This window comes from Pleurodeles waltl, chromosome 8 (genome assembly GCF_031143425.1).
Source record: "Pleurodeles waltl isolate 20211129_DDA chromosome 8, aPleWal1.hap1.20221129, whole genome shotgun sequence".
In the NCBI taxonomy this organism is placed as follows: Eukaryota; Metazoa; Chordata; class Amphibia; order Caudata; family Salamandridae; genus Pleurodeles; species Pleurodeles waltl.
In genome coordinates this window covers 771,941,054-772,013,142 of record NC_090447.1, presented here as the reverse complement: position 1 = coordinate 772,013,142, position 72,089 = coordinate 771,941,054, and the positions used below count along the sequence as shown (strand labels likewise).

The window sequence follows — 72,089 nt, the reverse complement described above, 5'->3', positions numbered from 1 at the left end:
TGGCTGACCGTTTGAAGGTAAAGGTTGACAGGCATTGAGAGCAGCTGGACAAGCTCAAACAACCGACATTGAAGACACACACTCTTCGGTGGGGGAAAAGACTTCTCCAAATGGAGAAGGTTCTGTTGTAGAGCCATTTTAGTGATGTCTCTGGGCATGTCATTTTAGCAATGAGGCCTGCTGCTTGTGACCTTTAGCCTAGTAACTTTTTATTCTATTTTATATTAATATTTTAGAATCAGCTACATTTGTGACAGTGTTTTATTTTCTTTAGTCTTGTTGTCCTTTCTCCTAGGAAAGCATCATGGCGGTCATTCTGACCCTGGCGGTCAAAGACCGCCAGGGCGGAGGACCGCGGGAGCACCGCCGACAGGCCGGCGGTGCTCCAATGGGGATTCCGACCGCGGCGGTAAAGCCGCGGTCGGACCGGCACCACTGGCGGGCTCCCGCCAGTGTACCGCCGCCCCATTGAATCCTCCACGGCGGCGCAGCTTGCTGCACCGCCGCGGGGATTCCGACCCCCCCTACCGCCATCCAGATCCCGGCGGTCCGACCGCCGGGATCCGGATGGCGGTAGGGGGGGTCGCGGGGCCCCTGGGGGCCCCTGCAGTGCCCATGCCACTGGCATGGGCATTGCAGGGGCCCCCGTAAGAGGGCCCCTACATGTATTTCACTGTCTGCTGCGCAGACAGTGAAATACGCGACGGGTGCAACTGCACCCGTCGCACAGCTTCCACTCCGCCGGCTCGATTCCGAGCCGGCTTCATCGTGGAAGCCTCTTTCCCGCTGGGCTGGCGGGCGGTCTGAAGGCGACCGCCCGCCAGCCCAGCTGGAAAGTCAGAATTACCGCCGCGGTCTTTCGACCGCGGAACGGTAACCTGACGGCGGGACTTTGGCGGGCGGCCTCCGCCGCCCGCCAAGGTCAGAATGAGGGCCCATATGTCTTAGCATGACATTCTTTCACTCTGTGCTTTCCTCAAGGCTGCAGCAAGATAGAATTGTCAGCACAAGTGGTACACTGCATCTCTAACATTCATAGAAACATGGGGACATTTTCTCTGAGCATTAGTTCTTTTATTATAAAAACATTTCCCTGTCCCGTGCAGGTTAGAGGGAGGTTCCAGCCAGATGACCATGACCACATGCTGTCTGAATTTGTTACAGCTGTTTGGTGAGACCACTGGTTTCCTGGCCCATCTGGAGATGGTGTCTCTATAGATGACAAGCTTCTTCACTACTGTCATACTCTGGTATGGGGGGTGGGGGAATGCCTACTCAGGGCAGAATCCTGAAGGGCAGATTAGGGTTTACCCTGTTGTGCTCTACCATTGTTTAGGCGGGAATTACATATGTTGTGCTTAGTGACAGTATGGTGGGACTTTTCCTGAGTTTCACTTTTCTTGTCACCATTTTGCTTCTAGAATGTTTCAGCATTTTAATAATTGCATTTCATGCCATTTTATCTAAGACACAGCTGATTCAATAAATCTTATTGAACCATTTCTGCCTCTGTTTGTCTTTGCATGTGTGAGACTAATGTAACTGAGAGAAAAGAATGAGATCTGATCCACCGCGATTTCCCTGAGAAGTCACAATGTCATGCACCCAGTTGCAGGAGCTGCTCGCAGGGCTGTGCTGGGCAGGGGAGCGGAGGGCGCGGGAAAACAATTATTAAAAAAACAATAAATAAAAAACTTACCTTCTTTGCCCCAGTGCCGCGCTCTTCTCCCATCGCTGCTGCAGGCACAGGCTCCCAGCCTGCCCTGCACTAATCCTGACAGTGCTTAGAGCAGCATCAGGATTGGCTGGGGAGCACCCAGCCAGGGCGCTCGCAGGAACAGGCTCTCTCCAGCCCAGGAACTATGTTGCTCGGCTGGAGAGAGAGCTGTGCGCATGTGCGTTTGGCCGGCCAGAGACAGCCAGCCCAACACACATGTGCTCTGAGGAGAGTGCACAGTGCACTCCCCTTAGTTCTTCACCCCCTATGCCCGCCCCTTTTACATGGAAAGGATAATAAACAGACTTTATTATCCTTTCCATTTGGAAAGATTTGCATCGGTTGCTGCTGGCGTGGGGGGGCGATGCTCCTCCGTCCATACGGAGGAGCCGCTCCTGCCCGGTTGCCACAAATCATCAATTCTCTTGGGCAGAGATGAGGCGCTGCTAGCTGACCGGAAACAGATTACGCAGACAGTTGTTACGTGGTGTGGGATTGGACTCAGTTCCACACAAATCAGGTGATGCTGCCACCCAAATCCAGCAGCCTTAATGGTACAATGAGAGCCAATGCAACAGTTCTTGAAGTCATTCACAATAAGAACAAAGATTTGGTCGTGCGGTTGAGATGAAACAATTTGAGAATCCTATGTGTCCTATAGTCGACGGCTATGGATTGCATGGAGGACTTCATAGAAAACATGCTGCTCACTGTATTCGGAGGTGCCCTGTCCCCTAATGCTGAACGTGGAGAGAGCACAGTTCACTGGGTTAGTGTCCATCCCCGGGGCTCCTGCTCACACAATAGTAGTCCCGCTCTTAAACTACAGTGACAGGTACAACAAGCTTCGCCTAGCTAGAGAGCACCATTCCCTCCAATTTCAGGGCAGTGAGGTCTAATTTTTCCTGGCTTTCACACCAGCTCTCCAGACCTTCAGGTGGGATTTTATCCTAGTAAAGCACATGTTAGAAGACAGCAGCCAAATACTCCCTAATCTATCTGCCCAAACTTCATGTACATCATTTGGGGAAACCCACTTTTCATGGATCCAAAGACAGCTGCCAAATTTGATAGAGAACTACCTACTGCAGAGCCTGCTCCACTGCCATCACCAGTGGGTTCAGAAGAGGCCATCTCATTGAAAACGACTGAAGGCCCTGGGCTTGCATGCTGTTGAGGTGGAAGACCCTGGACTCTAGACCTGGGCCTTTGTCACCCCACCATGCTCTGTGTTTGAACTCTGGAACTGTGGGGCTCTGGCCCTGGACACATTGGCATGGGGTTGACAACCAGAAGAAGCAGTAGAGTTTTGTTTGCCATGGGCCACCCTCCCCCTCTTCCATCCATCCCATACATGCTGGGCTAGGAGAGTGCTGAGCATCAACCTCACCCCCTTGGGATAAGTGCCCTACCCCACTTTGGCCCATATTTATACTTTTTTTGCGCTGCCTTTGCGTCATTTTTTGACACAAAAGCGGCGCTAACATACAAAATACAATTGTATTTTGTAAGTTTGCACCGTTTTTGCATCAAAAAGCGGTGCAAATGCGACGCTAAAAAAGTATAAATATGGGCCTTTGTGTCTCTGGGTTTTCTTGTGGGAGTTGGGGGGTTGGTCTTATTTGGTGCATTGGGGGGGTCCAAGTGGGTGGTGGGGTATGGGTCTTTCAATATTTTGTTGAGTGCCATTTGTTTACTTTTTTCTGTGTTCTGCTACTCAATCCAGCAAGTCCCACTCTCTACACCGCATATACTTGACCAACTAAAGACACCCCTTGTGTTATCCACGTTCTCCTTTGCTGACAGTTAAATGCTTAACTTGGAATATATGGGGCTTGAACGACAAATGGAAGGCAAGACAAAATTCACATCTGCCTATTGCAAGAATTACACTTAACACATGCCACACTGATGCTCCTAAGGCTGAATTGGATAGGCAAGAGGTATGTTGTTGATGATTTAGGCCCAGGTCTGTGACAGGGTTAAATGTTCGACATTGTTCAGCAATCTGTTCATCATCTGTTCTATTTGCATTTGTTGCCACAAGCAGGAAGAGTATGCCCAGATGTGGGTCCCCTGCTGGCCATGCCACTGAATTCAAGCTAGTATGGCTGATAAGGGCTGATACCCTGAAACTGGTCCCACAGAGGACCTGGCCTGGCAGTTCGAGCTGGACTGTTCCCAGGGGGAGCAGGGTTGATAGAGCGGTCCGTACTAATAATTTACCTGTATTCGGACGCTCTTTAGGCCGATGAATCTTTTGACTAAGTGGGACTCTCTGTACTCTATATCGATCAATTGCATCAAATCAATAATCAATAACGAACATAGGCAATACCTTGATCGACATAACACTTAACAATTAATCCAGAATACATTTCGGCGAACCCTGACCTTTCAGCTAGGAATAACCACACCAGTTTATTCAAGTTAGTGAATTTTATTTCCCTATATTAACAAAGCTAGCACAATATAGATGTGTCTCAACACCAAATGATAAACATATATGAACATTAATAGCTGTCCATAACGGCGAAACAAGTGCAATCTATGTAGCATTTGAAAAACAAGGCATTCGATAATAGCAATGCAAATCACTAAAACTATAATCTGTAACGAACTAATTGCATACATTTAGTCAGCATAACAAGATCTCAAATTGCATCGTGCGACATAAGGAATCCTCGTCTAACCTCAAATTAGCATCGGCATGTGGGACTTCATGCAAAAACAATTTAGCAACATTAATTTAGAAAAACTCCTAACTAGGGCTCTTATCAAAATCAGCAGTTGGTTACCTAAAGGAAACACAATGCAATTGTACAATTTCCTTTCATATTTACCAATTACGATCAGCATTCAAGGAAGTCTTCGTCTCACAGGTACCGTTTCTCAATCAGCATGGGTACTGTTTCGATCGGCATGGGACGGGGCAAAGGGGCAGGGGTGGACGGGGCAATTGCCTCACGGCGGCAAAGTAAAACTACTACTTCATGCAAGGGATCAAAGTTAAAGTCACTAGGGCAAGAATCATTAAAGTCTCTTTCTCTCGATTAGAGAAAGCATCAAAGTCTCTTTCAAAATGGCGTCGCAGCAAAGTGGGCCATAATAGCTGCAAAGTCTACAAAATGGCGGGATGTCCAGTAATGGCTGCAAAAGCAAAATGGCTACCTTCTTCTCGTGCACCGGGTTTTTATAGACAATAGTTCAAATCCAGTAGGGTCTTCCATTGGTGGCTTCATAGGTTAGCTTCAAATTGTCCAATCAAAAACAACAGTTCTCAAGCTTTTACTTAAGCATACATTATCCTTGGAGATGGGTACGTAAGTTGCAACATTTTATACCAATTAGCTCACTTTCAGAGCCTCCATTGTCCGCACCTGCAGATCGACCTTGGAGTAAAGAGAAAATATGCCAGGCTGGCACGAAACCTTAAGATAAGCATGTGAACGGTCTCAGTGGAAAAGTACAGCTTCAAGCAGAAATACACGTTTAATAGCACATTGGAAAAATACGAGCATCTAAACCGTGAGACCAGGCAGCTAGGCCGAAGCCTGCACTAAAGTAATGCTAAGCTAAAACATTTCAAACAAGGAAATCGTAGCACACGTTTACGATTATGTCGGATTAGTGCAATTCTAATACACCACGTTATATAAAGCACGCTTATAAATGTTGGCAAACTACTCTGAGGGCACATTTTGTCCCCGTACAATCTTTATTAGTTCGGTTAAAGTCACACATGATTATTTCACACTACGTTTATGCGCTAATAAATGTAAAACCTTCATTTTCTGCTTCATCAATCCCTCCTCTGATGACTACTTGTCATCACACCAAATCATGCCCACAAATTTTATTCCATTAAAATTCTGTCAGTTCTCTTTTCCTTTTAGTTCCCCTAGTTTTCGCTTTGTATTCTTCTGCCATTCTCTTCATTATTTTCTCTTCCTTCCTTCTTCTAATTCTTTCCATAATCATTATTATTCCCCTTTTTATTCCCCAAATTCCAAATATGCAAATTAGTATTATTAATATTCCTTCTATTATTTTCAGTAATATTCCATTCCAAATTCCCCCAATCCAATGTCCCACTGAAGCAAGTCCTTTTCCAACCTTCTCCCACACTCCTGGTTCTTTCAGTTCCTTCAAATCTGCACTCTCTTTTGTTAGATTAGCAAGCATAGTTTTAATTTTCACACTATTGTCAGGAATATATGTACAACAGTGTCGTGCACCAAGCATTTTGCAAACGCCTCCATCCTTTGCTAAAAGAATGTCTAAAGCAAGCCTATTTTGAAGAGTCATAGCTCTTTCCGCTGCGAGTTCAGCATCTATCAGGATTATAGCACCTGAAAACTTTGTCAACATGTTATCCACTATAGTAGACAACTTTCTTATTTTGATGGAATTCAACACAACTCCCAATGAAGGAATTATAGCTCCAAATATATCACCCACCACAGCAGCTGCGGTCTCTCTTTTCTGGATACGATGGGATCCAGGTGTCTTTTGAATCATCAATGGGTCATCCAGTTGATAAACCTTTGGGAACACTATACCCAAATAACATCTCCCCCACCATCCCTTTGGAAGACGATAATAGGCATTATACCCACAAATGTAATATACACCTGGAATGACAGGGTCAAGTCCGTTCATCATGAATGTCCATTTGGCCTTAAAAATAAACGTATGTTTACACTCACTCGCTCCTACAAAAATATTGTCATAATAAGATTCACCTCGATATATACAAAATTTCCCTACATGCCAAGCATCTAAAGCTATTTTCCCTTGTGTCTTTATTGCGGCAAAATCATAATTATCTACTGAAGTCCTCTTATGTAGCTCCTTTTCTAATTTCGCATTCATTTGTGCTCTTCTATCATCTGTGCGATCTAAAAAGCTTATTTCTATTGCATAGAGCGAGCAGGTAAGGTTTTCCCTATGAGCGTGAGCCGTTTCAAAAGGTTGCATTGGCTCGAAAAATTCCCTCATTATTTTAGCATCCCAATCTTTAGCAATCTGGCTTAGCTGCGCTATTATAGGAACATAAGCAAAGGTAACATCATAATTCGAGTAAAAATACTGTATGTTAGTTTGACCATAAAACCTAGACATTACTATACTACATGTAATCCCATATGTAAGAGGCATGTGGTGATAAGTCACCCCTTCCTTTACGGATGTCGGTATCTGTGTACACACGTAACAATCCTTCGCATCCATAGTCTCAACATATTCTGTTAGCAAGCGATAGAAAACATTATACGAAAGCTCTTTCTTATCATGCAAGTGTCTCTCATCTAATTCTAGTCTTTTCAGTGCGGTTAGTTCAGTGACAGTAACAGGAGCAAAAGTAGAAGCATACATTTTCTCATTCTCACCCTTTCCATGCATTGCAAGCACAACTGCCATTATTATTAGTACACATGCAATTACCAATCCTACACACACATATTTACAATATTTCTTTCTACTGTTTTGTGTAGCGTACCCAGTCATGATCTGTATAGAATCAGAGAGCTGGAAGCACCTATAAAAGAAACTATTTAGCAATTCAGTTACAAAGCTGAGCGAGCGCAATGTTCACACCGTCTTCTTCAAGAGGCCAGTCACTTATCTGTTAGCAGCATTTGTCTCAATTCGGCAATAACTCAGTCTCAATTTCGGTCACTTTTTTTTTTTTTTTTTTTTCTTTCAAAGTTATCAACGTTGTCTCAAATCGTGTTTAAGAGTCAATCAGGTTTTCAAAAGTCTTATCAGGATAGCAAATGTCTCATCCGGTTTAGCAATGTCTCAGCTGGTTGTATCACGTTAGATTGTAACAAGCAATATCATTTATTACCCTTTCAATCGACAGAGTCCATAAAACTTTTCTTTTCTATTGGTATCTCTTCTTCTTCGTTCTCGAGGCTAAGAGATACAAACTCGTCAGTCCAATCGTCATTGGCTACATATGCCCATTCTGGACCGGAATATCTCCTGTTTGGTATCCTTTTCCTTTTCAATTTTGCTTCTCTTTTCGATTCTGCCTCGCTGGTACTTTCCTCTTTGGCCAAATCGTTTCCCTCACTTGAGGATTGTACCACGACAGTCACTTCCTTTCTTTTCTCTTTCACTTTTGGCCTTTCTCCGTCGTTCAAACTTTCTTTTGTCCTTTCTTTTATTGGTGATATACTTAGTCTCCTCTTTGCACCGTGTCCATTTGATGGACCCGCGATCTTTTCTGTGGAAGCTTGAACTGTTTCGTTCTGTTCTGCCTTGTCCCCTCCTTCTGGGGAATCAATCACGTTCTCCTTTTCTTTTTCTCTATCGTCTGCTTCTGGGAAAGCCCTCCTCTGATCAGGCTCTCCTGCTTTTTCAAAATACACACGAAAGTACGGGGTTCTCTAAAAGAGGACGTCGCGGATATTAGCGTAGCCCTGGGTTGTATGTATTCCTATTTGGAAGGGTAAAGTCAGTGGAATGTCAGTTGGAAATTGCCGAGTGCATATACGGAGAGGAACAACGGGGTGGGAAAAAAGGGATTTCCTTTTACGGACTAGGTGGTCTCACACACTATATAGTGTCATGCTTCATCATTTGACCACCTAGACCCACCCAGGTAGGACAGTGCCACCTGGGCGGACTCAACCTCACTGTTAAAGGAACAGGAGGGAGTGCGTAAATAAACTTGTTTCTGGAAAGATCGGGATCCAGCTAATCTACTGAAAAAACTAAAAACACCTAAGCAGACACCTATGAAGAGCAACAAATTTAATGGTGGTGTCTGACTGGTGTAGTTAAAAAGGGGGGTTGGGACACCTCTGTGAGGACAAGGACTCACAGGGTCACCTAACTAATTAATAGCCAACATGTTTCTGCCCTCAGAAGTGAGCCAATGAAGGTCTCGGGGCATTCGTCAGGGCCTAGGATCCCTACGTCTCACGTTGGAGGAAAATACTCTATGGGGAAATCAAAGAGTGAAAAAATGGAAAATGAATGATCTACCTTACCCAAGGAGTTACCTTGAGGCGGCCTATGGGGGAAAAACCAATAATTAGCACACTGGTGGCACACAGCACTGCAAAACCAACCAATTACACACGTGTCAAGGGGATGCATTCATGCACGAAACACATATGTTCAAAAAGGTAAAATACATGCGTGGAGTGACTGAGTGGGTATATCTACACAAGTGGACAGTCCTATCACTGCAGGGAATTATAGTTCTTACCCTTTTCTTAGAGGCTGTTAGCCTCTGGTATCCAGGAGGGGGAGTGTCCCCTTATAGTCACACACTAAGGGAAAGAGATGAACATACAGACGAAGTGAGGAGAGGAACAGAAGTAGGCAGAATAGATACAGAGGGAGCATTAGGGGGGGAGCAAGTTCCCATTAAGAACTCACTATTGCTGGTAGAAAAATACTGGTTAAGAGAAACCGAAGTGGCTATAGACAATAAACATGAAAAGTAAGATTAAAAGCAATAAGGGCTTATCTGTGCTGCCTGTGATCCGGTATGCCACTCACTACATCAAAGGGGACGCTCGCCGTGCGCCTATTTCGTCCTCTCCTTGGACCGCTTGAGACAAGTGGCTGAGGGAGAACGGTCTATTTATGGCTGTAAGATATTCCAGGTGCGCCCTGTTAGCGCGTTAATTGGAGTTCAATTGAAGTTAATCACCGCCGCGGGCCTCGTTGCGTTGCTAGCCTCGATATGATTGCCGTAATGGCGGGCGCACCGGCGAAGCCGGGGCGCCGGCATGAATGTGATCGAGTGCAAGGGCGGGCCTCTTTACGTTGATGGCCTCAAAGTGCTTTACCGCACCCGCGGGCGCCCCAGCTGAGCCGGGGCGCCGGCATGAATGCGGGCAAGTGCAAGGGTGGAGCCCGAGCCGGAAGATTCCGGCCCGAGCGCCACCAGCGGAAGCCTCGCGTTTCCAGTGGCCGCTGGGAATTGTAGTTCCCAGCGGTCCCGTGGCCATAAGGGCCAAGAAAGAAAAAGGAAAAAAGAAGAAGGAAAGGATGAAGAAAAGGAAGGAGGGGGGGGGGAAAAAAGGGGGGGACGAAAGAAATGGAGGAGGGAGAAGAGGGAACAAAACGGACAAGGGGGGGGGAAGGTAGTGAGGGGGATAGAAACAAAGTAGGGGGTAAGAGAACAGAGTGGTCCCAGGGCAAAGTCCCGTAAAGGATCAGGGTAGGGGGTGGGGAAAGTACAAAGGGGAGGGGGGGGGAAGAAAAAGATAGAGCAGAAGCGGACGGAAGGGAGGACTCATAAATTAGTAAGAGAAATCATTTATTGAGTGTGAACCAGGGGATCTCATCATTAAGACCATTGGTGTCCGTGTGTAATCTCCAGACCCAACGTTGTTCGGTCTGGAGCAATCTCTGTGTCATATTGGAGGACGATGGAGGTAGTTGCTCAATGACCGTCCAGTTTAAGTCATCTGCCGAATGTTTTTCCAGAAGGAAGTGGTTAGTCAATTTAGTAGCCTCTCGTTTACAACGGATCGTACTCCTATGTTCGCAGATTCTTGTGGCGACCTTTCTAGATGTCATTCCCACGTATTTAAGGTTACAGGGGCATCTAATCAAATATATCACGTTTTTGCTGTTACAGTTGGTTAGGGATCTTTGGGCCCATGGAGTCTTAAGGTCTAGGTCTATTGTGGTTGATTTTTTAGTGAAACAGCAGACACTGCAGTTACCACATGGGTAGTGTCCTCTTGGTGGTGGGAGGCCCCATAGTGTGGTTTGTGTCGTTAGGGAATTGTTTTTTTCTTTGGGTCTTGTGTGGACAACCATGTCCCGTATGTTTGTGGCTCTTTTAAACGCATGTAGTGGCTGCTGAAAAGGTAAACCCCCAGATATAAGGATTTTCCACTCATCTTTGATGATTTTCTGAATCTTATTGGATAGTGGGTTAAAGGTAGTCACACACACAATTTGTTCAGTGTCAGACGTCCTAGTGCGTGGTTGTAGTAGTTGATCCCTATTATTATTCCCCGCTCTTTTGTATGCTCTCTTCACCAGATGTGTGGGATAATCCTTGGTTTGCAGCTTACTAACCAATTTCTCAGCGTGTTTGCGGTAGTCTGTGAGGGTGGAACAATTCCGTCGCAGACGTAAAAATTGACCAACAGGGAGATTCTCCCTCAGGGACCTTGGGTGGAAGCTTTGGAATTGGAGCAGGTTATTTCGATCTGTGGGTTTATAATAGACCTCTGTGGCTAGAGCCCCATTGCTTTCATAGATTGATAGGTCAAGAAATGCTAGTTGATTTTCACCTATGGTCATGGTGAAGTTCAGGAAAGGGTTAGCTGTATTTAACCAATTTACAAAATTCATCGCCTCATCTCTAGTTCCTGTCCAGACCAATAGAATGTCATCTATATATCGTTTCCAGAGTTTTATCTGCTGGAAAAACGGGTTGTCATCGTGGTTGACTACCTGTCTCTCAAAGTGATCAACATAGAGACATGCCAAGCTAGGTGCGAAAGTGCTACCCATAGATGTACCCTGTATTTGCAAGAAAAAGTTATCCTCAAACTTGAAATAGTTCCTTGTGAGAGCCAAATGTGCCAAGTCAAGTATGAAGTCAGGGGGTGTACGTGACTCTCCTCTATTGGCTTCCAAAAGGTCGCTAATGACCTGCAGAGTGGCCTCCTGGGGAATGTTGGTGTACAGGGATTCTACATCCAGGGTGATCAACAGTTCTCCAGTTGTGTCAAAAGCCACAGAGTCTAATAAGACTAACACATCCGTCGTGTCTTTTAGGTAAGTAGGAATTCTTCTGACCAATGGCTGAAGGAAGAAATCCACAAATTGAGACAGGGGTTCTAGAACCGATCCGATCCCGGATACAATAGGTCTCCCTGGTGGGGGAATTTTCCCTTTATGCATTTTTGGGAGAATATAAAAATAGGGAATCCTAGGGTTAGCCTGTATCAGGAAGTCTGCCTCATGTTGAGTAATCCAGTCGTTCTCCATGCCTTTCATCACGAAAAAGGAAATTTCGTCTTGAATATCAGGTGTGGGGTCTCGAGATAAGCGTTTATAATGGTGGGTATTACCCAACAGACGTTCGCACTCATCTCTATACATTTTAAGTGGAGAAATTACCGTTGCTCCCCCTTTGTCTGCTGGTTTAATGATTATCATGGGGTCAGATGTTAGGCCTTTCAGAGCTGAAAGCTCGGCCGTACTCATATTATGGTATGTTTTTTTGGTGGTCCCAGTAAGTGCGTTGACCTTTAGGGATACTGATTTCTCAAAAGCCAGGACCTCGGGGGGCATCTGTCCCGTGGTTGGGCAGAAAGTGGACTTGGGGCGTAGGCCAGTGTTTTTTTCTGAAGCCTCGTAATGTTTACCCAAAAAGAACGTTTTCAAGCGTATTTTTCGGAACAAACCCGCTAGTTCTGTTCGGGTTTTAAATAAGTCAATTTTGGGCGTGGGCACAAAGTTTAAGCCCTTGTTTAGTGCCTTAGTTTCAATTTCACTCAGAACCCGGTTACTCAGATTGATAATGTTATCTGTTTGATTATCCGTCAGGCTCGTTACAGTGTTTTGCTTGTCCCTGGGAGGGGTTCCCTTTGTGTAATATTCTCTGGGGTGTCCTCTCTTGGCCTCCAATGTACCTCTTTCCTTTTTCCTTTTCCCCTCCCGTTGCCTCTGTCTAAAAAAGGCTGCGGTGGCTCAGGAAAAGACCATTGTGCAGGGTGTTGGAAAAAGGGCGCCTGGTATTGAGGTGGGAGTCCATATTGGGAAGGCCAACCCCATTGTTGATTATGGTATGATGGGCAGGGGGGTAACATAGGTGGGTGATTCCACCTTCCCCGGCGTTGCCCACGTCGTCCACGACGTTGCCGCATATTATCTGATGATGAACTATCATTATCTGAACTGGTGTTACCACCAGATGAAGTGTCGGATATGTTGTTAGTTTTCGCTACATAATCCGATTTGGTGTAAGGGTATATCTTCTCGTGGGAGAACCGATCGAGATCTTTTTGGAATTTAGAAATCTTTCGCTGAGTGAGATATTCCTTATGCTCGTTCATATTTTTGTTTACCTCCTCTAGTTTCTTTTTAAAGGAGAGAATGCTCATCCCTGATTTTAGGTTATTCTCACTCGTTTTTATCTGAATTAGAAGTGCCTCGGATAACCTTGTCGCTGTTTTTATGATCAGGATGAGCCAATCTCTGGTACACTTCCATGCTATCAAAGCCCAATCCTTTCTAAATTCTAGATCTTCAAGGAATATACGTGGGGCATTGGTGACCAACAATCCGTTTGGTGCTGTATTGCTCCGGAGGTATTCAGTCAGAACGGCCCCGTGGAGAATAGTTTTGACATGAGATCGTTTTAGTTCTACTAGTGTGTCCCAGTCGCCCAACTGGGACAAACTCTTGGAGAGGGTAGTATCACCAAGAAGTGAGGGGGCCGACAGAATGGCTGTCAGATCCTCATCACTGAAGGAGAGTCCTTCTGCCATACTGGGGAAGAAAGAACACCAGTATGAGGCAGTAGGGAGAGAGGGGAAAAAAAGGGAAGAAGACAAACAACCTTAGTGTTGGTGTGTGGTCCTGGTCAAAGGAGCAATAATTACTCACTAGAGGGGGGGGACTCTCGCAGCTAGCCGCTGCTCAACTATCATTACACATGGAGAGAGGAAGAGGGAGGAGGGGGGATAAATATGGAGGAACACTCCGTACTTAGCTCCCTATAATTCAAAATACACACGAAAGTACGGGGCTCTCTAAAAGAGGACGTCGCGGATATTAGCGTAGCCCTGGGTTGTAAGTATTCCTATTTGGAAGGGTAAAGTCAGTGGAATGTCAGTTGGAAATTGCCGAGTGCATATACGGAGAGGAACAACGGGGGGTGGGAAAAAAGGGATTTCCTTTTACGGACTAGGTGGTCTCACACACTATATAGTGTCATGCTTCATCATTTGACCACCTAGACCCACCCAGGTAGGACAGTGCCACCTGGGCGGACTCAACCTCACTGTTAAAGGAACAGGAGGGAGTGCGTAAATAAACTTGTTTCTGGAAAGATCGGGATCCAGCTAATCTACTGAAAAAACTAAAAATACCTAAGCAGACACCTATGAAGAGCAACAAATTTAATGGTGGTGTCTGACTGGTATAGTTAAAAAGGGGGGTTGGGACACCTCTGTGAGGACAAGGACTCACAGGGTCACCTAACTAATTAATAGCCAACATGTTTCTGCCCTCAGAAGTGAGCCAATGAAGGTCTCGGGGCATTCGTCAGGGCCTAGGATCCCTACGTCTCACGTTGGAGGAAAATACTCTATGGGGAAATCAAAGAGTGAAAAAATGGAAAATGAATGATCTACCTTACCCAAGGAGTTACCTTGAGGCGGCCTATGGGGGAAAAACCAATAATTAGCACACTGGTGGCACACAGCACTGCAAAACCAACCAATTACACACGTGTCAAGGGGATGCATTCATGCACGAAACACATATGTTCAAAAAGGTAAAATACATGCGTGGAGTGACTGAGTGGGTATATCTACACAAGTGGACAGTCCTATCACTGCAGGGAATTATAGTTCTTACCCTTTTCTTAGAGGCTGTTAGCCTCTGGTATCCAGGAGGGGGAGTGTCCCCTTATAGTCACACACTAAGGGAAAGAGATGAACATACAGACGAAGTGAGGAGAGGAACAGAAGTAGGCAGAATAGATACAGAGGGAGCATTAGGGGGGGAGCAATTTCACCTTTCTCGAGCCCTTCGTCACCGTTACTTTCGTCAAGCTCTTTATCACTTTCAGCTGCTTCAGGTTCTTTGTCACCTTCAGCTGCTTCAGGCTCTTTGCTACCCTCAGCTGCTTCAAGTTCTTTGTCACCTTCAGCTGCTTCGTCGCTGTCTGAACTTTCTCCTTGGTCTCCCCCAAGCGAGTTGGTCTCTTCGTCCTCAGAGAATATCTCTCTCTCTCCCGTTTCTGCCTGTTCGCTTTCAGTTCGGTTTTGCTCTGTCTCAGCACTCAGCACTGTTTTATCAGGCACTGGCAGTTTTAACTTCCTCATCTGTGGGACACAACACCTTCTTTGTGTGACTGGCGTGAATCCAGTTGGGAACCCCCGCACACTTCACAGCGGTAGTTGTCGTCAGGATCACTTGGAAAGGGCCTTTCCAACGGGGTTCCAGACACGACTTTCTCACGTGCTTCTTTACCACGACCCAGTCACCTGCTTTCAGTGCGTGTCCTGGACCTTGGATCGGTGGCAAGGTGGTCGCTTCCACCTGGTGAGAGAAAGAGCGAACCACGTCAGCTAGACCCTTGCAGTAGTCTAACACCATATCATCTGTAATATTCAAAAGCGCGTTTGCGGGAACTGCAGGAAGTCTCTTAGCCCTGCCCATGAGAATTTCGTGCGGAGACAATCCAGTCTTTCTATCAGGGGTGTTTCTCATTGACATTAGCACCAAGGGCAATGCGTCAGGCCATTTCAAATTTGTCGATGCACATATTTTCGCCATTCGTGATTTCAATGTACCATTCATCTGCTCCACCAGCCCTGAGGCTTCAGGGCGATAGCTACAATGCAGTTTTTGCTCAATGTTCAGCGCTTCGCAAAGTAACTTTATCACCTCGTTATTGAAGTGACTTCCCCTATCTGATTCCAAAGAGATCGGGAATCCGAAACGTGGTATTAACTCCCTCAACAATAGCTTTGCAACTGTAAGGCTGTCATTTCTACGTGTGGGGTATGCCTCAATCCAGTGACTAAAAATGCACACAATCACCAACACATACTTCAGACCTCCATGCACAGGCATCTCGATGAAGTCCATCTGCATTCGACTAAATGGTCCACTGGCTCTGCCAATGTGGCTCGCATTCACAACTGTTCCCTTTCCTGGGTTCATCTGCTGGCAAGTGACACATCGATGGCAAACTGCTTCTGCAGCTTGACGAAATCTGGGGTTAAACCAATCAGTTTTGAACAATCTTATCATGGCATCTCTCCCTAGGTGAGCTTGCCCATGATAGAACCGCGCAAGCTGTGATAAGAGACTATTTGGCAAAACAAATTTTCCCTCATTTGAAACCCATAACTCATCTGGTCTTTTTATACATTGTGATTTAATCCAGGAATCTCTTTCATCCTCCCTGACATTATTCTGTAATGCTTTTAGTTCATCTATTGTATCTACAACCTTCAAGGCAAATGCTTCAGCTGGTTCGAGTTCTGGTTCACTTATCGAATTCCATTCATCTCTGAGTAATATACAATTCAAGGCACAAAATCTTGCGACTTGATCCGCATATGCATTTCCCAAAGAAACATAGTCTTGTCCTTTCGTATGAGCACTACACTTTACCACAGCAACTTCGGCTGGCATTTGAATGGCATGTAACAATTCCCTTATTCTTTCCCCGTTTTTCACTGGGGATCCTGAAGAAGTCAGGAAACCTCTCTGTGACCATAGTTGTCCAAAATCATGCACAATCCCAAACCCGTACTGACTATCAGTGTAAATGGTGACTTTCATCAATGCAGACAGTTGACATGCTCTTGTGAGGGCTACAAGTTCTGCTACTTGTGCAGAATAGACTCCTTGAAGCCATCCCGCTTCCAAGACACCTGTTACAGTGCATACAGCATATCCTGCTTTCAAAATTCCCATCCCATCTCTTAGGCATGAACCATCAACAAAAACAATTTGGTCATTTTCATCAAGCTTAGTATCCTTAATGTCAGGTCGAGGTTTTGTGCAAAATTCAGTCACCTGAAGGCAGTCATGCTCGACGTCTTCAGCGTTCTCAATTTCAGCATTTTCTCCAGGAAGCAAGGTTGCTGGATTCAACGTAGTGCATCTTTTCAGCTGCACATTCGGTGAGCCCAGAATTATCGTTTCATACCTTGTGAGTCTTGCTCCAGTCATGTGTTGCGTTCGGGAGCGGGTCAAAAGTATCTCAACTGAGTGAGGGACCATGACTGTTACTGGGTGTCCCATCACTATTCCTTCACTCTGAGTGAGGCTGATACCAACTGCTGCTACGGCACGCAAACACCCTGGAAGTGCTGCTGCGACCGGATCCAAAGTAGCTGAAAAATACGCTACTGGTCTGTTTATGCCACCATGGGCTTGGGTCAAGACAGACAAAGAACATGCATCACGTTCATGACAAAACAATGTGAAAGGCTTTGTGTAATCAGGCATACCTAACGCTGGAGCCCTGCACATGCATTCCTTCAATTCAATAAAAGCATCCATCTCATCTCCTTTCAGCTCAATTTGATCCAAGGCATCCTTCTGGGTCAACTTCAGTAAAGGCTTTGCTAGAGTCGAGAAGTTGGGAATCCACTGGCGACAATAACCCACCATTCCCAAAAACTTCCTCACCTCCCTCCTTGTCTTTGGTGGACTCATCTGAAGTACACTCGTTATTCTTTCCTTCATTATTCTCCGTGACCCTTTCTCTATCTGGTGACCCAAGTATTTCACTTTCTTCTGACAGAACTGTAATTTGGAAGGAGACACCTTATGTCCATTCCTTCCCAAATGGTTCAATAGAGCAATGGTATCGGCTGTACAGCCACTTTCTGTCTTTGATGCAACCAATAAGTCATCAATGTACTGTACTAGAGTTGACTCGAATGGCAATTCTAATGCTTCCAGGTCTTTCTTTAGAATCTGATTGAAGATTGACGGTGACTCAGAAAACCCTTGAGGAATTCGACACCAACTGTATACTCTGTCTAGGAATTTGAAACAAAAGAGAAATTGGCTGTCCTCATGAAAAGGCACAGAAAAGAATGCTTGTGACAAGTCGATGACTGAGAACCATTCGGCATCGCAAGGGATTTGAAACATTATCACAGCTGGATTCGGTACTACTGGGCAGCATTTGACTATGATGTCATTTATTTTCCTCAAGTCCTGCACGAGTCGGACCTTTCCACTTGGCTTTATTAGTCCCATTATTGGTGAATTACATGGACTGCTTAACACTTCTTTCAGTACTCCCTGTTTTACAAATTCGTCAATGAGTTGGGCAACTTTCATGAGGGTGTCTTGTGCCATGTGGTATTGTGGGGTCTGGGGAAAGATCGCATTGGGCTTTACAGTCACCTTCACTGGTTCCACTGCTTTCATCAATCCCACCTCTTTCCCTGTCATATCCCACACTTCCCTTCCGACTGTTTCCCGTAATTCAGCTGGGATATCTTCTTCAGTTATCATCGGGAAGAGACAAATCAGAGGATACTCTTCATCGACAGTTTCCATCTCATCCCCCTCCACACCGTCCTCCTCTTCCCCATCACTGCTCGTCTGAATTTTGATTCCCTCGTTCGAACACATAATCGAACATCCCAACTTGCACAATAGGTCTCTCCCTAATAATGCTATCGGGCTTGAGTCACATACCACAAATTTGTGTAACCCTTGATAGTTACCAATGCTGACTGGTATCGGATCTGTTATCGGGTTTGTCAGGTGCCTGTTTGCTACTCCCACCACTTGAACTGTACTCCCTGAGAGTGGCAAATTTGGTACTTCACTGCTCTTAACAGTTGAACGTGTGGCTCCCGTGTCAACCAAGAATGAGACACGATGACCCATTACTCTTCCCTCTACGTACGGACCCTTTTGATCAACTTCCAAGGATGCTGCAAGCACACAATCTCCTTCTTCTTCTGAACTTTCACTCTCCCATACATTGTTTATTCCACTCTCACTGTGTAATGGGAATTGTTGTACTGTGCCATTTGTACTCATTACCTGACCCGAGACCTGTGGAGGAACCATCACTTGCTGCTGACTCATTGGTGCCAAAGGTATTTGCATTTGCTGATTAGGTACCATGGGTAACTGCTGTTGCATTGGCTGCATTTGCGTCATCTGCATACGAGGCATCTGCATCTGCTGCCGCTGCATAGGTTGTAATCCCTGCAATTGATTTACGGCCTGAAAATTTGGGTTTGGACCTCTCATTTTCGGTCCCCTCATTGTCTGAAATGCATTGACATCATTGTTTTGCTGACCAACACCTGCACCTGCACCTTCCTGCACCACCATCGGGCACTCGCGTTTCCAATGACCTACGATTCCGCACACGTGACACGGCATCACCTTCTTCATTGCCTGCACACCCGTCACAACAGTGTTTAAATCCGGACCATTATTCACAAAACCTCCTCTGCCTCTATGCTGTGACGGAAACGCCATGTTTCCCTGCAACTGCGGCTGCGGTTGCAGTACCTGTTGTTGGAACCCTTGCAACCCTTGCAGACCTTGCAAACCTGTCTGAGCTGCCCTAAGCTGCATCATCATCACCTTCTCTTTCAACTTTTTCTGTTTCACCTCAATTTCGTCGCTACAGTATTTCGCATAATTCAATACTTCGTCAATCGGTTTCGACTGCCAGCAAATCAAATGCGACTTTATCATCTGACTTATCTCTGGTCTCAACCCTTCCACAAATCTGAACACAAAATGAAGCATGTCCTTCGCCTCTGTTGTTTCCGTGCCACTGTAGTTCTTGAACGCCTTTAACAACCTCTCATAGTAACTATGAATCGACTCTTTAGCCTCTTGGGCCGTTCGATCGATCTTCTGCCAATCCACATTTTTCGCGGCAACTTTCGTCTTCAAATGCTCAATCACCTTGTAGTACAAGCTCATCACCATAGGTGATGGTGCACCCGTCTCCCTGTCTCTCTCTGGTTCACTTGTCGGCCAACCTACAGCTCTTTTGCAATCCTCCCACAAATCTGCCGGAACCACAATCTCAAAGAGGGTGTTCAGGTCTTCCCAGTCTGTTGATACCATTCAATCGGCTTCTCTCTCAGTTTGGGAAAATCATCCGTAAAAGACTGAATATCGCTTCTGTGCCATTGTACATGTATTAATTTTCCCCCTGCTGTTTCCCTCATTGGTAACATGGTTACTGCCTCGCTGCTCTGTGGTCTTTTCTCATTATTCTCTGTAGCACTGTCCCTCCTCTTTTCCTTTCTCTTTACCCACCTGCTTTCCCACTTGTCTAAGCACCTCCACACTTGTGCACTCTGTAGCAGTTCTCTAAGGTGCGCCTTCATGCCTGCTGACCTCATATGTTCAAAATCTGTGGTCCCAAAGTCCAACCTGTAGCTTCTGCTCAAGAGTTTTGTCTTGTCTATGTCAACCCCATTTTTGTCAGCTATTTCCTGCAAACTTTTATGTACTTTGTTCACTTCCTTCATAATCCTGGGACATAGATACCTCAGTTCTTCTTCCGAGTAGGACTCTAACCTATTCACACCCATAGTCCCTTCCACCAATTCTTGTGCTTCCATGTTCAGCCTCATCCTATTCATATAATCTTCTCCCTTCCCACTGGCTGAGCTTTGTGTAGAATTCAGACTGTTGAACCACTGTGTCAGCTGTTGCGCATTCAACCCCATCAGCGTAGCATTCACATCGACTGCCATTGATGGTTGCAGCAACTTTTCAGTGTTCGATGTTAGAGGTATTATCAGTGGGGGGCTTCACCTCACCAGCGTTGACTGAGCACATATGGGACTAAACTCCATCAAGGACCCAGATCCAGTTGGCTGAGCCGCTATCGGAGTTATCCCTGGAGTGTTTTCTATGCACCTCCTCTCGGTCCCATTCTGCAGCATTGATCCCTGACTGCTCATACCTAGGTTAGGCTGACTATACAAAGGTACTGGTGGACCTACAGTAATGGGTAGTGATATCGCATCTGGGTTTTGTCCATTTCCCATGTTCTGAGGCATGTTCATTCCCACACCATGGGTCATCATTGCCGGCATGCCCATCTGGCTCCCTGTCATTTGAGCATGTGCTGTTCCCCCCTGCATCTGCTTTTGAGGCATCAAAAGCTGGGTTGATTCAGCTTGTGCTATTGTCTGGTTGTGACCATTCTGTACTCCCCTTACGGTTTGTTCTAGAATCATTCCTGCACCGTTGTCACTGCTGTAGTACCCTGGCATCGGCGGCTGATAATTTTCTGCTGGTTTCAACATGGGCACATCTGGATATATTCTCCTAACCTGCGGTATCTGCGGGGTGAACGGTAAACTCGGGTCCTTAGATCCCGATGATGCTCCTGAACTCTGAGTTTCACTGTTCTGTACCGGTGCCGGAGGGGCAGAACTGGTACTTGGACCTTGTCCATTCTCCGCATAAGGTGGTGGACGGTCGTTCAGCAATTGCATGATTAACTCCTCATCCTCTAACTCCTCTTCTCTTCTCAACTTTTCCTCTTCCTCTCTATCCTTGGAACACTTCCTGTCTGTCTTGCAGGTAGCTTTCTTACCTGCCTCCCCTTCTTCCTTAGTAATTGCGGGAAACAATTTTATCCCCTGCAATACATCTGACCTCCACACCTTCTGTGCATTATCCCACCTAGCGTCCGCTAGTGTCTTTTCTACCTTTCTCATTCTGGTCTCAAACTTCTTTTGCTGCTGCTGTCTAGCCATTAGTTCCCAAATCGCTAGAGCCTCAAACTGGGCTGGCCTTGGAGGCACCTTCATGTCGTACATCGTGAATCTCAAATTCTCTAGAATCCTTATATTGAATGTCCCATGTATCGGGAACGCTACGCTCCCATGTTTCTCTGTCAGTTTGTGCCATTGCTTTAGCCAAAGACACGGAGCTACCCCCTTCTCTTCCATTACAATGTAAGCTGGTGTACCTTCGGGCGGCGTCTCCTCTCCTACGCTCGCTTTAATGTAAGACTCCCCCTTCATCGCACTCCTAAATGCTTTAAAGAATTTCATTTTCTCGTCCTTTTATTTCACAAAGTTTGTAATCAATAGGTGACTTTAATTCCCGGAATACTCTTCGCTTGCCTTTCCCCTTCCAATCGAGCCCCACGGACTGCGTCCAATCCGTGCGCGACCCTTCTCTGCAACCAACCTATCCCAGCGCGGCTCCTAGTGAGGTCACACTCACACACACTGCGGCTGACAAAGCCTCGCGGCTAGTCCTCCTTCACTCAGCTCCTCTCGTAACAACTTCTGGCATGTATCGCGAGCTATCAAAAAAATAAAACAGATCTGTCGGTTTACTACAGGAAGGGTAACACAATCGCTTCAGGACCTTAGGGATTTTTCACTAGCCTCGGCAGTTATTCCATCTTTCTCGGTCCCCACGTTCACAAGCAAATCTGACCCGCAGACCTACTCTCAACTTGTCAATGATCTATTCTAGTGCACTTAGAATCTTGTCAGAGCCCGAAGTCGAAGTTTCTTTCACTCCCTAACACACGTACCAACTCGTTGACCACGCCCGATCAACCTACTAAACCGCCCAGACCACAACATAGAACAACATACTCCGGAGTCTCTTGACCTCGCAGGGCCCGTCTCAACAACAACAACCACGTGGACCTTTTTATGCACAAAGCGCCACACCCACATGAAGTTCGACGACTTCCCTACTCTCACCCTCGGAGTCGCACCTCCGCTATTTCTATGAAGTTCGACGACTTCTCTACTTCTACACTCGGAGTCGCACCTCCGCTATCCTCTAAAAAAAGAAAAGAAAATTCCTCGCAACCTTCTCACACAATCTGCGGCAATAAGCTGTGCAAGTGCAAAACCCTAACTTCACTCATACCATCACTAGTACCGCCAACGCCGATTCCACACCTCCGTTCTCTCCATTCGCAAGCTCCGAGATCCCGGGAAAGTCGCGGTGGACCTAGCCCATCATCATTCTGTCAATCTGTTTTACCCAAGAAAAATCTAATTCAATTTCTCGAGTGGGGTCTCAAAATGCGTGCTCGTTAATTCAACACCATGTACTCTAAGAGTACAGGGTCCCAAAAGACGAAACCGTCCTCTGCTACCATCTACTGATAGAGCGGTCCGTACTAATAATTTACCTGTATTCGGACGCTCTTTAGGCCGATGAATCTTTTGACTAAGTGGGACTCTCTGTACTCTATATCGATCAATTGCATCAAATCAATAATCAATAACGAACATAGGCAATACCTTGATCGACATAACACTTAACAATTAATCCAGAATACATTTCGGCGAACCCTGACCTTTCAGCCAGGAATAACCACACCAGTTTATTCAAGTTAGTGAATTTTATTTCCCTATATTAACAAAGCTAGCACAATATAGATGTGTCTCAACACCAAATGATAAACATATATGAACATTAATAGCTGTCCATAACGGCGAAACAAGTGCAATCTATGTAGCATTTGAAAAACAAGGCATTCGATAATAGCAATGCAAATCACTAAAACTATAATCTGTAACAAACTAATTGCATACATTTAGTCAGCATAACAAGATCTCAAATTGCATCGTGCGACATAAGGAATCCTCGTCTAACCTCAAATTAGCATCGGCATGTGGGACTTCATGCAAAAACAATTTAGCAACATTAATTTAGAAAAACTCCTAACTAGGGCTCTTATCAAAATCAGCAGTTGGTTACCTAAAGGAAACACAATGCAATTGTACAATTTCCTTTCATATTTACCAATTACGATCAGCATTCAAGGAAGTCTTCGTCTCACAGGTACCGTTTCTCAATCAGCATGCGTACCGTTTCGATCGGCATGGGACGGGGCAAAGGGGCAGGGGTGGACGGGGCAATTGCCTCACGGCGGCAAAGTAAAACTACTACTTCATGCAAGGAATCAAAGTTAAAGTCACTAGGGCAAGAATCATTAAAGTCTCTTTCTCTCGATTAGAGAAAGCATCAAAGTCTCTTTCAAAATGGCGTCGCAGCAAAGTGGGCCATAATAGCTGCAAAGTCTACAAAATGGCGGGATGTCCAGTAATGGCTGCAAAAGCAAAATGGCTACCTTCTTCTCGTGCACCGGGTTTTTATAGACAATAGTTCACATCCAGTAGGGTCTTCCATTGGAGGGTTCATAGGTTAGCTTCAAATTGTCCAATCAAAAACGACAGTTCTCAAGCTTTTACTTAAGCATACATTATCCTTGGAGATGGGTACGTAAGTTGCAACATTTTATACCAATTAGCTCACTTTCAGAGCCTCCATTGTCCGCACCTGCAGATCGACCTTGGAGTAAAGAGAAAATATGCCAGGCTGGCACGAAACCTTAAGATAAGCATGTGAACGGTCTCAGTGGAAAAGTACAGCTTCAAGCAGAAATACACGTTTAATAGCACATTGGAAAAATACGAGCATCTAAACCGTGAGACCAGGCAGCTAGGCCGAAGCCTGCACTAAAGTAATGCTAAGCTAAAACATTTCAAACAAGCAAATCGTAGCACACGTTTACGATTATGTCGGATTAGTGCAATTCTAATACACCACGTTATATAAAGCACGCTTATAAATGTTGGCAAACTACTCTGAGGGCATATTTTGTCCCCGTACAATCTTTATTAGTTCGGTTAAAGTCACACATGATTATTTCACACTACGTTTATGCGCTAATAAATGTAAAACCTTCATTTTCTGCTTCATCAGGGTCAAGACTGATTTGCCTACATCAGTCTCAAGAGCTGAGGCCTCCAAGAATCTTAGTTCTCAGTTTTACCATTTCACATAATTCTTCCCACCTTTTCTAAAATTCTAGGACAGACCTTTAAGTCCCTTTCACTGGAGGTGTTTTATCGTTCTTCATTGCCACTATTCTATGCACTAGTGTAGAAGTTGTGACTCCCAAAGGAGTAAGGGCAGCCCAAAACTAGTAATGTTCAAAGCCTCTCTGAGGCAATCTGATCCAAGACACATTTCAACAAACACTGGGGGCACGGAAGGGGAGGTGAACACTAGTGTGCCATAGTAGAAGTAGTAGTAGAAAATACTTTATTCGGTCATACATGACCATCAAAGTGCACATAAATATAAATTACATTTACAACGTTCCTAAAATAAGTACATAAGGCACATAAACAGAGAAGATAAAATATTAATAAAAATCCTACTGTTGAGGCTCATTAAATAACTCAATCCTAAAAATAAAAATCATGAACTCCATATCCTGGGCAGAATGTTAGTTCCCCAAATTGCCAAAAATCCCACCGTTAATAATTTCGGAAACTGTTTCAGGCCAGTCCAGTCACTTAGAATGACATTTCCTAGTTCAATAATTATCGACCTAGGCAAAAATCTTTTGGCCCCTGCACCAGAATGACAGTAGGAATCAGCTTACTGAAAATACTATTTCCTCTGTTGTGTCATATTTTAAAATTCTTAAGGCCTGACAATGATCTGTTATCCCGAGCTGGAAACAGATTGGGCGAATCCATCTTCTTCTTTGATCACTGTACTCTGGGCGTGCAAATAAAACGTGGGCTTCCGTCTCATTCGCCAGGCCTCAGACTGGACATAAACTTGAGGCGAAGCCCCTGTTCCACCTACTGGTGAACAAGCTTAGGGGGAGGGAGCCTATCCTGAATCTTATAAACAGACTTTTAGTCGGGGCCAGAGTGATCCTGTCAAGATATGGTTCAAAGCAAGGGAAGAGTTTTATCTCCAAAAAGCTGTTTGTCAATGTGCCGTGAGTGCCAGACAGAGCTGTCTGTTGATATGTAAACTTCCAATATTGTTTATTTAGTATTTGGGTGTCAACTTTACATAAACAATTGGGCTCATCCCAGAATCTATTCAGGTTCAGTTTACTGAACCAGTCTCTCACTGACTTCATCCAGGGAATGCGGCTTGCGTTGGTTGGATTAATTAAATCCCTTACTGATTCCCTATAACGACTCAGTTCATTTGTGGTCTACTAATGAACTGAGTCGTTATAGGGAAGAGGCCTTAGAGCTGCTAAATTTGCCACTCTACATAAGTTTAAATCCATTTAAAGCAGGGTTAATGGGCTCGCCATCGGTAATTTTAAACTTTTACTTGTGAATTTATTTTCTGCAATAGTCAAGCAATCCAGGTTACTATGCCCCCACAGTTCTCCACCAAGTAAGGCAGCTCCATGCGCCTTTGCTCGATAGACTGCTAAAGCTGGAGAAACAGATCATGAGACGGTTGCATTATAGACCCTGATAATAGCGTTAGAGTTGTGCTGAAGCACTAGAGAGGACTTGGATAGTTGGGGGAGCCATTTTAAACTGCTAGGTAATTTAACCCCCAAGTATTCAAATGATTCAATCCTCTCCAGTACTTTACCACCTGCTCTAATTGGTCACAACTTAGTTCCTCTCTGCCCAAAGACCATATATGTTGTCTTCTCCACATTTGATTCCAATCCTCTTTAATTACAAAAGTTCATGAATCTATCAATTAAAACTTGGAGCCCCATTGGTGATCTGGAGATCAGTAGGGAATCTTCAGCAAAGAGTAATATGGAAACTTTTAAGTTGTTCAATGAGGGGGCATCGTTCTTACAGTTACAAAGTTCCTTCGCCACTTTGTTCATATAGAGGGTAAATAGAGTGGGGTCAATACGCAACCTTGGCGTACACCACGTCTGATGGCAATCTAGTTTGTTAGTTCAGCCCTTTTGCCCCATCGCACTTGAGTATGTTTGATGGAATCCCCATATTTGACAACACTTGCCATAGCCTGTTGCGCGGAATACAGTCAAAAGCGGCCTGGAGGTCTACAAAGAATATGTAGAGATTCTGTCCAGCTATTGTCACATATTTCCAATATAAGCAGGCAAGCCTAAAGACTTGATCAGTGGTGTTGGTTTTGGGGCGAAATCCGGCCTGTAATGGGGTCAGGATTTTCTCATATTCTACCCACGTGAGCAACTTCTCGAGGATCTGTCGTGAGAAAATGTTCTGAAAATTGTCAATATTGGTCTGTAATTGGAAGGGCAGCTGGCATCCCCTTTATTGTATATCAGTATAATCTCCTCCCCCTCCACAACTCCGGCATATTCCCTCCCCTTGAGACTGCGTTAGTCAGCAGATTTATGTAGGAGCTCCAAATTAACGTCTCAGATTTATATACTTCTCCTGGGATTTTATCAGGGCTAGGTGCTTTGGCATATTTTAGGGCATTTATCGCTCTGAGCGTATCAGCTATACTGAACTCTTGTGGGTCCATCTCCTCCATCCCTCCCTGCCCACAGGTAATTCCCTCTTTGTGCACTTCAGCCTCATTATGCTCCTGTTCCAGTAGGTCAGCTTGCTCGTATAGGGTAGAGAAATAAGAGACCCAACTGTCCGGATTTATATGATGATGGAGGGGACATATCATCCAAGCCTTCTTTAAAACCTGTGAATCTGTCCTTTCCACTGCTTTTAACATTTCACAACATATTGAATTGAATCATATTCCCATCTGGCCTCCATGATGTTGTCTTTATCACCCTGTCTTAATACCATTTTTAGTGCGATTTAGCAGTTTTGCAGTCATCAATAAACCAAGTAATCGTTCTTTCCCTTGTCGCCTTCCCATGGATGTCCCTAAAGAACAATTCTTTACATTTTGTAAAAAGTGTATTGTGCACTTCTAAAATCATAATACCCAAGGGAGGATGTCCCTCATACTCAAAGAGATAGAATACAAAGAGGTCATATGTCTCCGAGTGCGAGTTCCTATTGGCCACTATAGCGGGCCAAGACAGATAGCGACCATTACTGGCCACCTCAGGTTCAAAGGTCGTTATCTCGTAAGTAATGTTAGCTTTCCTTACTGGATCTCCTGTTAGCAATAGAAGAAGAGAGTTGTGGTCACTGTCCAGGCGATTTTCGACTATCATGTCCGTCAAGAGGCCCCACAGTCTCACATCTAAGAGGATATAATCGATGACACTGGATTGTTTACCCCTCTTGAATGTTTTAGGCAACCCAGGATCAGATGTTTACCGGCCATTACAAGTTCTAAGGCCCCAGTTGGCCATTATTGAAACTATCTTAAGGGCAGAGGCTGAGTGATTCTTACAGGGGTTCCCTGCAATAGGTGGAATATTCCAAAATGTATCTTCTGAGGTGGTAACCTCTTTCAGGAGGGTGGACGGCTCAAATGTTATGTTGAAGTCACCCGCCACTATAATCTTTCTCCCACTAACCAAGTGTTCTAGTGTATCCTCTAGCAACAGTAGGGTAGGGGACTCGTCGCTGCCTTGTCCATGCCTAAAGTAGATGTTAATAAGAGGAACATGTAGTCCGGAGGGGAAGGTTATAATAATGCCCAGAATATCTGCTGAGTCTTTTTTCATATGTTTGCGGCTGCTAGATAAATCGGTCTTTACTAGAGTTAGCAGCCCCCACTAGCTCTTCCAGAATTCTTGGGTGGCTTTGCCACTTTGCTATAGGAGGTATAGCCATTGACAAATGTTTTATCTGTAGCCCAGGTCTCTTGGAACATAAGTATATCACATTTCTCTATATGTGAAACCCAATCATTATCTCCAAATATGTGCCTGATGCCTGCTAGGTGCCACGACATCAGTGAAAACTGATTACTAGGGGTAGTGTCTTTTCCCTCTACCAAACTGCTCTGAGACTTTGCTCTCTCTCCCACCCCATGGGGGGTCTGTGGTGTTTCCCCTTGTGGATCTTGCAGGTGGATCCTGATGGTCCATCCTCTGAGGTGATCCTATGCCTTTCCTAAATCTTTTTTATGTGCTGTCTCATTACAGATTACCGCAGGACTGACGATAGGAGATTCGTCAGTGGTCAACCTCACCTCAGCCGCTCCCTTCTTGTGTAAGCATGCCTGCTCAGAGATGAATGAGCAAGTGTGAATTCATCCCTGCCTCTTCCCCCATATACAGTCAGTCCACTTTGTCAAGGAAATTGACTTCAGGGAGATATCGATTTAATCCATGACTGGGCAATTCTTGTTGCATTTGTAACAAAGAACCCCTTCCAGAACCCTCCCAATATCCCACTTTCGGGGGGGCAGATTCATACTGATTGTTAAGAACGTGCATTCCCTTAATCGGGCCAGTGCGTTGCTCAAATACAATAAGGTTATTGACCAGGGTTTTAGAGATTAATTCAACTATGATATAGTCATCTGGAGCATGCTTGAATGAGTATCTCTTCACATGGATAATGCTGATCTTACTATAGCTAGGCAATTACGTTGGTATCTAAGCCAAAAAGTGACTTTATTAATCAAGGATTCAGTATCCTCATAGGAACCCTTGCTTAATTTAGGCACCTGCATTAAGCAGATCTGATCCACATGGTCTGCAAAATTCCTGCCTTGAGTATGGTGATATCTTCCAGCTGGAGTATGATATTCCCTACTATGATGATCGTCTAGAACAGGATGACATTTCAAGCTAGAACAAGACGGAGGAGTTGTTTTCACCAAAGGATCAGAAATGCTCCTAGGGATACGGGGCTTAGTACCCCATTTAATCCTCCCCTCTGGTAGAGTATTTGGCCTCAGGCCAAGTGAATTGCTTGCCTCTTTGGGGACCATCCCCAGACTTTTACTATTGCCTGGGTAGGCAACTTCCTGTTTTCTCCTAGTATCTGATACCCTACTTAGGGGGTCTTTAAAGCTGCTCTGACAAGAGCAGCAGCGCTCTCCCAATTTTGTTGTCAAGTTATCCATCTTACTAACTAGTTCAGCCACCATTGTTTTTAGTATGTTTATTTCGTGCCAAAGTGGATCACGCTTGTTGGTAAGCTCTGCTATTTCTTCCTGCGGTTTATCTGTAATGCTAGTAGGCAGGGTGGTGCTCTCGGTTTCTGCCAAGGGGGCAAACCTGTTTGTGCAGGGTATAACCCTATTCACTATTACGGTGTGTGAAAGAGGAATGTTTCCCAGGGGAGTAGAGTCAGCTGTGGCAGGTAATGGCCGCCTCCTGGGGCCAAGAGCAGGCTGGGACTTGCAGTCCCCCTCTGTGCACGCGTCGCGCGCTGCGGTGTCTGTCCCTGCACTTTATAGTGCTGCTTGAGTAGAGTCAGCTGTGGAAGGTAATGACCGCCTCCTGGGGCCAAAGGCAGGCTGGGACTTGCAGTCCCCCTCTGTGCGCACGTGTGCTGTATATGTACTGAGGAAAACAGAAAAATTGATATGTGGTTTGGCTAAATTAATCTTTGCCATTGGTAACTGTTACAAACAAGCCCTTTTGGTCCACCAAATATGGGTCATGTGCTGACTATGCCAAGGAACTCAATATATACACCTTAGTAACCAGGCCAAAATAAGTGAAAACCAGTCCTGGTTGCAGTTCGTAGGGATCCAACCTACGAGCCCTGGCTTGACTAGTTCAAGTGTAGCAACACCCAGACCAACTTACACAGGCCAGTCTAAAAACTAAGATAGTGTGTTTAACAGCGGACTGGACTGCAGCCGCAATCATAAGTGGTTGACAATGACTGACTACCAACAAAGGTAGTCTGGCTGGGTGACTCAAAATTCAAATCATTTGGATGGTTTATTAAAGGAAATCGGGTGGAGGTTGCCCCTTCTTACAAATATTTGGGCTTCATAGTGGATCATCAGCTGACTTTCAAACTTGTCATCGCCCAAGCAAAAGCGCACACATTTACTTATGGGTTCGTTATTAAAACAAAACTGAGTTGTCCTTCACTTAACCATTTTCTTTCTGTAATGTCAGCTCGTCTAATGCCAACAGTTACTTACGGGGCAATGAAATGGTTTCCTTCAACCGAATTTAAACAAAGGACTTTTGGTTGCCGGGGGACCAGGACGCTTCCCCCTGATTGGCCGCACGCTGCTTCCTGCCTTTACTTTAAGGCGCGGGACGCGGAGAGACTTTTGGTTGCCGGGGGACCGGGACGCTTCCCCTGATTGGCCGTACGCTGCTTCCTGCCCTTACTTTAAGGTGGGACGCGGAGAGACATTTAGTTGCCGGGGGACCGGGACGCTTCCCCCTGATTGGCCGCACGCTGCTTCCTGCCCTTACTTCAAGGCGCGCCCCTCGCGGGATGCGGAGAGACTTTTGGTTGCCGGGGGACCGGGACGCTTCCCCCTGATTGGCCGCACGCTGCTTCCTGCCCTTACTTCAAGGCGCGCCCATCGCGGGACGCAGAGAGATTTTTGGTTGCCGGGGGACCGGGACGCTTACCCCTGATTGGCCGCATGCTGCTTCCTGCCCTTACTTCAAGGCGCACCCCTCGCGGGCGTGCGCCCGGGCCAAGACGGGCCCGTCTACCCCCGTCAACGGCCGGCTGGGCTGGGCCTACTTTCTTTCGTCTGCTGCCTCATACACAAGTAAGACCGAAAGCATTCCAATTTGTTGGCACTTGTAGCCGTTACTTCCCTGGTTCCATGGGGAAGAGAAAAGCTGCCGATCCCCTGGATCCTTTGATTGACCGCAAAAAGCAGAGAAAGCGTTCTGCTAAACCAGTTATTAAGCCCAAAAAACCTTTTGAAGAGATTGATCTGTTATTTGAAGAGGTCGAGGCGATACTAAATTGTACAACCAGTCAAAATGGTGCCCCTCCTTTAAAAAATGTCTTAGTCCACCCTGGGAGGATTCAAGATTTTTTTTTTTTAAAAGACACAGGATCCAGGCCTGGATTCAACATTGATCAATAGTGGACTGACTTCATTAACAACACACCATTCACTTACTTCCCCCTCTAATGATTTAATAAATACGGCAAATGACTCTTCCCACAGGTGCGGGTCTCATCAAGTAGAAACAGAGGGAAGCACTCCTATTTCAATCATACCACTGAGTCCTGTGATCAAACTGATCCCAAATATACCCTGTAGGAACCGGTTTGAGGTCTTAGCTGAGGAGGACGAACTATCCAGAGCTTCCGACCCCATTGTAGTCGATCGTAATAAAGAGGTTATCCCTCGCATCCCAGTCCCTCCTCCTCTCTTAATGCATCCTCCCATTGAGCCTAATGTCTCCCTTATACTCCAGAGAGTGGAAGAAGTCAGGTCCTTGGTGTTACAACTGGCAAAATGCTGCAGGAGAGACCAGAGTCTGGATGCAAATACCATCTAAGAAACGACGGGCGAATAGAGGTCACATAGTGACTGATCCAACTCCACCTACCTGGCGTGCACAGGGGGGTCAGGCCATTGATTACCAAAAGGAAAAAAGACACTGGGCTGGTTCAGATGTGAATGCACCATGCTCCAAAGACAACCTCATACAGGAGTACCAAGTTAGTAAAAAGCCGTCAGATGAGGGGGATACTATGAAAAACCACACTGCCCCCAACAGCCGCCCCCTAGATTTCCCAAATTATTTGCCAACTAGGAGCTGCAAAGAGACTAATAATCCCCTATCTAAGAGGACCTATGTCTCATCTAATGTCAGTGACTTACTTGCTCCCAAATCTTCCCTCAGTTCCTTCAGTGTCACTCCCTATCAGAGAATTCCTTGTGACCCAGCTATATTGTCAAACACCCAATGCCCCAGACCCGGGACAAATACCCTTTTTCTAAAACAAGTCCCGAAACTGTTGCCAGGGCTTAGCGAGGACCATGAGTCTAGGGTCAACAAGGTAACTCACTGGCTACGACACCAACAAAACTGTTTATCGGTCATACGTTCAGATATCCGCAATGCCAAGTGGTGGTGCCCTTCAGGGTCGATCCACAATGTAATCTCAATCGAGTTTCATGAAAGAACCTTGGTCGAGAGCCTCATTGTGTTCAATGACCGTACCCGTCATCTTATGGAACGAAGGAGGGGATGCATCACCTTAGAGACAGTATTGGAGGCTGAAGGCCAGACACAAGTTTCCAGTCATTCATGTCGTAACGCTACAAATAACCAGCTTAGGTGTGGCGATCCCATCCAGCCCAACCCTGTATGACTGGCAGCAGCCCAGGAGGTAACCCTAGGGGCTGACCCAGAGGAACCCAGTCCGATGGTTTTTGGTGGACCTACTGATAAAGAGTTGATTCCTGAGAAATTGAACTCTCAGACATTAAGTTCTGTTTCTGAGGGAAAAGGTCTATCAATCTTGACATGGAATCTAGCCGGCCTTGGGAGGAAATTAGATGATATTGACTGGTCTTCATACATAAATACCCAAGATATATGCCTCTTTCAAGAAACATGGGCTGAGGAGAAGATTACCATAGATAGGTTCCTTTAGTTTAACATGGCTGCCCAACCATCTACAAAACTGACGGGTCGAGCAAAAGGAGGTCTTCTGATGCTATTAAACAAAAATGTGCAATGCGTATCCAAGATTTTAAAATTTGACAGCCCAGATTTGATGGGGTTACAAATCACGTTCCAACAGAGTTTTAATATAATTTTTATCAATGTTTACGCCCGATCAGTACCTCAAGGGGTTTAGTCTCAGATTCTAAAACAGTTACTTGACTTCTTAGATACCCTACAACCAACTTCTTATCTGATAATCGCTGGGGATGTAAATTGTACCTTTGAACCCTCTGTGATACTAACTGGTCTCACAGAGGAAGAAGATCAAACATGGGGGATTCCACAGCTGACTAGCAACTGTTTTTGTTTTAATTCTTGTGCAGCTACCCAACTGCCATCTCTCTGTCTGAAGCATGGCCTTAGGGAATGTAATGGCTGCACGCCCTCTGACCTGGATACTGCACCCACTTTCAAACGAGGTTTAACCACAAGCGTAATTGATTACTTTTTAGTGGATGTGAGGTTGTGGCCCTTCCTGAAAGATATGAAGGTGGATGCTAGATGTGAAAGCGATCATTTTCCCCTGATACTTTCTATGTCAGGGGATGTTTTTGATAGAACATCGAATAACCAAACTACCATGGTTCCCACTCCCACCTTGAATAATTCATCTACGAAGGTCAGGTGGCCAAAGGTCCAGTCGAATCCCTATTTGCTACGCAAGATTTACCTGGCTTTTATAGATAATTTGGCCCCATATTACGACTGTGACCTCAATGACATCCCTCTCTTATCCATACATGAAAATATGATCATAAGACTACAACGTATTTTCTACAAGAAGGCTGGGGTAAGACACCAAGGAGGCACCTCCAGTTCATGGTTTGACGGATCCTGCCATTGGGCCAAGACAGGACTAAAAAGCGCCCTCATGGAAGGGACCCATGGGGAAATACAACTAGCCAGACGCACTTATAAAGAATCCATCACCCGAGCCAAAAAAACCTGGGAAGAAACAATCTGGCAGGAGTTGCTGGATGCTACCCAATCCAACAACAACAACAAACTGTTCTGGGAACGGATAGGCAAGCGAGAGAAAGAGGGTAGGACCGGTGTTAGCAACCATATACAGCCAGAAAGATGGGTTGAACATTTTTTAAGCTTATATGATAAAATTGAGACCACTATGATCTCTGCCACAGAGGATGCGGCCCAAGACCCCCTCCCCTCCTCGGATGTGCTTCCTGGTCTAGTCCCCCACGAAGGGGGCCTACAGGACCGTAAGGGCCACATCCGCTTCACTATTAAAGAAACTGCAGAGGCTATTCGTTCATTAAAACTTGGGAAAGCTCCAGGCCCAGACAAAATCCCGGGGGACCTCTACTCTTCTGAGCCAGCAGTTTGGACCTGGTACATCAATACACTTTCTAATAAAATTACTGAAGGGGGGCAGATCCCTACGACATGGAAGGGTGCCGAAATCATTCCTATTCATAAAAAGGGTAACGCAACCCTCCCAACAAATTATAGACCAATCAGTCTGATTGACAATCTTCAAAAAATATTTGCCAAGCAACTTCTAGGCAGACTAACTCATTGGGCCACAGACCAGCAGACTCTTTCTCTCCTCCAAGCTGGATTTCGATCGAGGATCAGCACAGTAGACCAGGTTTTTAGACTGGCCGTGCTGTACTGGAAATACACAGCCCTTGCAAAACAACCGTTATATATCGCTTTTGTTGATTTGAGATCAGCCTTCGACTTAGTTCCGAGGGAAAAGCTGTGGGAGGTGTTACATAAAATAGGGACTCCAGTCAACTTAATTCAACTTCTGAAGCAGCTGCATGAGGATACATATGCGCAAGTGAGATGGGGCAACCTAGGCGAACTAACGGACAAAATCCCCATAAATAGGGGTGTTCGCCAGGGTTGTGTGTTGGCACCATTCTTATTCTCTATTTTCATCAATGAGGTGGGACAGGTTTTAATGACATGCCAGAATGACGCCCCAACCCTATGCGCCCAAAAAATCCTGATTCTTCTTTTTGCTGACGACTCCCTTCTTATTTCTAAATCTCCTATGGGCCTCCAAACTCTCATCAACAGATTCAACTTTTTTTGTCGAGATTACGGCTTAGAGTTGAATCATAGGAAAACTAAGTTAGTGGCATTCCGTTCAGGAGTGAGGAAGAAATGCACCATTCACTTAGAACGGAACCTTCTGGATAAGGTTTGTTCCATAGATTATCTGGGTGTAAGGCTTACTGATAATTTGAATTGGGTAGAACAGGTCAATAAAAGCGTGGGCCGTTTGCAGCATGGTGCAGCATCTATCCTGCGTTTCTATAGGGGTACAACAGCAAAAACTGTCTCCCCGTCAATCAAGATTTATATTGCCAGAGCACAGGGTGCTGCTGCCTACGGTGCGGAGGTTTGGGGCTTTTCGGACTGCAATAGGCTAACCATTGGTGAGAATAGCTTTGCAAGGTCTCTATGTGCTTGCCCTCCAAGCACTCCACTGACACCGTTGTTTTGAGATCTGGGTCTGAGCCGTATAGCTGACTTAATCATTTTAAGACCACTCTTATATTGGATAAGGCTATGGACTGTACCAGAATTGGATGTTTATAAGACCTCACTCCAAGATCTGTTAAAGTGTTCCAACTCAACCACTATTCCCTGGGTCAAACATGTATCTAGATGGTTTAATAAACTAGGACTCAGAGACTTTTGGGGAAAAAACCCATAAACTGGAAAAAGCCCACTCCAATGTATTGAAGCGTGTATACTGGTCCTATGTATATAACGATTACATTACCCACAGAGCCTATGGTTGCTTAACAAATCTCTTCACAGATTTTAAGTGCTATCCACAATTTGAACCATACCTAGATACTATTCCCGATATTTTAGGTAAAAGCTTATATGCCAGATTCCACTTTGGGTCGCTGCCGCTGAAGTCATTGATGTGCAGATGGGATACAAAAACAGCTACAGATATATGCCCTGCCTGTGGCGTAACACCTGAAACAGTTGAACATTTTGGGGGTCATTCTGACCCCGGCCGGCGGCGGTAGCCGCCGGCCTGGCGGGGCCCGCCAGAATACCGCTGCGCGGTCAAAAGACCGCCGCGGGTATTCTGGGTTTCCCGCTGGGCTGGCGGGCGACCGCCAGAAGGCCGCCCGCCAGCCCAGCGGGAAACACCCTTCCATGAGGATGCCGGCTCCGAATGGAGCCGGCGGAGTGGAAGGGGTGCGACGGGTGCAGTTGCACCCGTCGCGATTTTCAGTGTCTGCATGGCAGACACTGAAAATCTTTGTGGGGCCTTGTTACGGGGGCCCCTGCAGTGCCCATGCCAATGGCATGGGCACTGCAGGGGCCCCACGACACCCCATACCGCCATTCTCTTCCTGGCAGCCAAAACCGCCAGGAACAGGATGGCGGTATGGGGCTCGGAATCCCCATGGCAGCGCAGCTTGCGATTCCCCAGGGCAGCGGGAAACCGGCGGTACACCGCCGGTTTTCCGTTTCTGACTACGGCTGTACCGCCGCGGTCAGAATGCCCATGGGAACACCGTCAGCCTGTTGGCGGTGCTCCCGCGGTCGTTGGCCCTGGCGGTAAACAGAATGACCCCCTTTATGTTCTTTTGCCCCGCTTACTCTCTTCCCAGGTCTAAGTGGATTTGTAACATCTGCCGTGAAATAGGGATAAGAGACTGCGCTTCTGCCTTGAGGATTTTGAAAAAATGTCACCACTCTAAGATTTTAATACACGCTGTCAGCAAGTATTTACTGGCAGCATGGCGTACACGCAATTCCGTTATCAGGACTGTGTCTTAATCATGAGTGGTCTATATTTTTACTTCTTAAAGAATTGTAGGGGGGGTTTGTAGCTGCATTGTGTACTGCTGAAGAATTTTTTAACTGAATTGTATTTTATGTATTTATGTTTATATGCTACTTTGGATTTTATCATTATTATTATTGTATATTTGCTTTGATGATCGACTGATCGAATAAAGCATGTGTCAAATCAAACGAAGGTCTATAAGACAGTGTTCTGGATTCCAAAGTCAGTTTCACCAGCCCAGGTACATTTAGAATTTGGGTTGAAAAAAAACATGCCTTTCGGAGCAAGTGAGCTTACATTAAACTTTGTTGGAGACTTCGAGCAGCAGAGGCCAGCTCTATTAGTAACTTACAAAACAAAAACATAGTGGAGCACATCATGCCTCAAATGTAAAACATCTAATTATAAGGGATGATAGATAAGGTCAATTGAATCCTTATATGAAGTGCTTCGATGTAAAAGGGAATATAAGAGATCAATAATAGAGGCGTCTGGGTGTATATTTTAGAAATGATTATTGTCTGTACTAGTTAATATTTACAGTTCTGACATATTACAAATCTAGTTTTGAATTTACATATTCACAGAGACATATTCTAATACAAATACAAAGATATGCGTAAAAAAGTTCATATCCAATTTGATTTCAAAGTGATATCAGATCTCTAATGATCACACTCTTAGAGTTCCTAGCCAATAGATGTAAGCTTCAGCCGACAAGTGTTTTGTCTTCTCTCAGGACTTTCTCAAGGCTGATAGAATGACGACACAAAAAAATAATGTTAAAAAAAGAAAAACTTATGCCATTAAATCTAAAATAATTATTAGAAAATTCCTTTTAATCCTCAAGACACCAGATGACAAAAAAGTCACACTACATAAATTATCTAAAAATCAAACACCTAGTGTTCCCCAAAACATAATTTTTCCAAAAGCTGTTGAACATGAGTTTATGAAATATGTGCTCCAACACCCATAAAGCCATGCACAATATAAAAATAGACCTCAAAGTGCCTAATAAAATGCAATATAAAAGTTTATTCTTAAATATTATAGATTTTTAGGTTAGTAGTAATGACACAAAGTGGGTTGGTGGACCAGAAATAGATTCAATTGTTAGAAACAACTAAGGACAAGTTTTAGTAACCTACCTTAAGTGACTCTTATTCTTCTGATGTTTGATTTATTTAGATGTGTGCCAGCGAGATACTTTTAGTATATACAGTATTGCTTCCAACCTTGGAGACCCTGCTATGGAAACATAGAATTGGATTTGTGCCATTCTGGAATTTTACTATAACAAATTTGGAGGAAATCTGTGAGGTTGGTGCACCTGCAGTTTGCGATCACATATTGACATATGTAATTAATAATATGCAATATTTAGATAATCCTCTTACTCTCTGCCCCAGTTTTGCATTCTTTGGAACCATGATGGATTAAAGATAACAAGTTACATTCGGCATATAGGACCTTCACTGCGTGGATTTTAGGGTCTCTTAACTATTGCATGTTTCACTCCTATCTAACAAATTGGGGTCCACGGATTCTGACCATCACAGGGTTGTTTTCTCATTGAGGTCTATTTTCATATTGTGCATGGCTTTATGGGTGTTGGAGCACATTTTTCATAAACTCGTGTTCGACAACTTCTGGAAAAATGATGTTTTGGGTGACACTAGGTGTTTGCTTTTTTGATAACTTATGTAGTGTGACTGTCATTTAGTGTCTTGAGGATTAAAAGGAAGTTTTAATAATTATCTGATTTAATGGAATAAGTTTTAACATTTTTCCTGTCATCATTCTATCAGCCTTGAGAAAGTCCTGCTAGAGGACGAAACACGTGTCGGCTGAAGCTTACATCTATTGGCTGGGAATTCTAAGAGTGTGATCATTACTTTGTAATCAAATTGGATATGAACTATTATTTTTTTTTTTACATACATCTTTGTATTATATTCAAAAATAGAATTGTAAAATATGTCATAACTGTAAATATTAACTCGTAAAGACAATAATCATTTATAAAATATACACCCAGATGCCTTTATTATTGATCTCTTATTATACTCCCTTTTACATCATAGCATTTCATAGAAGGATTTAATTGACCTTATCATCCCTTATAATTAGATGTTTTACATTTGAGGCATGATGTGCTCCACTATGTTTGTTTTGTGATTAACTGGTGTTGCTCTTGGATACCAGCATATACATGTTGGCAACGGATGTATTATAGTGTATGAGCACCATTAACATTTTCAATTCGATCTGAGAATATGTAGGAATGTGCAGCTTAGAGAGAGTTATTGTAGCCTTGTGTATTTTCTATTAGTAACTTATGCTGGTTGGAAATCGAGGAACAGCATAGCAATGTTAAAGGCTCTGGGGTGATTATTTAAATGAGGCTATCAAGGAATTAGGTAAGGAAGAATCATGGGCCATGAACTTCGGGAAAGTGGAGTTTAACTGCTTAGGAAACATTACAACTCTGTCTTTGTCCTTTAACAGACAAAAAAAAAAAAAAAAAGAAAGTTTGCTAGAAGACGAGATGCCTAGTCTACTATCATCATATAAAACTAAGGGTTCAGGAATATCTATCAATCTCCTTTTCTCAAGTCCTGAAACATCAACTGACGCTATTTCGTTTTGGTATGATAGAGACTAAAGATATTTCCTACTTTAAAACATCAGCTGCAGTCTCAATCTTGCCGACTTTGTGGGTACACACAAGAGTCACTTGTAAACATCTTCTGTGTGTGCCCAGTCCCTAAAGATCAAAGGAAAATGTATTTGAAACATTTTTTAGGATTTGAAATATTCATTCATGTAGACAAGCGGTCACTAGTTGCTTAAGTCACACCTCAATCCCCCTGGCCTGTAGGAGTACAACATTTATAAATTCTAAAATAATTGAGTAGACCAAGTTAAGTTAAGAGTTGTCCTGCAAGTCTTATGTTAATAGGTATTTAACTGCTAAAAAAAAAAAAAATTATATATAGGTGGAAGGAGGTAAGTTTAAGCCAATTTCGAGTTTGAAGGGTCTACTGCTTGTTGTAGTGAAATTTGTAAACAACATGGGTTTAAATTCTTAAATTGAAATGTTTCCTGCTGTCTCAACATGGAGGGTTTTAGTTACGCTTATAGTATGTTATTGCACAGGCACTTTAATGAGGTTGTGATCGCAGGTTTGTGAGACTTATTCTTTATATTTCACATAATGGTCTCGGTCTTAAATATTAGGTTGGGATAGTTTTTAATATACATATTTTTATGCTAAAATTATGAAGAATGTTTTGGGTTTTATATTGCCAAGATTATGTGATTTTAAAATTTTAATTGGTTTTAATTAACTATGCTAATAAATTAAACTTTAACTTGACATTGGCTGAAACATTCCTTCTGTCACCTAGTTCTTTGTTGCATTACTATACTCGTATAAATACCTCTAATGAAACCCTGCACTCTAAAATATTTTTCTTTTCCTAGTTCCTACTTTAATTTGTGCAGCTGAAGAGCAGGCAAGGCTAACAGCAGGGGAGGCATATAGCATGGGAGAGCTGGGCCCAGGGCACCAATGTTCAAAGGGGTGCTTGGAGCAGGCTGCATTATGGGTATTGAACTATTGCCCCTAAATTTGCTCCAATAGTTGAGTAACCTGAACATATTTTTATTTAAAACAGGTGCCATTTTTAACAGCCATGGAACCCTTTCTTTCCTATCTTCTAACCCACTGCCACCACGTGCAAACAATCCCTATCCCCTCCCGCCCCCAACAACTTGGCAGCTATGTGATGAAGCTAAGCTTCGAGTGAGTCAGAAGGGTTGGCGATGCCAAAAAGTCTGTATTCAGAGGTCAGTCACTGCTTTGATGTAATCAGCCACAAACTGATGGAACACAGAACAAGGTCTAATTGTACTCCCAACCAGCACCGCCACATTTCTACCAAGAACACTATCCAATCAAGGACTGCTTCAAAGGAGAGAGGAAGAGCATATCCTATTAACTAAAAATGTTAGGACACTTCTATAAGACCAGTTATGATTACTAGCAGCAGCTGTACAGGTGACTGCAACCTTAATTTAGAGTTCAGATGGCATTTTGGGGGGCGGGGAAGAGAGAAAGGACATCTGCCTCCCTTTCCTCAAGGGGGATTTCAACACCAGGCAGATCTAAGGACAGTTCCACCTCTGCCGCCCCTCCCCCTCAAAAAGCAAACAAATCATGGATGGGGGGGGGGGGGGGGGGGGGAGGGGTGTGTTCCATATTCTTCACCATCACATCCAATGTTTAACCACATCTCTTAGAGAAGAGACTCCCCAACATTAGTACAACTGCAAGAGTTAAAATGCAACCGTGGACTTCCATTCAGGAAAAAGGGGAAATAAATGTAATTACTTACTTTAGAATTATAATCTACTAAAATACTTTAAGATAAAGTTTTGACTCTTCAGATCCCCCTCCAGGAGGCTTAAATTCCAATGACTCACATTGGCAGTGCAGCCAGCCTAATGCATTGGTCCTCTGCATATCAATTTAAGCAAGCTACATCAAGTTCGTTTAGACCTTTGCACACAACTCCGACACAGTCATGAATATGATTGAACTCACCCTGAAGGCTGACAAATATACAGCTCTATTAAGCTTAGATCTGTGAAAATACATCCTGATGAACAAAGTTGCCGCAAGAGTGAAGGCTACATACTAAGCATGGATCTTTAGAGGGCGACTTCTGGAGCGTAAAATTAAGTGACTGCTTAACAGGGGGTGTAAAAAAAACCAACAAAAAAACCACACACTTCCATGTGATAACTCAATTCAGTCAAACACAGCTGCATGTTCATTTCATGTTCTTCCAATGAGTGGTCATAAAAAGTGCACAGTTCTTTAGCTTACAGACAAGAATCTAAAGGAAAATTATGCAGAGAACACCCCAAATAAGAATTTTACACTTTTAGTGCAAAGAGTCCTCATATCCATTGTGTGCGTGCAAGGGAGCATTTGTCAGGGGAAGAACATTTTTTTTTTTTTTAAAACACAAGGCTATCAGCAGCCACTCATTTTCTGTGACATGCTGCGACTGCAATAGGATTGGTCTGCATAAGTGTACACCTAAAACAAACATGGAAAAGAATACAGCAGCCCGGAGTTTAGTGAGTATGATGGACGCTGCAGTGTAATAATGTACAGACTGCAATCTAACACCCTTTGCTTCTGGGGTATTGCAGAGCTGTTCCAGTGCTTAGCTTGCACACCAGACCAGATAAACAATGACTCTTGGTGATTGGTCTTTCTCCTAACTGGATGGCCATCTCCAGAACAGATGGAGTCCATGAGCTAGAACAAGGAACACTCCTACAGTGATCAACAGCCCCCAAGGAGCCATCAGTTCTGAATACATGATTGTTATATATCAGAACATCTAAAGGGACAAAGACCTATGCTGTTCTCATCCATCTAAGGATGTCTAAATCCCATACAACCAATATTAAACTCATAACACTGGCTCTAGAGTACATTGAACCCCGACCAAGTCACTGCTTTCACAGTGACTCAGTTTAAAGGCTCATTTTGACCAAATTAAACTCCATGGCACAGATGGTGGCTTCGGACGTTAAGCTCTGTCATCGGGAAAGGAGTCTTCAAATTGGCATATACTGCCCACCCTCCACACCTATCAGGGAATTTCATGCTGGTGGGAGCTGCACACAAGAAGAACAGGCATGAGGACCTAATTGTGCCAGGGCATTCAATACAATGACTTGTTGTTTGGGAGGACGGTTTGGCACCAGCTACGAAGCTGATCAAAACAGCAGGCATGTGTTCATTGTTGAAGTAAACACAAAGCAGTTAGAGAAGCTTCAGGTCTTGTGGGGTTTTTTTTTGGGGGGGGGGGGGGGGTGGGGGTGCGCAAAGGGAAAGGTAGAACTAGATGGATTTGCAACTAGCCCTGAAACTGCAAAGCAAACTGCTCACCCAATATGTAGAGGTCAATTAAGACAGTCATTAAGGACTACTTTTAAGACAACACCAAAAAGATAAAATATTTTATTCAATTGAAAAACTTTAAAATGTGATACTATACTAAAATGTGCGTTATGCAAGTGGTCAGCAACAACAAAGGCACTAAAACTCCTGAGACTGGACATCTTTTGCTTCTGCTGAAGATCCCTTGACCGTTTTCTTAGGTAGAAGCTGGGCCTGAATGTTCGGCAGCACACCGCCTTCAGCAATGGTCACACCAGAAAACAGTTTGTTCAATTCCTCATCATTCCTGACTGCCAGCTGCAGATGTCGTGGCACAATTCGGGACTTCTTGTTGTCCCGGGCAGCATTTCCTGCCAGCTCCAGCACTTCTGCTGTGAGGTACTCCAGAACAGCAGCCAGGTAAACAGGAGCACCAGAGCCAACCCGCTCTGCGTAGTTACCTTTCTTCAGAAACCTGTGGATGCGGCCAACTGGAAACTGCAGACCAGCCCTGGAGGATCTAGTCTTGTGGCCAGCCTTCTGCTTCACAACTTTCTTGCCACGTCCAGACATATTCCTGACCTTTAAAGATATCAGATTAATTGCAATTAAAGATCAAGTTAATAAACATTGCAAAAACAAGAAGCTTGCTTAACAAAGCCTCAATTGCAGCAGAAGCAATAAAACTAAAGTTAAAGACTTGATGCAACACAATAAGAAGCTTAAATGCAATAAGGAGAAGACTACATAAAAGGTGCACACATTCTGCTAGTCAAAGCTTACTAGAGGAATAGTACAAGCCACAACCAATGAGCAACAAACCTGACCATCAATTTAATCCTTTGAAATTTGATAATTACAGCCTACTAGGCGGTAGTAATCTAAAATGGGATGAAGAGAACCACTGCGATTCTTCAATTAGCTGGAACTTGGAACAGCTGGCAACATCTCCAACATAATGAGGGGCATATTATTGATCTCATTTTTAGGATAATAAGGCTTTGATAGCAAGGACACAAATCAAAATAATGTCAGATCACATGGGATCCACTTACCATCAGTCAGGAAATCTCGTGGTCCGAAATTACTAGATAGGTGTCAAAGTCAAGCCCTCAGGAGTACCCCTCAACTACACAAAACATCCTGTTAGGGACATTTCTCAGCAAGCTACTGAATTCAATCTCTGGGTCAAAGCATTGTATGCTAGAGCCGTGCACTAGCACAGAAAATCAGGATAAACTCCCTCAGCACATTGGTACTTGAAAGACTTGGCCAGAACAAAGAAAGAGTAAGATTTGAAAAGGCTTGTATAGCATCAGGTAGAGAAGGGGCCAAGCTAGCTCATACGAGTCAAATACAAGAAACAATTCAAACAAGACAGACTTTGCATATAAAAAAAAAAAATGCAAGAACGGTTTTCCTCTCATTAATAAGGACAGTCTGTACCAGACTCAATATTTTGCATCACTTCTCAAAATAATGTTATTTTGAAGAAATTGAAGCAGAGGATAGTTCTGAAATCTATGACTTTAATCACAGTAATAATGGACTTTGACTCATTCACATTGTCCTGTATCAGTCCCTCAATGCTGAGAATTAAAATCATGCTATCCTTGGATCCATGTCCAGCCACCTTCCTCCGTTCAGGAACGGAACAATTGCAACTATAACCGATTTATACAACAAATCTGTTGCCTCTTCCATACGTCCTGAACTATGGAAGGAGGCTCAAATAAAAAAAGACAAATGCAGACCCTGAACGGCTCCGAGTATGCGACCATCTCAGCTTTTCCTGGTACAGCTGTGATGACAACAGCTAGTTTTGTCAAACGGAGATTGGTTTTAGAATCCTGCATTGTATACAGACAACTGCACTAAATGATGTAATTCTTCTAGATGAGAGTCAAAGAGCAGCACTGATTAGATCGCCATGGCACATTTGACATGGTTTCCCATCGGACGAATTCATGGTTTGGAAACCTGGATAGTGCATTGAAATGGGCACCTCTTCCTACACATTGTTACTCGATCAGTTTTATCTGACCACTCATTGACTCTGAAGGTTTGGAGTTCTGAGGTTCCCCAGGGCTCTAGTAACCTGCCCATTTTTAATGATTACCTCTCCCAATGAGTCTTTCCAGTATTAAGCTTTTAGGCTCGCAGAAATGTCTTATGACAATGACATCCAGGTTATGTAAGTGGGCTGAGGTAATACAGTTGGTTGGGAACATCCACAACATGACAGGTTAAGTGGATGTTGAATAATGCACTTAGACTAAAGTGAGAAACCAAAGTAATCTGCTTTGGTCCTTTATCCAAGCACCTAATTGGAAGCAAAAGGTAATACAATTTTCAAATACTGCAAAAAAATAATTATATATCTCCTGGGAAGTAGGAGGGACCAAGGGGAGAGAGAGAGAAAGAAGCCCGAGCGTCTGTCAGCATTTGACAGGGTGTAAACCAGCATTTCAGATAGGCCTGTAGCAAGCATCTGAGACACTTAAATTCAAGTGCCACCAGTTACGAGTAACAAGCTGGTAACGTGGACGGGAAGGGGGGGGGTTGTGAAAACATGCGAAGTACTGTTCTAGAGACCTTTTTTGGTGGGGGAGGGGAGGAATGGGGGTAGGGAGTCAATGATAAACAGGAAACCGAACTGAAAGGAGAAAAAGCAAGAAAGTATTTACTGTAGGGTAGATGAATAACTAAGGAGAATGTATGTGGGAAGGGGTATAAGAGCAACATCTCCCCAACAAAGAGCAGGACCTAGACATTCACACTGCTAAGCAGAACGCAGTTTAGCCTTCTGTCATTTCTGCCTGGTAAAGAGTGTGACAAAATTACCACATCCATTCAGGAGATGCGGCAGCACCAATCATTACCACCCAATGACCAAAAATCCTCATTTAACATTGCAAAAGCCTCGCCTAGTTAACTCCCGTGCTGAACCAAAGAAAACACAAGCACTTCAGGGGGTCAATTGGGACCAACTACAATCAAACTTTCACAGGAAGTCTTCCGTTAACCTCCACTTTGCTAAATAACAGACAGGTAGGCCTATACCAATTATACATTCAATAGCTCATTGAAAGAAGAAAGAAAACCGGGAAGAAGGATGAGGAGGAAAAAAAAAAAAAAAAAACACACACACCACTCCCAGTAAGTGTTTAAGTTAAATATTCAGAAGACCAGAATTAACTTTTCTAAATACCCAAAAGTTGGGAGGTAATAAAGAAACGGCATCAACATTAAGAAGTATATATCATCATGATCAAAGCAAGGTGATCCATTTGACTTGACGCTGCATCATGCACCTTACCCTTTGAGGTAATAAGGAAAGCTCTTTGCAGATCTTTCTACTATCAGGCAAGTACGAAAATCACTCTAATTTGGTTTATAATTAGAAGACTCCACATTTTCTTCTTAGAATGAAGAACTACAATCACCAAAATGCAGAGACAGTTTAGCGTTTAAAAGAATTCAAATAAGCAACAGCTTAAAATTGCTTTATAGCAAAACAATTCACTACCTGGACATTCCCTAATTAATCCCCAAAATGCGCCGTAGAGTCATGTCAACAAGCAAGGTATTGCAGATTTAGTTTTATATTTAAAACAGAGCATACATCTCGACCCGCTGTTAAAAGATGAGTCGATAAGTGGGTAGAAGAAGCCCCCCCCCCCTTATAGGTACACGCTTCACTCACATAAAACTGCTAATAAAGTGATTGACGCAGTTTAACTCACAATCCCATCTTAAACTACATTATTATTTAATAATTATAAAACACTCAAGTAGCCCAAGCTAAGAAAAGCGACCAAAATCATAAAAGCATGACGAGAAAAAGAAACCATACCTTTTACTTGCAATTACACCACCGAATCGTAACTTCAAAAGCCTACTAACTGCTTACACCAACGAAGCTCCTTTTAAACCCCACCAGGACCGGCTTCCACCAGCTCAGGGACTCTTTAATTAATACTAAATGTTATCACCTGTGTTTTCATCGTGCTCCCTCGCGCCTTTTCCTTTTCGCGATAGTTACAGAGTTCATTTCCTATTTGAAATTTGTATTTAAAATCTCAGCATGCATATCACTCAAAATATTAGTAAATGTGGCTTAATGGAATTTAGTGAAACACCAAGTGACTGAAAAGTATTTCTGTTTCCTTATGTTCCACTTTACAACACTATGCATTCTGGGACTTACAGTCCTCATTTTAATGCTCTCGTTGAAGGAGAGCTCGCACTATACGACCCAGTAGGCGTCTGTTAACGTGCCACCAACACCCAAGGTGACACCTGTTTGAAATTACCTTATTAGAGGTGTGAAAAATGTGGTTATTGGTTGAGGACGTATGAGATCTTCTCAATCAACAGTGACAATCTCTTTCAATATGAAACATAAAAAGTCAGTAAATTAACCTGCGCTTAACCGTCTGATTGTTTGGCACAAAGCAGTCAGGCTTAATTTAGAGGCAATGTGTAAATTATGTATGCAGCAGTTGAACAGTAATAAAGTGAAAACACAACTCGCAAGATCTCACAACAATTTAGAAAAAATAGAATAATATTTAATAAAGTATTTGACTCCAAAACAACAAAAATCCAGACAGTAAAACTGGAGTGATGCAGTTTTTTGGAGCTAGGTAAAAATAGCGCCTAGAGGCACAAAGTGCCAACTGTGGGTATCTGGTCATGACGGACCAGGGCAAAAGTCACGTATTTCAAGCTGACTGAGATGGAGGGAGCATGTTACGGTCACTGTGATTTGTACATTATGTCCTGGATGTGGGGTGTTGAGCCATACAGCGTCGATTCCAAGGAGTGATGCAAGGTCCACATTGAGTTGCATCACGCTGCATAAGTTTCAATGGGGAGCTGCCAGGGCTGTGATGCAAGACTCTGTGACAAGTTGCATTGCGCTGCATTTGTTGCAACAAGGATCTGCAAGGACTTGTTGGGTTGCGTCGCGCTGTGTCTTTTCTGATGGGAACCACAGCTGAGCTGGCAGAGCCCCTTTAACCCCACTACAAAGGGTCCAGGACTGGGGAGGGGCGACTTGGGGTGTTAGGTCTCACAGTAGGCATACTCCAGGTGCATGGTTCAAGGGTGTTGGAGCCCTTGGAGTCACTCTGGTGCTCCTGGGATCAAGCTACAGGTCCAGTCCTTTCTCAGACAGAGGGCAGCAAAGCAGTCCTTCCTGCAGGCAGGGCAGCAAAGCAGCGGAGCAGCTGGGCAGTCCTTCTTGCAGCAGAGCACAAGGGCAGCAGGGCAGCTGGGCAGTCCTTCTTGCAGCAGAGCACAAGGGCAGCAGGGCAGCTGTGCAGTCCTTCTTGCAGCAGAGCACAAGGGCAGCAGGGCAGCTGTGCAGTCCTTCGTGCAGCAGGGCAGCAGAGCAGTCTTCTTCTGATTTTTCCACAGGTTCGGAAATGATCTTAAGAACTGGGTCTGAGGGACCAATATTTATATATGGTGCCCACTTGGAAGTATACTTCTGCAGTTCCCCCTTAGAGAGGCGTCTGGAATTTCCTGTTTCCCTGCCATGGTTCTTTTCTGCCTGTGGGCACCATAGGCTAGTAAGAACTCCTTTGTGAATGTGATGGACCAGTGCCTTTGAAATGCAAGTGTGGTAGGTGAAAACGCCACCCCCTTATTAACCCATTTCATGGGAAGGAAGGAACGGTTCTGTGCTCAGCCACGGTGGGGAGTGTGCTGAGGACCGAACCGTTCCATCTTTTGCACATTCCAAAGGAGTCCATCTACTGTTAACATCAGAGGGATTTCCTTTTGCTAACAACAACCTCAGGAACTGGGGAAGAGCTTGCCCAGCTCCCGAGGATGTTTTTAATTTTTAGTGAAAGGACGATCAGTTCTCATGGCGTGCTGATGTAATTTCACTGAAAATGCAAGTGAAATGAGCCAATTGGCTCATTTCACATTCACTGCCTTGGTGCTCGCGGGGCTATCCCAGTCCCCCCAAGCACTGAGGCAGATGGGAGAGCTATCATTGGAAAGGGGAGAATCTCCCATTTTCAATGGTACCCTTCCCAAGTGGAGCACTGCTTGGGGATCACTGCAGGAGGGTGCTCCACGAGCAGAGATTCACCACTAGACATCATAGAGGGGGGAGCGGACCCTTCGGCAAGGGCATTTGCTTTGCCCCCCCCACACACATTTTTTGGCCATTTTTAGTCTTTCTGCCCCCGAGGGGGGCAGGGGAGGGGGCAGAAAGCCCACCAAGCACTACAGATTTTTTTTGTATTCATGTAGGGGTGGGGGCTGTCCAGAATGGGGATTGCAATGCCCCCACCCCTCCCAATAGTCCAGGATCTGCAGAGGGTGTAGAAAGCCCTCTAGGCACCAGGGATTTTTTTTTTATTCATGTAGGGGGTGCCTAGAATGGGCACTGCAATGCTCCCACAACCTCCCACAAATGAGCGCAGAAAGCCCACTAGACACTAGGGACAATTTTTATTTGTTAATGTAGGGGTGAGGACTGCCTAGCATGGGCATGGCAATGACCCCACCCCCCTTCCCAAAAATATGGGCAGAGTCTTTCTGCACCCCCGGGGGGGCAAAGGAAGGTAATTACTATGATCCACCCCTTGGGGGAGCAGACAATCCACTAGACTCCAGGGAATTAAACGAAATAGAAAGTGGGGGCTGCCCACCCCCATGGGCAGGGTTATGGCCCAAACCAACTGAATGAGGCAGCAGTTGTCCTGCTACTTCTACTGTCACGTAGGCTCTCATTATTCCAATGAGACTACTGGATATCTATAAGGCGCTTTTATTTATCTCTATTTCTGGGATTATATCTATTTTGTGGGGTCTCCATTCGTGGAGATTCTCCCCTCTCTTTTTTAGGAGTTTGTTGTTTTTTTATCCCAGCGTTTCTTATTTCCCTCAGGAGCTTGCTTGGGAAAATCTTTACTAGATTTGCCCTGAAAATGCGGTTTAGATGGTCTGGCCCCTAACCTGTCTCGACCAATGCTAGAATGGGTCTCTGTGATAATCTTAGGCAGCTTGCGTTCCTGATCCTGTTGCGGAACGTCACAGAGCCGCATGCGCACTGCTAGTGCGACCGCTTGCCCTTTAAGGCTACTTAAAATTATTGCGGATACTGTGGCAAAATTGCCCATCAATTGCATACCCAAATCTAGGGTCGGGGCAGCCCCGTACTCAACTTGAATTTGCTTCAATACCTCCTGTAAATTAGCAAATGTCGGTGTACCATGTGCAGTTGTATAGAGCGCGGCAAATACCGTCCCCCAAGTATTACAGTTATCCACTGTAGGGACCATTCCAAATGGCAAGCACATCGTTAATATTCTATATTTATCCTGAGGTCCCGTATGGGGAAATACTGCCTCTAGCGCATTTATTTGTTGTGCTAACCAAAACTAAGTTTCCTCTCGTTTGGTGGATACTTTACCCATGATTGAATGTACAGTCGCAGGGTTTATACCTGGCGTTACTGCATGTGGATGTGCTGGAGCAGCACATGCTGGGTTTGTATTTAATGTTTGCATTACGAATTGTACTAATCGTCTATATATCACTGTTAATTCTGTATATAAACGACGAACCTCAGCTACCGCTAAATTTGCGATTGCAGTATGTGGTGTATAGGTGGCCAATAAAGGCCAGGTAGGGCCATCGTTACTATAGGACCTAACCTTACTGGTAAAATTGTGTGGGTTAGGGCACCATCAAGCCAATGATTATGTTCTTGATAAGATAATGGTATTTCTAAATATGCGTATGCTCTGTATTATCAAGATGCATTTGCAAGTGTATAATGATGAAATGTATTTGTGTTCCCATCAACTGCTGAAAATGTGACCCATGAATAGAAGAGTTCTTTTCTATGAGCTGCATGGGCATCCACCACAAATGTGACTGGACCCCCCTGGGGAGTTAGGCCATTTGCTAATAAATGTGCAGTCAGAGGTTGTCTCATATTAACTGCTATTTGTATCTGCTGTGGATTCGCCATCATAGACAGACTATATGTTCAGAGTAGGCACAGCAAATGGGGTTTTTCCTTTGAAAGTTCAAGCTTGAACAACCTCCAGCCTCAGATAGGATAGCCTACGTAGCTAGGGTGGAAATCCTCAGTACCACGGACGTCTCCGTATACGGTATTGAGGCGTCATTGTATTTAATGTGTCACGCCGCGGCTCCTACTGCGGCCGCGGCCGCGGGCTCGGGTCGCCGCAGCGCGGCATTCCCTTCATGCCGCGGTCTGTGTGCGAGCCTCGGGAGAGGCCGCGGCTGGCACACAGGCCGCGGGAGAAGCTGCGGCTTGCGCGCAAGCCGCGGGGAGTTCAGGGGGCCTGGTCAGGGGTCGCGGCACTCGCCGCGCCCCTTTCTTTAAGTTCTGCCGCAAAGGCAGACGCGGCAGGGCTTGAGACCCCGAGTGGGTTTCAGCCCTGACCGCGCATATCGCATTTAGTGCGCTTTACATCAAGTCTTCCTGTACCAATGAATTAATCATCTGCTCACCACTTACCAATGTCTCCAGGCAAAAGCCGAACCCTTGCACATGGTGGTGTTTTTATGCCTGCCTTTTCCTTTCCCAGCATGCTGCCCACTTCCTCTCTTCCCAGCATGCATTGTTTTTCTTTGTTTGGACGCATGTTCCTGATTCACTATTATACTCTTTTCCCCAATCCAAGATGGTGGTGTTTCTACTTCCTGTTTCCTACTTCCTGCCTAGAGGTATATAAGGGGAATTCAGCTGCTTGTTCATTGCGTTGCAACACTCCTTGGTGGTAGTCATGCTCTGACTGGTTTCTTCCTGCGAATCCAGTATTTTCCTGACCTGTCTTCGTTTCCAGTCTTCCTGTACTCCGGATCTTCAACTCTAACGCCTTGGTGTCCTCCTTTTGTTTCAGGGAGTTCCCGTTGGAGGTTTTTTACCCTACTGCGGTTTTTCCTCTGGGACTCCTTCTGGAGGGCACGGACTGTAGTGGCTTGCTATTGTCAAACAGCACCGTGGCTACCGGAAGGGGTCGCCCCTACCTCGGCCAGAGCAGAACCTGCCGGAACCGGGGTCGTTCCCCAACTCTTCTCAACTTCGACGGTAAGCCAATTGAAAACCGTGACAGATTGCAACGCCCACAAATCCAGTTGCAGTCCGGAACCATGGATAATCCAGTGGCAAATACGGAACCTACGAGCCAGACCCTGCTTATGACGATACAACAACAGGCTCAAGAACTCCAACAGCTACGTACTGAAAATACTGTCTATCGACAAGCCTTTGCATCCAGGACCAGAGATGTACCCTCAGTAGCTGCCACTACACCTCGTTTCTCCGGGGATCCTAACAGATGAAAAGAATTCCTGGATGCCTTGACGGTTTATTTTGCCTTTCGCCCCTCGCAATTTGTACAAGACAAGACCAAGGTGGGGTATTTGATTAGCGCCTTATCAGGGCCAGCATTGGCTTGGGCCACTCCTTTAGTGACAAGAAATGATCCTTGCCTATCTAATTATTCCACCTTTATCACTACTTTTAAACAGATGTTTGAACGCCCTGGACTCGAGGCATCTGCAGAAGAAGCTCTTTGCGAAATCCAACAAGGGAATCAAGATGTATTACAATACATCACCCGTTTCAGACAATTAGCAGCAGAAACATCCTGGGTGGAACGTACCTTGGTGACACTGTTCCGTAGAGGTCTCAGAGAGGACATTAAGGACGAACTGGTGCACTCTGCTAGAATAGAGAACCTTAAAGGATTGATGGATCAGACTCTGACGATAGAATATCGGTTGAACGAACGAAGAATGGAGAAAAAGAACAGTCGTTTGCCATCTCACTCAGTGACGTCTCGCACCTTCTCTCATCGTACCGAGGAAGTCCGTCCTGAAGTTTTTCCTCTGGGACTCCTTCTGGAGGGCACGGACTGTAGTGGCTTGCTATTGTCAAACAGCACCGTGGCTACCGGAAGGGGTCGCCCCTACCTCGGCCAGAGGAGAACATGCCGGAACCGGGGTCGTTCCCCAACTCTTCTCAACTTCGACGGTAAGCCCATTGAAAACCGTGACATAATGAGACAGAGATACTCCGGAGGGCCCAAAAATTAGAGCCTGACCAAACATTGGCGGCGCCATGTTGCGTAGGCTCTCATTATTCTAATAAGACTATTGGATTTTGAGCGGCAGAATCACGCGTGGTGTGGAAGACTAAGTCTAACCCACTACAGGTGACACCTGTCGCTCCAATCCGGGTTTTGCTCCGGCTAACTAGCAGTGCCTCATCTTTACCCAAGGATAGGGATGACTGGGCAGCAGAGCGCATGACATACTTGGCTTCTCAGGGAAGTCGTGGTAACTCAGGTCTCATCCGTTTCTCTCATTTACAATTCAGTCTCATCTATAAATGACAAACAGAGGCAGTATATGTTTCAATAAAGAGTTTAATAAAATGACTGCACCTTAGTTAGCAAAGCATGAGCTGCATTAATCAGGACGACACAACATGACAATATTAAAATTGTGACGAGAAGAGTGAAGCATAAAAACATAGCTATCATATTGTCACTATAATCAATGGACTAGCTCCTACCTAGGTTATGATAGAGCACAGCATGTTAAGCTCTAATTCTGCCCTTCAGGTTCCCCTGGGAAGACATCAACCCCCATACCTGAGACAAAAAGGCCTGTGGTCTGCGTTAGCATCTGTAGCGAAGCATTCAGCAATCAGCATACAGTCCTGGTTCCCTGGCTGGAATCTCCCTTTAACATGTAAGGGACAAGGAAGTGTTTTTACAACACATCTGATGTTCTGAGAAAATGTCCCTACATAAGGATGTGTGTTTTCTACGAATGTTGGAGACTAAACTTCTACCACGTTCACTGACAATGTACCGTGCTGTAGCCTTGGAAGAAGCACAGAGTGATCAAGAATGTCTTGTTTGAGAACAGAGTGCCGGCCTAGGCAAAAACAGTTAGATAAAAGGAAAATAAAACAAGACCGTAAAAATGGTAATTGTAACAATTATAAGATGAAGCTGAATAAAATGTATCTAGGTTAAAGTGCACAGAGGCCTAGTGTGTTAAAATAACGTGCATGGAGCCATAACTATAATAGCTACACAACACTACAACCATTCTTGAAGTCAATCGCAATAAGAACAAAGATTTGGTAGCGCAGTTGAGATGAAACAATTTGAGAATCCTGGAGTCGACGGCTATGGATTGTATGGAGGACTTTATAGAAAACATGCTACTTGATTCGGAGATACCCTCTCTCCTAATGCTGATCACGGAGCAGGCACAGATCGCTGAGTCAGCATCCGCCACCTGGGGGCACCTGCTCAAATAACAATAGCTCTTAACAAGGTACACCAAGTTTTTGTCTGGCTAGGTAGCACTGCACCTGCAATTTCAGGGCAGTGAGGTCTCATTTTTCCTGGATTTTACACTAGCACTCCTAGCCGTTGGGCGAGATTCTATCCCTGTAAAGTGCACATGCCAGAAGACAGCAGCCAAATACTCCCTAATCTATCTGGTCAAATTCCATGCACATCATTAGGGGAAACCCACTTTTCACAGACCAGATGCCAGCTGTCAAATTTTCTAGAGGACTACCTGTTGCAGAGCCTGCTCCACCGCCGTCGCCTGTGGGTTCAGACCGAGGTCATCTCAGCAAAAATGATTGAAGGGCCTGGGCCTGCATGTTGTTGAGGTGGAGAAGCCTGGACTCTACACCTGGGCCTTAGTCACTGCCACCATGCTCAGTGTCTGAACTGTGGGACTCTGGCCCCAGGCACATTGGCATGGGGTTTACAACAGAAGTAGCAGTAGAGTTTTGTTTGTCCTGGCCCCCCCCCCTTGCCAGCCACCCCGTGCATGCCGGGCTAGGAGAGTACTGAGTAGCCACCTCACGCCCTTGGAATGAGTCCTCCCCCCTTTGTGTCTCTGGATTTTCTTGTGGGAGTTGGTGGGGGGGTGGTCCTATTTTGTGCATTTGGAAGTGGTTCAAGTGGGTGGTGGGGTATGGGTCTTTGCAATGTTTTGTTGAGTGCCTTTGCTTACTTTTTCCCTTGTTCTGCCACTCATTCCAGCTGTTCCGCCTCTCTACACTGCATACACTCAACCAACTAAGGACGACCCTTGTGTTATCCAAGTCCTCCAATGCTGACAGTTAAATGCTTAACTTGGAATATTAGGGGCACGAACGACAGATAGAAGGTGAGACAAAATTGACGCCTACCTATTACAAGAATTACACTTAACGCGTGCCACACTGATGCTTCTAAGGACAAACTGGATAGGCGAGAGGCATTTTGTTGACGGATTTAGGACCAAATCTGTGACTGGGGGTTAAAAGTTTGACATTGGTCAGCACTCTGTCCATCATCTGTTCTATTTGCATTTGTCGCCCTAAGAAGGAAGGTTATGCCCAGATGTGGGTCCCTTGCTGGCTGTGCCTCTGGATTCAAGCTAGTTTGGCTGATAACCTGAAACTGGTCCCAGGATGCTTGTTTCCGATCCAGGGAGGTCCTGGCCTGGCAGTTTGGGCTGGACTGTTCCCAGGGGGAGCAGGGTCAAGACTGATTTGCCTATGGCTCAGGCCAAACTGGAATGGCAAAGCGAGCAAAATAAATGGTGGATTTAGGCACAGAACTAAAGGTGAATATTTGACATTGTTCAGCATTCCGCCCATCATCTTTTCTTTTTGCATATGTCACCTGTTACTGAAATAAAGCATGGGGTGGCTGTGGTGCTCTGGCGGGGATTCTGCAAGGGTGCCCATTGATGTTGGTATCCGTGTATGGGCCCAGTTTGGGTGGTCCCTCTTTTTTGTGAAGGTCTGACTCTTGGTGAGGATGATGGGCCTGGTAGCAGTACTTTGGGGACAGGACTTCAATGTGGTGATGGACAACAGTGCAGATAGATCTAGCGAAATTCACTGTAGAACCCACATGCCACTGTGCAACTACAAACTATTATTGATGCCAACAGCCCCACAGACATCTCGCACACCCACCACCCATACATTTTTGAGGGTACTTGCATAACATCCATAACATTCACTCAACACTTGGTCCAGAATTGCATTCTGGCTGGCCACCAGAGATGTTGTCTCCTGGATCACTGACGTTCAACATCTCCCACGTCCATTGTCCGACCACAAACTGGTGCTCTTGAAGCTGCACCTGTCTGACAATGCCTCACATGTGTTAATTTAGAGACTCCTCCCTGGGGTGCTGTGTGACCAGGTGTGCTGGAACGAGGTCCGGGAAGCCATTGTAGAACATTTTGAACATCATTCGAAATCGGTGGACTCTCTGTTCACCCTGTGGGAGGCCTACAAAGTGGTTATCTGTGGAGTATGCATTGCCAAACCAGCCGGGGTATTTAAAACAATTTGGGCAGGCTGGAGGTGGAAATCGGAGCTTGGATGGCTCACTGCTTCCTTCTACAAGGAATTCGCACCTCTGCGGTCCCTGCACCGTATTGATATGTATGAAAGTCAGAGCAGTGAGATGCCTTCTTTCCTGCAAGAGGCCCTCATCCTAACAAGGACTCTAGGCAATGTGATTCCTATAGGCCCCTCTCCATGATTAACACTGATAAGAAAATTCTGGTGGAACCGATAGCTTTGCTGCTCCACCTCCTCTTACCCCTTGTAGTCTGGCCAGACCAGTCTGGTTTTATGCCAGGCAGGTCGATGGCGCATAACCTGCACATGTTTTTCACTCCTTCACATGTTAGATCCAAACTTACAGGCTGCTGCAGTGTTTCTGGATGCCTTTAACTCGCTCGAATGGCCCCATCTTGTCAGCCTTCTCGAATGCCTTGTGTAAGCTGTAAATTCATACATCTGGTCTATCTGCTTTACATCCAGCCGGCCTGCAGATCAATCAATAAGTTTAGGCTCCTTTTGCAATAGTTTGTGGCACGCATCAAGGGTGCCTGTTGCCACCCTTTTTATTTGCCATCAAAATGGATCCTCTCATGGTCAGATTGCAACAATCTTCCATTCTGACCCAGGCAGATACTTGTTTCTATGTAAGTTGGTGATGTCACCCTATATGTTAAAAACTTGACGGGAAAATCTTGACCCTCTTCTCTGGGAATTCATCCACTTAGGCGGCATGGAGAGCATCACGATCAACTGCTCAAAGTCCATCTTATTTCTGCTTACCGCAGCCACACAGACCTTCACCCCTGATTTTCCACTGACATGGGCCCAGTTCCCCGAATGATATATGGGCATTTGGCTGAGCCAGTACACAAAGGACTGTGGTTGGAAAACTATTGTAGACTGAAGACATGTCTCGAAGACCAGGTGGCAGTTTGGTTGAAATTACCACTGTTCCTCACTGGGAGACTGACCATTGCGACAACGGTTATGCTCCCCAAATTCTTATACTTGTTTATCAATCTGCCTCTCCCTCATCTGGTCTGCTTTCAAAGTAAACTCTGATCACACCTAGAGTTGCTAGCACAGGCCTGCAAACATCCATGCATGGTGTGAGCGAGCCCCACGCTCTCGTTTGAGCTGGGTAGACTGGGGGTGTCTGACATGGACCTGTATACTATTGAAGTACGCAGGTGCACTTTGCGCATTTCTGATGACACCCAATACAGTTCCAGGGGCACACTTCATTGAGGCTGATCATGCAGCCCTTGTCTACTCCAGATTTTCCTATATTGACCTGCCCAACGCGTGAGTCACTGGGTGGATACCGTGGCATGCATGTGGCAGAAGCTGCAGAAAAGGGTGCATCTTGCTATATTTGTCTCACCTTTTCCTATTTCAGGGCACCCACTACTCCCAACAGCTGCTGGTGTGGGAACGCAAGCACACCTCCGTCAGCTACAACTGACCTCCTTTGGGACAGCATATCCTGGGGGTAGCTTTGTTGCCCACCATCAGGTGATTTGGGACTCCATGACTTCCTTCCTGGATGTATTGACTTATTAGCTCCATGTGCCACTGTAAGGAAATCATGACATGTTGTCGGCTGAGCACCCTACATTCACAGTGCTAGGGGAGATGCTTACCAACCCTTCACCCCGTAAGCAAATTATGCTGGCATGCTGAAGGCCGCACCAATGCAAGTGACCTCTGCTCGACAGACTTGTTCAGATGAACTCGATGTGGCAATTAGTGAGGAACAATAGACTTATTGCTACTCCCAGTTCATGGCCTTCTCCCCAAACTATAGGTCGCGTTTTAGTCTCTTTAAATTCTTACACTGAATCTACCACACACCTGCGTGTCTGCTGAGAATGGGGTTTGTGGAAGGATATGAGGCTGATTTTCTCCACCTGGTGTGGGAGTGTCCTGAGATACTGGGCTTCTGGTAGGTGGTCTTTAGGGACATGACAAGCATTATGGGCCATTCTCCTGAACGCAGCCCTATAGTGACGCTGTTGGGTTACGTTAAGGAAGTTCTACCAGAGGTCCTTCAACTGATGACTATGCTGTTACTGGCAAAGCAAAGTTTGGTAATGCTTTGGAGCAGGTGACAAGTGCCCAGCAGGAGCAAATGGCTCCATAATGCAGCTGTACGCCAGGAGATTCTGGATGATTACTAGGAACTGATGACCATCCGCTCTTGCCCCCTTATCAAGTTACCTCTGACATCATGGAGAGAACAGAGTGATGAAGCTCCCGGCAGTGGCCTATCAACTGTGGAGATTCCTGACTGACCTCTCCCATGAAGCTTTTTTAAAAATAAAACAAAAACGCAAGTTGCACCAACCCAAAATAAGCATACAACCTAAAAAAAGGGGGAAAACAGGTTAGTTCAGAATCCCTATCCGTGTGTTAGCAGCACCTCCCTTTACACATCTTATACAAGAAAACCAATATATCTTGAGATCTTACATTTCAACAAATTTGATAACCAAGCCAACCAATAAAACCAAAAGAACATCAAATGCGTATACAAGCATGAATAATACAAAACAATAGTGATCAGTCCAGCAACTGAACTCCGCATCAAATCTCCAAAACACTAAAAATGCATTACTGAAACACATACTCCAACATACATCACAAATACATGCACCATACACAAATCACTTCACCCCATTCATAGTTACACTCCAAATCATTCAGAAATGAACTCACTGCACTGCTCAGGAGTCTCCAGCTGAAGGCATTAACCCCTTCGCTGCCAGGCCTGTTCCACTCAGGCGCCGAGCCTTTGTTTTGGCTACTTGGGGTTGTTTGCGCTTAGGCCCTCATAACTTTTTGTCCACATAAACTACCCACGCCAAATTTGCATCCTTTTTTCCAACATCCTAGGGATTTTAAAGATACCCAAAGTTTGTGGGTTCCTCTGGAGGAGAACGAGAAATTAGCCAAAATACAGCTATAATTTAGTTTTTTAGGAAAATGGGAAATAAGTGCTTCAGAAGAAAGCATGTGTTTTTTCCCCCTGAAAATAGCATCAACGAAGGGTTTGTGGTGGCAAAAAATTACCCTCTTCCCAGCTTTCAGGAACAGGCAGACTTGAATCAGAAAACCACATTTTTCAACACAATTTTGGCATTTTACTGGGACGTACCCCATTTCTACTATTTTTTGTGCTTTCAGCCTCCTTCCAGTTACTGACAGAAATAGGTGTGAAACCAATGGGAGATCCTGGACAACTAAACATTTCTGAAAAGTGGACAAAATTCCGAATTCAGCAAGGGGTTATTTCTGTAGATCCTTCAACGTTTTCCTACAGAAAGTAACAGCTAAAATACAAAAATATTGAAATTGAGGTCCAGTCAACGTTTTCTTCTATAACCTTTCCCAGCTATGGCAGATTTTTTTAAGCAATATACCGTTACATCTGCAGGACTATTTTGGTTTTGGGGATATATAAGGCTTGTCATTTCATCAAGAACCCTAGGTACCAAGAGCCAATGAGCTGCACCCTGCAATGGGTTTTCATTGTATACCGGGTATAGAGCAATTCATTTGGTGAAATATAAAGAGTAAACAATAGGTATCAAGGAAACCTTTGTATTTCCAAAATGGGCACAAGATATGGTGTTGAGAAGCAGTGATTATTTGAACATCTCTGAATTCTGTGGTCCCCATACTAGCATGTGAATTACAGGGCACTTCTCAAATAGACTACTTTTTTTACAAACTGTCTTACATTTTGAAGGAAAAAATGAGGAGAAGGACAAGGGGCAATAACACTGTTAGAAATGGGGTCGTTGGTTGGCAGTCAGGTTACCCCCTGTCCAAGCAAGGACCCTCACTCTAGCCAGGGTAAGTCACACACAATCCTGTGCCCACCCTCTGGTAGCTTGGCACTGAGCAGTCAGGCATAACTTATTTGTGCAGTAAATCATGCAATAACACAGTAGAGCACCACAAAATACACCACACAGTGTTTAGAAACATTTATAATATTTATCTGATTAAATGCAGGTTAAAACAACCAAGATTTGATAAGTACACTTTGAATTATCATTGTAGAAAATGATAGAAGGAGTTTTTAGTTCTTAAAAAGCAACAAGTGTCTCTTGCAAGCACGAAGCACCTGGTTTGCATTCAAATTCTCCATAAGACACCACAGAGTAGGAGATGCATTGATGTTTCCAGCACACACAGATGATGCATCAATACGTTTTCATGCATGGCCGGCTTTGCGTCGATTTCCGGCACGAAGACTGGGCTCCTCTTCGGGTTGCAGGGTTTTTGGATGCCCCGGGGATGATGCAGAGAAATCCTGGGCGTGCAGGACGAAATCACAGGGGCTGCATTGATCCGGTGGGCATGCGTGGAAATTTCTGTTGCACGGCAGGTGCTGCGTCGATTCTTCTCACAGGAAGTTGGGCTGCGTCTTTCTGGCTCGGCTTTGCATCAATCCAGTGGGCCGTGCGTGGAAGTTCTGGTAGCAACGCTGGCGCTGCGTCGAACTCCTCTCGGTAAGCCAGGCTGCATTGTTCCAGTATGCAGTGATTTTCTCACTGCGATGCAGGCTGTACGTTTTTTCTGACAGGCTGTGCATCTAATTTTCGCCGCACAAAGCGGTCTTTGCAGGATGAAGTCTTTTTGGTCCTGAGACTTCAAGGAACAGGAGGCAAGCTCTATCCAAGCCCTGGCAGAGCACTTCTCTGCAGAACCAGAGGGCAGCAGGGCAGCAGTCCTTTGCAGAAAAGCAGTCAGGTGAGTCCTTTGGGAAGCCGGGCAGTTCCTCTTGGCAGGTTATGGGCTCTGGTTCAGGGTTTCTTCTCCAGTGGTATCTTGTCCAGAAGTGTCTGAGTTGGCAGGGTCAGGGACACTGCTTAAATACCTAAATGTGCCTTTAAAGTGGTGGAGACTTTAACGAGTGGCTTAGAAGTGCACCAGAACCCCTTTCAGTTTCATCCTGTCTGCCAGGGTCCCAGTAAGGGGTGCGGCAGTCCATTGTATGAGGGCAGGCTACTGTCCTTTGACATGTAAGTTTCAGGCCCTCCACCCTCCTAGCCCAGGAAGACCCATTCAGTATGCAGATGTGTGAAGGTGTGACTGAGTATCCTGTGTTTGAGGTTGTCTCAGAGAGATGCACAAGGGAGCTGTCAACTAACCTAGCCAGACGTGGATTGGAAGGCACAGAAGGATTTAAGTGTAGAGAAATGCTCACTTTCTAAAATTGGCATTTCTAGAATAGCAATATTAAATCCAACTTCACCAATAAGCAGCAATTTCTATTACCACTCCTGCCATACTAAATATGACCTGGCTACTCCTTTCAGATCAGAATCTACCACTCAAACCATGTATGAGGATAGCTCTAATGCTAGCCTATGAAAGGAGCAGGCCTCACAGCAGTGTAAAACACATTTAGGGGTTATACACTACCAGGACATATAGAACACACATGTTCATGTCCTGCCTTTTACCTACATAGCACCCTGCCCTCTGGGCTACCTAGGGCCTACCTTAGGGGTGACTTATATGTAGAAAAGGGTGAATTTAATGCTTGGCAATTATCTTTAAATGCCAAGTCGAAGTGGCAGTGAATCTCCACACACAGGCCCTGCCTTGGCAGGCCTGAGACATGGTTAGGGGGATACTTATGTGGGTGGCACAACAAGTGCTACAGCCCACTAGTAGCATTTAATTTACAGGCCCTGGGCACATGTAGTACACTTGACTAGAGACTTACAAGTAAACTAAATAAGCCAATTGGGTATGAGCCAATGTCACCATGTTTTAGGGAGAGAGCACATATGCACCTTTAGCACTGATTAGCAGTGGTAACGTGCGCAGAGTCCTAAAGCAAGCAAAAATGAGTGCAGAAAAAGAGGAGGAGGAAGGCAAAACGTTTGGGGGTGACCCTACAGAAAGGCCATTTGCAACATATCCCCCTTCCAGCCTAAAGGCAGGGTAGGCTAATCAACACTCTGATGGACTTCCCTGCTTAAGACGATAGAACATGGACAATGGCCCACTACTGCAGGGGCACTTGCCAGTTCTACACCTTTCTGAACTCAGTGAGGCACCTGTCTCTACACTCTCTGGGGCCACCGAACTGACCCATGAGGAACCCTTCTCCTCACCCGAGGGCCCTATCTACGAAGCTCCTAACTTTAATTTGCTCACAGATGCATCCCAGTATGCAGACAGTACCACCATGGCCAATAAAGTGATGTGGCCCATTCCATCCCTTGGGTCTGACTTCTGTCCCCAACCCAGGGAAAATTCTGTCCACAAGGACAGTAACCAAAAGAGGCCACTGACAGCTGTCAGTGTCAGGAGCGAGGCCCGAGACTATCCACTGCTAAGTGGAGGCCCTGAGTGGGGTCTTTTGGATGAGCTTTTCCTCCAGCCGGGCAGTTGGCAGGGAGCTACCAAGGGGCTCCTGAGGCTTCTCAGAATGGGGGGTGGTAGCCCCAGGGGTCTTGTGCCCCTTCTCCATTCTACCTCCCACCAGTTCAGGGATGGGACCCTGACACTGGTCAATCAGCCGAGGGTCTGTATCCTGAGGCTGAACAGGGGACAAGGGTGAGTCCTCCCTCACCTTGCGCCTACATCTGGGCTCACGTACCCTCTTCTGGGGAGTGATAATGCCAGATAACTGAACTGTCAGGGAACCCTTAGGAGTCACCCCTCTCAGTTCTCCTGAAACTAGGGGTAACTCATTTCTCAGAATGCAGTCAGTGGGCATCTAGGGACTAACTTTGACCCACCTCTGGGTCACCTCCCTACCCCACTCTAGGGATACCAGGGCCATGGGGCAGAAGAAATCCTCCCCATGGGCTGGAATCACCACACACACCTGGCCGGTGTACTGCTCTGGTGAAACTAGTCTTTCCACCATCATGGTAAGACTAGCCCCTGTGTCCCTCAGAACGGTGACTGGGACCCAATTCACTCCCACCTGGTAGAAGTGACAACTCCCACCCTAAGGGATCACCAGCTTACCCTCTGAGTGTGTCTCCCAACTGAAGGAGATGAAGGCTTGGTCCATGCTCTGCCCCTGGGGACTACTTTCCCCTAAGGCCACCTTGGCCACCACTTTAGACGTCCCACCAGTGGGTGAGTTCTTTGAACAGACAGAGTCTGCCTTCATGTGCCCTATCTGGGAGCACTCAAAGCAGCGGGGTTGGGAATGGGATGCTTCGGACCACCGTTCACCAGAACCACCATCCTGTTTCTCAGATGGGGCATGGAAACCTTTTCCTCCCCCGCCTTTATTCTGGGACATCTTTAACTTCCCTCTCACTCTGTTGGGGGGAAACAGGAACCACCCTTCTTGGGGTTGGGAATGGGATGCTTTGAGCCACCGCCCACCAGAACCACCACCCTGTTTCTCAGATGAGGCATGGGAACCTTTTCCTCCCCCCCCTTACTCTGGGTCGTCTTTAACCTCCCCTTCCCTCTGTTGGGGGAAACGGAACCACGCTTCTTGGGGTCACTCCCAGGGACCCTTTTTGGGCACTCTGGTGCCAATCCAGAGGTCTGCCTCCTCAGCAAGCTTTCTAGGATCAGACAGCTTACTGTCAACCAGGTGCTGGCACAACTCTGTAGAACAAATACTGAGCATATGCTCTCTCAGAATTAAATTAAATATTCCTGTGTAATCGTTTACTTTACTACCCCCGCACCCATCCATTCAGTGCCTTGCCAGAGGAATAAAAAAAAAAGTCTACCCAGTTCTGTGTGGAGAGTTTAGTGCTGTCCCAGAACCTCTGACGGTACTACTCAGGTGTCAGCCTAAACTTGGCAAGCAAAGCAGTTTTCATGGGTGTGTATCTGTTTTTATCCTCAGGATCCAATGCAAGGAGTGTGTCCCTCCCAAGTACTGGTACATATCACCACAAGGCCACACCCCATTGCTCCTCAGAGACCCCCATAAGCCCTTAGTGCAACTTCTTAAGCAGCCAACTACTTGTCAATGTCATCTCCCACCACATAATTTGGCACTACATTTTTGGATATACAAACCTTTCTTTCCCCAGCAGGTCCTGCATGTATGCTGCCACCATCACTTCTAGACTCAAACTGTATTGCCTTAATATCCAGCTCCTTGAGACGCAGTTCATGAGCCAACAAAAGTTTCTTTTCAGCCAAGGCTCTCTCAGCCTCAATTTGCTTGGCTGCTTTCTCAGCTTCAGACTGTTTGGCTACTCTCTCAGCTCTGCTCTCCTCTCCTCCCACTGAGCTTCAATTTTTAACCTTGCATTTGTAGTTGAAATTCCCTCTCTCCCCTCCTTTCCTCTGCGGTCAGGCCATGGCTAGTCAGTGCTCCCTGATTTAGCAGGGGACACAATTTCAGGGGTAACATCTCCCACTACTGGCAAGAAATCTTTTGAGGGGCCATCCTCTGGACCCTCCTCCTTAAAATTCTCATCTGAATGGGCTTCTGCCCAGGCCCTCAGCACCTTTTGGTATTCCTCCTTCCTGGAGGCACCCTGGCTAGGTACTCCTATCCCCCTCCAGAACCCCTTCAGCTGTGTAACAGTGTATGTGTCCAGCTTAGGTAGGTCAAAATCTTCATCTCCTGCTTGAGACCCAGCCAGAGACATGTTGAATGAGGACTTAGTTAAAAATCAGGCAGAGAATAAAATTGCAGAAAAAGATGATATAAAAAAAAAATCAAGTTGATCTTCAACTGTGGATAGGTAGTGTACATTTAGCTATTGTATGTCACAGGCACAAATACAAGTCCTATCCACACCGCGGATCACCAATGTTAGAAATGGGGTCTTTGGTTGGCAGTCAGGTTACCCCCCTGTCCAAGCAAGGACCCTCACTCTACTCAGGGTAAGTCTCACTCAGTCCAAATTATCCTGTGCCCACCCTCTGGTAGCTTGGCACTGAGCAGTCAGGCTTCACTTAGAAGGCAAAATATAAAGTATTTTTTGCAATAAATCATGTAATAACACAGTAGAGCACCACAAAAATACACCACACAGTATTTAGAAAAATACATAATACTTATCTGATTAAATGCAGGTCAAAACAATCAAGATTTCATAAGTACACTTTGAATTATCTCTGTAGAAAATATTAAAATTAGTTTTTAGTTCTTAAGAAGCAACAAGTGTCTCTTGCAAGCACAAAGTACCTGGTTTGTGTTTAAATTCTCTCCAAGGGCCCGCAGAGGAGGAGATGTGTGGAAAACGGGGAGGTGTGTGTCGATTTTTCCAGTACACACAAACGATGCGTCGATAAGGTTTTACGCAGGGCAGGCTTTGTGTTGATTTTTGGCTCAAATACAGGGATCCTCTTCGGGTTGCAGAGTTTTCGGAAACCCTGGGCCCACAGGATGAAATCACAAGGGCTGCGCCAATCCAGTGGGCGATGGGGGGAAATTTCTGTCACATGGCAGGCACTGCGTCGATTCTTTTCACAGGAAGTTGGGCTGCGTCATTCCGCCTCAGCTTTCGTTGTTCCGGTGTGCAGTAATTTTCTCACCGCGATGCAGGCTGTGTGTTTTTTCTGGCAGGCTGTGCATCGAAATTTCACCATACATGGAGTTCTTTGCAGGATGAAGTCTTTTTGGTCCTGAGACTTCAAGGAACAGGAGGCAAGCTCTATCCAAGCCCTGAGAGAGCACTTCTCTGCAGAGCCAGAGGACAGCAGGGCAGCAGTTCTTTGCAGAAAAGAAGTCAGGTGAGTCCTTTGGGCAGCCAGGCAGTTCCTCTTGGCAGGTTGTAGGTTCTGATTCAGGGTTTCTTCCCCAGTGGTATCTTGTCCAGAAGTGTCTGAGTTGGTAGGGTCAGAGACCCTGCTCAAACACCCAAATGTGCCTTTGAAGTGGTGGAGACTTCAAAGAGTGGCTTAGAGGTGCACAAGATCCCCTTTCAGTTCCATCCTGTCTGCCAGGGTCCCAGTAAGGGGTATGGCAGTCCATTGTGAGAGGGCAGGCTACTGTCCTTTGACACGTAAGTGTCAGGCCCTCCACCCTCCCAGCCCAGGAAGACACATTTAGTATGCAGGTGTGACTGAGTATCCTGTGTTCGAGGTTGTGTGAGTGAAATGCACAAGGGAGCTGTCAACTAACCTAGCCAGACGTGGATTGGAAGGCACAGAAGGATTTAAGGGTAGCGAAATGCTCACTTTCTAAAAGTGGCATTTCTAGAGTAGCAATATTAAATCCAACTTCACCAATAAGCAGGATTTTCTATTACCATTCTGGCCATACTAAATATGACCTGCCTACTCCTTTCAGATCAGAATCTACCACTCAAACTGTGTATGAGGGTAGCCCTAATGCTATCCTATGAAAGGAGCAGGCCTCACTGCAGTGTAAAACAAATTTAGGAGTTTACACTACCAGGACATATAGAACACATATGTACACGTCCTGCTTTTACCTACATAGCACCCTGCCCTATGGGCGACCTAGGACCTACCTTAGGGGTGACATATGTAGGAAAAAGGGGAGTTTAAGGCTTGGCAATTATTTCTAAATGCCAAGTCGAAGTGGCAGTGAAACTGCACACACAGGCCCTGCCATGGAAGGCCTGAGACATGATTAGGGGGCTACTTATGTTGGGGGTACAACCAGTGCTGCAGCCCACTAGTAGCGTTTAATTTACAGGCCCTGGGCACATGTAGTGCACTTGACTAGGGACTTACAAGTTAATTAAATAAGCCAATTGGGTATGAGCCAATCTCACCATGTTTTAGAGAGAGCATATGCACTTTTAGCACCGATTAGCAGTAGTAAAGTGTGCAGAGTCCTAAAGCCAGCAAAAATGAGGTCAGAAAAAGAGGAGGAAGAACAAGTTTGGGAATGACCCTACAGAAAGGCCATGTCTATTCTGTGTTCCCCCAAGTCTCCTGATAAAAATGGTACCTCACTTGTAGGCCTTGTGCCTGCAACATGGACACATCACGTTTTTACATTGAAATCTGACTGGATTTTTGGAAAGAGCCTAGCTGTGGATTTTGGCCTCTAGCTCAGCTGGCACCTAAGGAAATCTACCAAACCTGTGCATTGTTTTAAAGCTGGACACCTAGGGGAATCCAGGATGGGGTGACTTGTGGGGCTCTCACCAGGTTCTGTTACCCAGAATCCTTTGCAAACCTCAAACTTTGGCAAAAAAAACAACACTTTTCCCCTCACATTGCGGTGCTGCATAGTTCTGGGAGATCTGAGAGGTGCCAAAAAACTTCCTTCCACCTAGCATTCCCTAAAGTCTCCCGATAAAAATGGTCCCTCACTTGTGTGGGTAGGCCTAGTGCCCGCAACAGAAAATGCCCCAAAACACAACATGGACATGTCAAAATTATCTATTACAAAACTATCTGTTTTTTGGAAGGGGGCAGCTGCGTTTTTGGTCCTGGGCTCAGCAGCCATCTAGGGAAAGCTACTAAACCCAGACATTTCTGAAAGCTAGACACCTGAAGGAGTCCAAGGAGGTGTGACTTGCGTGTATCCCTGTGTTTTCTTACCCAGAATCCTCAGCAAACCTCAAATTGGGCAACAACAAAAAATATATATATTTTTTTTTATTCCTCACATTTCTGTGTAGGATCACCACACCGGCACAACTTTCCTACCACCCAACATTCCACTCAGTCTCCCTATAAAAATGATACCTCGCTTGTTTTGGTGGGGCAAGTGCCCGTGACAGGAAAGGGCCAAAAACATGTCAAAATTGAGAGGGTGACAAAGCAGGTCCAAAAGGACAGTTTAAAAAAAATATATATATATTTTTAGGATGACAAGTGGGGCAGAATTTTTATCGGTATAGATGCGACCATGCTGTGGGGTAGGAATTTTGTGGATTCCTGCAGATTTCAGAAAGTTCCGTCACAAAAATGTAGGGAAAATGCATTATTTCAAACAAAGATGGAGGTTTGCAGGGCATGGTGGGTAAGAAAATGGTATGGGGTGCATGTGAAGCACACCACCATGGACTCACCCAGATGTTTAGTTTTCAGATGTGTTTAGGTCTCGTAGATTTTTCTAGGTGGCAGCGTCACAAAGTCCAAAAAGTGCAGCTGCTCACAATTACAAGTGGGACGATATTGAGAGTTAGCTTTGCTCTCTTGGCCCAAATGTAACATCAAAACCCAAAATATTCAAATGTCTTCTTACTTGCCATTGGGATAAGATCCTTTAGTTTGCAGGGGGGCTGAAAGACGGCTACCCCCTTCAGTTGGGGTGGGGGACAGAATCATACCCATACGGGTTGGCAGCTCTCACTCCACAATTTATATTTCTTCAATTCCCTGGCATGGAGTAGGCTTTCTGCCCCTCAGGGGAGTGGATCGGGGTTAATTGCTCCATCTGCCCACCAGTTGGCAGAACAACTATGTCCCCATATACTTGAGGTGGGAATATGGCCATAACCCCACCCTCTTTTTAGGGGGTAAAAATCTTCCCTGGTGTCTAGTGGGCTTTCTGGCCCCCTGGGGGGGGGGGGGGGGGGGGAAGGACCTAATAAAAATAGGCCTAGCTGACCCCAAAGGGGGGCAGAAATGGCCAACGGTAATTTGCCCCCGTGGGGAGCAACCCTTGCAGCCCCTCCAAACACACACCACAATCCCTGGTCCCTAACCTAGGTGGGTTTCTGCCTCCCTTGGGGCCCGATCGGCTTAATAAAAATAGGCTGATCTGCCCCTAAGAGGGGGGGGGTCAGAAATGGCCTTATAAAAAGTTACCCGCTAGGAGAGTGACCCTTACTCAAGGGGTCGCTCCTCTTCATTGTTTTTTTTTATTTTATTTTTTTAATTAATTAAAACTCCCTTGTGTCTAGTGGGCCTTTTTGCAGCACAATCGCTAAGCGATTGTGTTGAAGAAATGCTCAGAAAGACAAATGAAAGGAAAAGCCTTTCCTTTGATGCCTCTCCCATCTCCCCCAACCAAGCAAATGCTTTTCTCTTCCAATTGTGCTGGAATCTTTGCTTCCAGTGCGAGGGGGGGGAAACCTTGGATGAGGTCAGCAAGTGGTCACACGCTGACGTCCGTCACTGGTGGGGGTGTGATTCCCCTTTCATTCTTGCCTAGGGGTGGGCGAGCTGGCACTCCCCCTGTGGGCCAGTTGCAGGTCGAGTGGATGTCATCCTCAGCATACGAGCGCAGAGGACAAGACCAGCTTATCCACGACTCCAAAGGGATTAAGGACTGGTAAACCTCACAAAGATCTTTTGCAGAACTCCTAAAGAAAAATAAATTACTCACAACCATCCTCTGCTACCACGTTTGTGGGGGCAGAACCCTGAAAACCACAATTCAGACCACCAAAAATATTAGATTACCTCAAACTTTTACCTTTAGTAATACAGCTATAACCACCTTGATCTTAAACATACGCCTCAACATTTGTTTACCAGAGTAATAATTAACTTGTAACCAATCAATAACCGTTCTAAATCAGGGGGAAATAAAGGATTTTATTACAAAAAACTCAGTTAAACAATACAGAGAAACGTAAAAGTCCTAATGAACAGCAAAATGATAAAAGGAACACACTTTATCCCAAGCTGTTTAGAAAAATCGATCTAACTTTCCCTCAGCCCCAGAATCAAGGAATTCTTATACAAATTCCATATATCAAATAAACAAAAATCACAGTTTAAGCATGGTGGGATGCCGTGTATCACTTCTTTTGCCAAATAGGAGCAATCTACATCATAACATTACACATTAGCACTAACACACTTTCTAAGGAGTTGGGCAGCCTCAATAACATTTTCAAAGCATGAAGTAAAGCTCCCATATCAGATTACGTTCGCATCAGCATCAGAGATTACACCCCCTCAACTTTCACACTATTACCCCACTTTGCCTACATCAGTTTCAAGAGCTGAGAAGGCTTCTGAGAAACTTAGTTTTACCATTTCACATAATTATACCCACTTTTTCTAAAATTCTAGGACAGATCTTTAAGCCCCTTTCACCAGAGGCGTTTTATCGTTCTTCATTGCCATTATTCTATGGGCTAGTACAGAAGTTGAGACTCCCAAAGGACTAAGGGCAGCACAAAACCAGCAACATTCAATCTGATCCAAGGCACATTTGAAGGGGGGGGGGGGGGGCAGGGGCGGAGGGAGGAGTTGAACACTGATATGCTCTACATGTCCTTAGGAAGACAGAAAAATTGATACATGGTTTGGCCAAATTAATCTTTGCTACTGTTTTAACACTTTTATTGGCACAGGTCATCAATTACATTACCAGTGTACCACAACCATCTCAGATGTGTTTGGGATACTTTCATATACATGGCTTTGTTTTGGTTTTTTTTAAACGTACAAGTGCATCTGATTGTCAATCAATTTTAGAACTGTTGCACCTCACTAAGTATCATACGTATCCATTAAATTCTGGGTATACTTGTGTTGCTCTATTACAGCTTGGTTTATTGGTCTTTCTGGTCCAGGTGAGGTTGGGATACTCCTACCCTCCAGAAGAATGATCCAAGTTAAGAGTGGTGCCCAGTGTGTGAAACTAAACAAACTTGAAAGTTTGTAACTGAACTGATGGAACTAACCCACGGTGTAGGTGTCTGTATATATCATAAGTATCCTCGTCTAGGCATCTCATGTCAAATACGTCGTATTAATTGTAGTAGCTGCATACAGATGTCGGGGGGTGCTCTTGTGGATTCCTAGTGTCAGTGCCAATTGTCGTCTATGCCCTTAGTAAGTACCCTAGCACTCCGATCGTCCCACATCTTGCCCCCCCCCCCCGCCCCCCCCAGCTTCCTTCTCTGAGGTATCTTCAGCACCTGAGTTCTCCTCGAAGCCCATGGTTTCCCCACTCATCTATTACTTCAGAACACTGAGGAGCTATTGGCTTACGTCTGATCCCTCTACCCTCCTCCCCCCCCCCCCATCCCAGGGCTCCCTCTTCTGCTCTTGCCGAGCGCGTTACGTCTCTTTCCCACACGGAAAGGCTTGGACCTCTACCCTGTTTCCGTGTCAAAGATATCCTGCATTTAGCTAGAATCAAGGCCAGGTCCACAAACCTGTTACCACCCTTCCTGGCACAGGGTCTGCTGTAAAGTTCCAACAAGCATGTCGCCATGGAGTTTAAGGTTTCTATGCAGTACCCAATTAAGTTTGTGTATGGCCCCTTCCCAAAATTCTTGTAGAGATAGACATCCACAGGTCATTTGGCTAAAGTCTGCGTCATGTAGTCCGCACCAGTTCACCACGTTCCTCCCCCCAAAATACACAAGCCTAATCAGATGTGAGGTACGATAGGTTCTATGAGTATAGTTGTACTGGATATATTTCAGTTGCGTATTTCTGGATACAGTGGGAGTGTATGCTAAGACTTTTTTCCAGTCTGTCAGTGAGTGACCTAGCCAGATCAGTCTTCCACTTAGTCCAGGGGCTTGTGCATCATTGTCAGCAATGCTTTATATAACCAGGAGACAAGATTAGAGCTGTCTCCAATGGACAGCATAGTATGGAGGACTGCATGTGTATTGGGTTCCGCTGGCTCCACACCCCAGAGGTCCGTAGTAGCCCATACCACTGCTTCATATGTCAAGAATTGCCCCCACAGTAAGCTAGGTCACCGAATGGGATAAACTTTCCCTGGCAGTACATTTCACCCATCATTTGTATCCCTGCTAACCAGTGATGTAGTTGCCTGAGAGCAGCAGAGGGGGGGGGGGGGGGGAGGGCAGAAGAGAGAAAGAAAAAAAAAATAAAAAAAATAAAAAAAAAGTTTTTATGGAGCCCTGGTCTTTGTTCTCAGGTGTCCTCCGCCAGCCAGAGCCGATGCCAGTAGCACCCCAAGTCAGAGGCACCAAAGGCTAAGTTTCAGTATTGCGGCCAGAAGTGTACTCTAAGACAGCTCCCGCCGTAGGGGACTCAGACCAGTGAGGTCCACCCCACCTAGCCAGCAGGAGGGTCATTGTAGTTGTGCTGCCAAAATGTGGAGCTAAAAATCAGGTACCCCAAGCCCTCCATCCCCTGGTGGCAGACAGAGTGGCCAGGGCCACCCACCATTCCACAACAAATCCCACACCAGTACATCCAACAATCTGAACCAGTTTGCTGGGAGCATAATAGGCAGGTTGACAAAATAGAGTAGCCTAGGGAGCATTGCTATCTTAGCGGAGGGCTATGTGAGCCATAATAAAGTAAGCAGAGGGAGCACCAGAAGGAGACAGACGACCGTAGAACCTGCCACACATTGCCCTCTCGGAGATCCTGAAG

General features: G+C 45.3%; 1 protein-coding gene across 1 annotated transcript; it reads right to left on the bottom strand.

Moving 5' to 3' along the window:
- Positions 1 to 42,553: 42,553 nt before the first annotated feature.
- On the bottom strand, positions 42,554 to 46,433 carry LOC138249161 (late histone H2A.L3-like). Its single transcript, XM_069203169.1, has 2 exons — positions 46,344 to 46,433; positions 42,554 to 43,069 (listed from the first exon to the last, which is right to left on the bottom strand). The coding sequence occupies exon 2, from the start codon at positions 43,058 to 43,060 to the stop codon at positions 42,647 to 42,649; it is 414 nt and encodes a 137-aa protein (XP_069059270.1). The 5' UTR covers positions 43,061 to 43,069; positions 46,344 to 46,433; the 3' UTR covers positions 42,554 to 42,646.
- Positions 46,434 to 72,089: the final 25,656 nt, after the last annotated feature.

What these genes read in the sequence shown, in the direction of transcription:
- LOC138249161 (XM_069203169.1), bottom strand. Translation starts at nt 43,060, where the DNA reads ATGTCTGGACGTGGCAAGAAAGTTGTGAAGCAGAAGGCTGGCCACAAG.